Source organism: Eretmochelys imbricata, chromosome 6 (genome assembly GCF_965152235.1).
Source record: "Eretmochelys imbricata isolate rEreImb1 chromosome 6, rEreImb1.hap1, whole genome shotgun sequence".
Taxonomy (NCBI): domain Eukaryota; kingdom Metazoa; phylum Chordata; order Testudines; family Cheloniidae; genus Eretmochelys; species Eretmochelys imbricata.
Genome location: NC_135577.1, coordinates 9202172 through 9263119, shown reverse-complemented (window position 1 = coordinate 9263119; position 60948 = coordinate 9202172). Strand labels below are relative to the sequence as shown.

General features: G+C 55.4%; 4 protein-coding genes across 7 annotated transcripts in view; 2 read left to right on the top strand and 2 right to left on the bottom strand.

Moving 5' to 3' along the window:
- Positions 1-983: 983 nt before the first annotated feature.
- On the bottom strand, positions 984-8422 carry CDK2AP2 (cyclin dependent kinase 2 associated protein 2). 3 transcript variants are annotated; one of them, XM_077820603.1, is made up of 4 exons: positions 8296-8422; positions 2582-2682; positions 2364-2496; positions 984-1360 (listed from the first exon to the last, which is right to left on the bottom strand). In XM_077820603.1, the coding sequence occupies exons 2-4, from the start codon at positions 2594-2596 to the stop codon at positions 1293-1295; spliced, it is 216 nt and encodes a 71-aa protein (XP_077676729.1). In that variant the 5' UTR covers positions 2597-2682; positions 8296-8422; the 3' UTR covers positions 984-1292. The 3 variants fall into 3 exon arrangements, with proteins under 3 accessions (XP_077676729.1, XP_077676727.1, XP_077676728.1); XM_077820601.1 differs by having other exon boundaries at positions 7906-8415; XM_077820602.1 differs by having other exon boundaries at positions 8163-8410.
- Positions 8423-11844: 3422 nt separating this feature from the next.
- On the bottom strand, positions 11845-17661 carry LOC144266346 (calcium-binding protein 2-like). Of its 2 annotated transcripts, XM_077819798.1 has the most exons (7): positions 17620-17661; positions 16033-16203; positions 14048-14078; positions 13523-13657; positions 12812-12921; positions 12052-12199; positions 11845-11870 (listed from the first exon to the last, which is right to left on the bottom strand). In XM_077819798.1, the coding sequence occupies exons 1-7, from the start codon at positions 17659-17661 to the stop codon at positions 11845-11847; spliced, it is 663 nt and encodes a 220-aa protein (XP_077675924.1). The 2 variants fall into 2 exon arrangements, with proteins under 2 accessions (XP_077675924.1, XP_077675925.1); XM_077819799.1 differs by lacking the exon at positions 16033-16203.
- A 22830-nt stretch (positions 17662-40491) lies between these two features.
- On the top strand, positions 40492-43179 carry GSTP1 (glutathione S-transferase pi 1). The gene is made up of 7 exons (XM_077819797.1): positions 40492-40607; positions 40702-40740; positions 41352-41458; positions 41905-41992; positions 42181-42284; positions 42643-42750; positions 42933-43179. Coding segments are annotated over exons 1-7 (636 nt in total). The 5' UTR covers positions 40492-40606; the 3' UTR covers positions 43122-43179.
- Positions 43180-60083: 16904 nt separating this feature from the next.
- NDUFV1 (NADH:ubiquinone oxidoreductase core subunit V1) overlaps positions 60084-60948 on the top strand; it is a 4661-nt gene continuing 3796 nt past the window's right edge. Inside the window, exons 1-2 of the mRNA XM_077820600.1 lie at positions 60084-60258; positions 60646-60728. Coding sequence (XP_077676726.1) covers positions 60187-60258; positions 60646-60728 — 155 coding nt within the window. The 5' untranslated portion in view covers positions 60084-60186. The remainder of the gene's footprint in view (positions 60259-60645; positions 60729-60948) is intronic.

The following is a 60948-nucleotide window of genomic DNA, read 5'->3' as shown; positions in this document are numbered from 1 at the left end:
AATAGCTGAGAAACCCCTTTGAGCAGATGATGGTGGCTGGCACTTCAAACTACTGTTGGCCTGAACATGGAAGCATACACTTTGTGCAAAGCATTTCATTTTTCCATCAAAATGAGTCCCACCTTTGGAGGCCCTTGCCAGAGTCCTAGAGGAAGGAACCACCAGGCAGATATTGTCTAACCTGAATATCACAGGCCACCAGCATCGCCCAGCCTTGCTCAAACAACCCCAAATTTGGACCAATACCCTACCCCAGGCTTCCACAGGCACAGCAAGATTCAAACCAATCCAGGTACGAACATGGATTCTAGAGCTCTTATAAGTATCGGCTGTTATCCTGTGTGTGAGCCTAACTCTTCGCTGTAGTGGCCCTGCCACCCCACCCCAACCCCCTCCAGTAACAGCGGTGCGTCCCCCCTCCACTCCACTGGAACATGCCCTTGATCCAGGATTCTAACCCTGCAGGGCTCCAAGGGTGAGGCCAGGCTTGAGTGCTGGACCCAGTCATACTGCCAGCTGACTGGTCATGCTGAGTCAGTAGGATGCTTGGCTAAGACAGTGGGGAGGCAGTGCCAGGCCACTGCGCAGGCAGAACACACTTGGAAGGCAGGGGGTTGAGCAGGGCAGGTGTGACTAGAGTAGAGCCAGTACAGCCCCGCCCAGGTGCAATCCCAGCACCACCATGCTGCTTTCCCATCAGCCGCGGTGACTAAGCCATATGCCCCAGGCACACTCCCAACCACCAGCTGGGGAGTGTAGCAGGCGGCATGGCTCCGCATGATGCAGTTCCAGGCTCCAGGTGCTGTGGGCTCTCTCCAGCTAGCCCAGGGAATACAGCATCCTGCCCCTGGTGCAAGGCTGCCTCCCTCCTGTGAACTGCTGCTGCTTCCAAGGCCTTGGGAGGCCCCAGGAACCTGCTGTGGGAGGGACCCACTCCTTCCTCGTCACTGGGGGCAGCACAAACCACAAGGGCCAGAGGCAGGTCAGAATCCCAATGCTTTTTTTTATTGAGTTATAAAAACAAACATGTTATAAAGATGCGAGAAAAGCCGCTGGCTCCTCTCCCTGGAGATCTCTGCAGCATGGTCCAAGCGCCAGCTTCCCCAGCGCTGACTGCCGGCAACAGCTGCACTCCAGCAGGACCCGCTCCAGATCCTCGGCTGATGAATGCTGAAAGGTCCGTGTGGGGTATGGCAGAGCCGGGTCTCAGGTGGGAAGGTCCGTGGGAGGGCAGATCTCCAGGTTCTCAGATCCTCATTGGTGGGAAGGTCCATGGGGCAGGGCAGCAGCTGTTACGTACGGGCATTGCGCTCTGTCTCTGCCAGACACTCTCTCACCAGCGCCCGGGCGTGGATAATGCCTGGAAGGGGAAAACCCAAGGGAGCCTCAGACCTGCCGAATGGCCTCCGAACCCAGCCCAGCAGGGTACAGTGCCAGGGCCACACCTAGGCCACTGCAGGGATCCAAGCACTTTTGGAGCTCTAGGAGGTCTGGCACCAGCTCATAGCCAGGAGCAGAATGCCCACAAGCAGAGCTGAAAGGGTAGCATCAGCCTTGTGGGAGAGGCACCAGCCAGCCCTCTGACCCCCCTGTCCAGGAAAGAGAGTGGATCCTGACTCCTCAGGCTCCACTCACATGGCACTGAGCCATCGGCACTGCAGGCACTGGCAGGGAGCTGTAGCTTTAAGTGGCTGCACGGGGGCACTCTCAGCTTTAGCCTGTGAGGGACATTTCTCCTCTTTGCCTCCCTGTTGGGCAGGGATAGAGGGGACCTTACACTGGGCAGAGGGGTGAACTCCTCCTTCCCATCCGGGAACTAGCTGCCCCACAGCCCCTCACCCCAGTATCTGCCATTGCACCCGACAGCAATGGACACACACTCACAGGATGGTGCTCCAATGCCACTGCCAGGAAACAACGCGAACAGAGCAATTGTCTTCATGGGGTTCGGCAAGAACTGCCACTGAGATGCCTGGGGCAGCCCCTCCCCCTCCCAGGGACTGGTTCAGGCTCACTGCAGATTCAGGCAGCGTCGGTCACACCCAGGGCAGCTCCCGACCCCCAGCACCAGCAACGGGCTCAGACTCAGGCAGCGTTGCTGTGTCAGTCATGCCCAGGGCAGCTTCCTCGCCCCGCACGACCCACCAATGGGCCCAGGCTCTCTGCAGCCTCAGTCAGCCTCACTGCACTGATCACATCTGGGGCAGCTCCTCCTCTCTCCCCCAGCAATGGGCTCAGGCTCTCTGAAGTCTCAGGCTGCAACAGTCACACCCGAGGTAACTCAGGCTCTCAGCAGATGGCTCAGACTCTGTGCACAGTCACTGAGTCAGTCACACCCAGACTGACCCCCCAGGGCCTCGTACCTCGTTTCAGCCGCTCCATGGCACTCTTGCTACCTGCATAGGTGGGTCGAATCTCTTTGCCCATCTCCTCAATGACTGAGAGTAGGTCAGTGTACGTGCTCTGGGAGCCCTGGGAACCTGGTGGCTTCATGGCCTGCAAGGGGCAGAGAGAGCATGAGAGAGCCAGCCCTCTCCAGGCCGTGCTGGAGCAGGCAGCAGAGGTGGGGGCAGCAGCTCACCTGCACGTAGCCCATGGACGGGGGGCCAAAGTCGTTGAAGAGGGGCCGGAAGGGGGCAGAGGCTCCAGGGACAGATCCAGATGGCGATGGGACACTCGTGGCTGAAAGAGATGAGAAAGGAGAGGGGAGGTCACCCAGGAAATAGCAGCCCTGTTCCTGCCCCAGTGCCCTGTGGCCAGCACCATCCAGCACACAGGCCCCTCCCAACCCTGCTGTGGGCTGCAGTGACGCTAGAGGTACTGCACTATCCCGCTCACAGCACATGGTGTTCCTTCCCCCTGCTGTGCGGAGTGGGTGAGGGAGTGGATTGGATCTGCTGGGCTTCGGTTGGGGCAGGGCTCTAGCCCTGGTGCTGTTCAGCGATCTCTGGCCTGCGCCATTCGCTGTCACCACAAACCGGAGGGAAGAATCTGCTGCTTCCTCCCTTTGCTTCAATGTCCCCTGCAGTTCCCTCCGATTTATCGCCACCTGCCTATATAATAGCACGCAGGCTGTGCCTCGCTGCTAGAGCTACAGGACACGCCCCACCAACCCCTACAAGCTTGTCTAGCTGGGCTCCTACACTGGCACCGTCAGCATGGTAACCAGGGCTTCTGCAGGGACTGCCTTGCCTCTGACAACAATCAGGGACTAGTACAGGCCCATGGCCTGAGAAGCACCACCACCACGCAGCCCATCCCCCTTCCTTTGGGCTCAATGCAGCCTGTGACACTATGGCTGTTCCCTGTGGTGCTCCCGCCCCATGGAGGGCTCAGTTCCACTCTCAGCCCTCGCCACCTTCCTGGGGCCGAGAGGCTGGGCGCAGGGCTGGGAGGAGACCAGGGCTCTCGCCCGCTCGTTGTGCAATCCTACTTGCCCGCTGTGCCATGGGCAGAGTGCCACTGATTGAGCTCTGCCAGGTGCTGGGAGCATTAACCCCGGCTCACAGCAGCACTACAGGCTTCTCTCCCCACACCCTCCGCTGGCCTTGGCCACAGGAGCTGACAGGTTTAGCTCAGCTTCCTGCAACCAAGTGTTGCAAAGGAACAAAAGCCTATCTTGAGCAAGAGCTGCCTCCGCCCCACAACCCCATCTCCACACTGCCCCTCCTACTCCCAGCCTGCACTTGCTCCACTGTCCATAACCTGGGCATCGTCCGTGACGCTTAATTCTCTCCTTCCCCAGCCTTGGGTCTGCAGCTCAGCCCACCACCCCAGTGCTGCCTCCCCAAGTCCCTGCTCTAGCATGCTGCAGCTGCCTTCCTCTGGGCACAAAGCAGCATGGGTATCTCCATGCATGCAGCTCACTTGCCTTCCCTCCAGATCCCAACAAGTCACCCTGCTCTCCAGAGGCTTCTCAACACCACTCCAGCCTCCCTCACTGGCCTGCTGTCTCACTCAGACCTTCCACGTCTAGCCTCCTGCATAGCACAGGCCAGGGAACCCACCCAGCCCAGCTATCTCCTGCCTCCCCTGCTTCCTCCACTTGGCTGGCACCAGCTCCTCACAAAAGAATCAATGTCAGAGCTTCCCACACGTCCTCCCTCATCTGCTTCACCAACTTCTCTCTCACTTCAAGTCTCAGCTACAAGCATCTCTCCATTTGCCTCAAGTCACCTGCCGTATCAATCCTGGCTTAGAGAACTCCTTGTTGGACCAGAGAAGTGGGAGACTCCTGGGTCCCTCATGCAATGGTTTGGCACAAAATATCTTTTCTCCCAGCTGTATGACAGACATTGACATGAGACAAAGTCCAGATGTTTAAACCTGCTGACTAAGGTCTTGTTTACACAGGGTGGTATTGCAGAATAGCTGTTCCATGTGTGGATGCTCTTACTCCAAATCAGTTTAATCCACTTCCCATGTGGTTTAAACTAACTCAAAACAAGGCACTCTTGTTCTGGAATAAAAGCATTCACACATGCAGTTAATCAGGAAGAGTTAATCCACTTTTGATTCATATGCCAGCTTCTTCCAGGTTGACTCTCTCGTGTAGACACGGTCTAAGCTTCCCTTCCAAGCTACACAAATGAGGATTCACTTTTTTGGTGAGGTCACAAACCTATGGACTGTCCCAGGGGTCAGAGAGTCTTACAGGAGAAAAATGGAAGACAAGATCTGAATATCTAACATGAGTCACACAAGCAGATCAAACCACTACCACAGTACAGCTTTCTTTACACATCACACACATTGGCAGAAAAAGCCAATACCCTTCCTCCCCCCAGCTGTGACATTTCCTGATTTTTGCATGCTTAAAATATGCAGCATCTACTTCAAAGGAAGGTGCAAGATACTCTGCAGCAGCAGTTATGGGAGAGCCTGCCCCATGGCAGAGAGAATATTAAATAATAAGAACTGGTTCTGGCTGGATGAAAGGAATCCCCTGTTAGATATCTGATCCTTTTCTGTATCCAGCTAAGGTCTTGGCCTCGGTGATATCCTAGGGCAGCGAGTTCAACAAGCTAATTGTGTAAAAAAGTATTTCCCTTTACCATAGATTCCTGGAGTTAAAAGCAGTGAGCCTGATGTGCCACATTCCAATGGCATCGAATGCCCTTGTTCCTTGCATTACGACAAGGAAAATACACAGTTCTGCTCTACAGTCTCTAGGAGTCCATTCAGTGTTTTGTATCCTTTTGTCAAATCCCCTTTCTGCCAAGCTGAGCTATCCCAACCTCCTTCCAGGGCTGAGAGTTTCTTGTCACTCATCTCTGAAGCCCCTCCAATTCTGAAGTGACAAGTATTGCACATCATCTCCAAGGGAGGATGCCCCGCTGATTTACAGAAGGGCATGCCGAGGATTTCAGTAGTATTCCCCAGCCCATTCCTCAGGCAAACACAGCGCTGCATTTGCCTTTCTCACAGTTGTTGCACAGCAAGCAGAGGAATCACAGAGTGGTACACAGCAGTGCTGTGAGTGGTGATGGTTAATTTACAGCCCAGTAAAGTGGACGGTGAGTTCAGATTAGTCCCTTCAATGTGCATTACTCAGCATCTGTCCCTCTGGAATCCCACCTACCATGGTGCTGCTTTCTTCCCATACCGTGATTAGGTCCCTCAGAAGTGCCCTATCAGCATGAGTTTCCCACTCCAGGAACAGAATTGACACTTCTAATGGAGTTTATCACCAGCTACAAATGCAGCTTTTCTGCATTTAGCCTCCTAATTCCTTAGGAGGGAGTGTACAAGATTGCAGAGTTAACTGATCTGAAGTCAGGAACGCCCAAGTCCCAGCTGCATGCACTACCCTGTCACCCGTAGGCAGCATTATGATAACAAGTCGGACTTCACAATCCGAGGTTATTTCTCAAACAACAAGGTGCTCTTCCAGCTCAGAGGCTACAAAGCAACATCTGCTACAGACAAGCAGGCTCTCCAAGTCACTGAATGGAAGAAGACACAGCAATCAGCTGAATGACCCACACAGCCAAGAAGAGCAGTGGGGACAGGCCAGCTCACTTCACTGCCAAGGGATGGCCCCTTCCTCTGAGCTGCACTCCAGGAAGGCCATCTTGTGGTTTGAAAAGCAAATGCCTGGCCTGATGCACAGCTCTCATGGCAGGCTGGTCCAGGGGAAAAAGCACGGAAGTGGGTGTCAGATTTGAGTTCCACTCCTTGCTATGCCATAGACTCTGGAGAAGCAAACTCCCCCCACCTCCCAGTCCCCCATTTGTAAGATAGGGGCACCTGTACTTTACTTTCTTAATAATGTGCTCTGAGGCCTCAGAATGAGAAGTGTTACCTAGGAGCTGAGCTGACAGATCATGGTGAGAGAAGAATACACAGTGTCAAAGCTCAAAGGCAGCAGAGACAAATCTGCCAGCGACCACATTAGCTTCTCTGATGCACAGTGCCCATGCATCTACCCAAGGGGAAGCGGAAAAAGTTCAGTGTAATACTGAAGAAACAGTATGAGCCACAAGCAGCCTGTGCCAATGACGCAGGGCAGGGGAAGGCCCGCGGGCGACAGAGCCATGGTACTGTCTGGCAGGGGGGGAAAATCAGGATGTTGATGTGGACCAAAGTTACTGTGAAGGGGCTCTGGCCAGGGGGGCCCCCCAGCAGGTGGTGCCCTCGGCCCTTGGAGATTTGGTTCAGGGGCTGGGAAGCCAGGTAGGGCTGTGGGGGCGGGGATAGTCCTGTGCATGGGTCTGTCAATGGCAAGTGGGGGGGTGTCAGTTGGGGAGCTGGGTTCCTGGGGGAAGGAGGAAGATCTACAATAAAGTTACTCGTGGGGGGGTAAGGCTGGGAGGGGGCTGGTCCCCAGGGGGTTCCTTGGCAAGGGGAGGGCTGTTCTCTGCAGGGGTTAGTCTCTCACTGGTGAAGGGAAACAAGGTCAGACACAAGGGGAGCAGACTTCCAGGTTTGGGGGGGGTTGGTTTTTCACTGGTGCGTGGGGGAAATCACTGGCTCCCGTGGGGGAGGGAAAAGGTCCCTGCTCCCAGGAGAGGGGCTGTTCTGTGGGGAAGTAACTTGTGGGGGGGGTCGCTCCCAGGGGAAGGGCTGTTCTGTGGAAGAGTCATGAGGGGGAGAGAAGGGGTGCTCCCGGGGGAAGGGGTGTTCCGGGGGAGGGACTCAGGGGGTGGGGTCGCTCCCAGGGCAGAGGCTGTTCGGGGGGGAGTCACTCGGGGAGGGGGGGGAATCACTCCTGGGGGAGCAGCTGTTCTGAGGGGCAGGGGTGTTTCTCGGGGAGGGTGGGGGTCGTTCCCGGGATCCAGGCTGCTCTGGGGGGTGGTCACTTCCAGGGTAGGGGCTGTTCTGCGGTGGGTGGGGGTCGCTCCCAGGGGAGAGGCTGTTCCAGGGTGAGTCACTCGGGGAGCGGGGTCACTCCTTGGGGGGTCCCTCTCTCCCTCACTGGCAGGTGGGGCACTGGGGGCAGGGGTGGCAGGGGAAAGAGGGATCGCTTCTGGGGGAGGAGTGTTCTGGGGGGACTCACTCGCGGGGGGGGTCGCTCCCGGGCAGTCACCGCGGGGGGGAGTTGCTCCCAGGGGAGGGGCTGCCCCAGGACGAGTCACTGGGGGGGGGGTCCCCTGTCTTGCTCGCCGGCGGGCGGGGCACCAGGGGTCGCTCCCAGGACAGGGGCTGGTCAGTCGGGCGGGGGGGGGGGGGTCGCTCCTGGTAGAGGTGCCGTTGCGGGGGGGTCCCTCTCTCCCTCACCGGCGGGCGGGGCACTGAGGGCGGGTGCCGGGGGGAGTCGCTCGCGGGGGAGGGGCTGTTCCGGGGGGGAAGTCGCTCGGCAGGGGGGTCGCTCGGGCAGGGGGGGTTCGTTCCCCGGGGAGGGGGGGTCGCTCCCGGGGGAGGCGCTGTTCCGGGGGTGTGGGGGGGGGTCCCTCTCTTGCTCACCGGCGGGCGGGGCCCCGGGGGCGGGGCTGGCGCTGCTGCTGGTGCCGGCTGCTCCGGAGCTGGCGGGGGCGGGCGCGATGGGCTTGTAGGACATCCCCGAGTCCCCTCCCTGACGCGGCGCGCGACTCCTGGGCGCTGATTGGCTGCGGCTCCGGCGCGGGGCGCCTCGGTTCCCGGGCTAGCGGGAGGATCCCGCACGCTGCCGCTGATTGGCCGGCTGGCGAGGCTCCTCGCGCCGATTGGCCGGCCCCGCTCACCCCTCGCGGTTGATTGGCCGCAGCCTGACCGTCCCGCTGGGTCCCGACGCCGCTCTCGGCTCTGTCCTCACGCTGAGTGGGTGGGCGCGCGGCCCCTTCCCGGCCCCTCGAGCGCGCGCGCTCTGGCGCTCACCCCTCCTGCTCGCGGCCCGTCCCCACAGGCCTGGGCCCGCCAGGCCCGGCGCGCGCCGCTGCCGCCTGGCTCGCTCCGCTCGGTCCCCTCAGCGCCCGCTCGCGATGACGCCTTTCCCCCCCGCGCCTGCGTCTTCCGCCCCCTCTGTGACGTACGCCTCATACGTAATGGCGCCCGCGCGCTCTCTCCCGTCTCCATGGAGAGCAGTGGGACGCCCGGCTGCGGCCTAGGCGCCCTCGGCCAGCTGGTCCCTGGAGGGTCGGCCCCGGTCCCGGACCCGCGGCAGCAGCAGCAGCGCGGCCCGCCAGGCCGGGTCCGGGTGCCCCCGCCCGCAGCTGCCCCCGGCCCGGCTCTCGGCCCTCCGGCGCCTGCTGCCGGGCCGCCGCGCCACGAGGCTGGGGCGGTTCCAGCCTCGGCCCCTGGCAGGACGGGCTCTGAGTCGGCGCTACCGGCACCGGGCCGCTCGGCTGGAGCCGAACCCGTGCTGTGGCCTGGGGTCCCCCCGCTCCGCTGTGGGGCGGGGTCCCTCCGATCAGACCGCCGGGCCCCTCGGAGGTTGCTCTACAGCCCGTTTGCCCGGGGCTGGACCAGCCTGGCCCCGGGGCGTGGATGGGGCGCCCGCCGCCAGGAGGAGGGCGCCATCGCCTGGCTCCTCGCCGCCCATCGGCCGCAGCTGGGGAGCAGGGAGGGCAGCTTTGGCTGGCTGCATGGGGGCACTCGGGGCCTAGGGCGGGGGGCATCTCCTCTTTGCCTCCCTGTTGGGCTGGGGTGGCACTTTCACTGAGTGCCGGGATGGATTCCCCCCCCCCCCCCCGGAGCTAGCTGCCCCACAGCCCCTGACCCCAGGAACGGACTCTGCAGCGGATGCACGCTCCCAGGATGGCACTGCCGCCGCCACTGGCAGGAAACAACGCTGACCGCGCAATTGTCCTCATGGGGGTCGGCAGGAGCAGCGGCTGTGATGCCTGAGGCAGTCCCCCCCCGTGCACAGCAATGGGCTCAGGCTCTCTGCAGACTCAGGCAGCATCACTGGGTTGGGCATGCCTGCGGCAGCTCCCCCTGCCCCAGCGATGGGTCAGGCTCTTTGGAGACAGGCAGCGTTACTGCATGAGTCGCACCCAGGGTACATGAGAACAACTAGAAGGTGAATGTTACGAAGCCAAGGGCACCATCGTGCAGCAACTGCTGTCTGAGTGCAGCCCCCAGAGGGCCCTCCAAGCACCAGCTTGGCTTTGAAATCTGATGTCCCAGTGATCCCAGTGTCAAACATTAGCACAGACTATCCATGGTTGCGACACAGCCAAACCCAGTGGTTGCTGGGAACTCACCAGAGCAAGCGCAAAAAGGAGGCAGCTGGGCCCTACAGCTCTCCCCCAGCACCCTGCAGGAATGGCTGCAGCCTATAGGGGGCACCAGTACTTCCAACCAGAACCCTGTCCTATGACAAAGTGGGAATATTTTGTAATAGTTTTATGACCCCTGTGTGTGCCTCGTTTCCCCTATATGTTGCATAGCTATCCAGTGTGGGGGGAAGGATTAAGTTTACTCTCAGGGCAGACTCGGAGACAGAGGGGTGGGTGACACCCTCCCTGTGTCGGTGGAACAAAGAGTCATTAACGTACTGACTGAAACTGACCCAGACCGTCAAGGGGGCCAGAGAGAAAACACAAGCTCCATGACTCACACATCGACACTCAACAGCAGGATGCTCTGGCTAGGGGGGCTATGGCCTCAGCGTGGCCCTGCCTGGAGAACAAAGGACAGATGGGTCCAGCAGGGAACACATACGAGCTCTGGAAGAAGCTGGGGACTCTCACCTGGGAACTGCTGATGGAAGGAAATCAGAGAGATCCAGAGCCTGAACGTGGAGTTTGGGCTACGTTCTTTGGGGAGGTGGGGGATAGCTTTATGGGCAGGGGCAGGCTTGGCTGGTAAATTGTGGCTCAACCAGAATGGTTGATTTTTTAACCCTCAGTTCTCTTTGCTGACCTAAGGCCTCCCTGGGCTGTGTAAAAGGCGACTAATAAACCCAACTGTTTTGAAAATGCTGGCAGGAGTCTAACTCAGTGGGACGTGCCGGGCAGAGCTCTCAGGATGAAGCAGAAGGCCTGGAGCTGAGAGGCTCTGTCTTGGAGGCAGTGAGGCTGCAAGGCCAGCCCTGGAGGAAGAGTGGGACCTTTGGGGGGCTGGCACACTGAGGGACTCCTCCAACGGCCTGTTTAAAAGCGGGGGCCTAGCACTGATCCTGACCCCCCCCAATCTCTGACCACAATATCTAGATCCCAACCCCATCTCTGACCCTAACTGCCCCCCCCCACACACACGTAGCCCAGACCCCACTCGCACCAGAGTTGGCAGCAGCACCTAGGGGGTGGTGATGAGAGCTTGAGAAGGGCTGCCCTCCCACGGGGCCACCTCCTCCCCACTCAGGTGTGAAGAAGAACAACACTTTATTAAATCATGAGTTGGGCTCACAAGCAGAACAGCTGGGGGGACAAGCAAGGGGCACAGGCTGGGTGGGCTCAGGGGGACACACACTCTAAACCTACTGGGAACGTGTCTGGAGAACTGGACAGGGTTGGGGAGTGGGGCCAGGGTGTGGAAGGCAGCATTGGGGTTGGAGTGCAAGGGTCAGCATTAGAGGCAGGGTGCAGGAGGCACGGTCAGCATGCAGGGGTCCACATTATGGGTCAGGGTCAAGGTGCAAGAGGCTGAATTGGGGTGCAGCGGTCAGCATGAGGGGCGGGGCAAGGTCAGGATGCAGAGGGCAGCGTTAGGATTGGGGTGCGGGGGTCTGTGCTGGGGTGCCAGGGCAAGGTTGGAGTGTGGGGGTCAGCATTAGGGGCAGTTTATAGGGCAAGGTCAGGGGACAGCATTGGGGTGAAGGCAGATTGCCAGGGTGGCATGCCAGGGACAGCCCTAGGTCAGGGGCAGGTTCAGGATGTTGGGGACAGTGTTAGAAGCTGGGGTGGGGGCAGGGTTGGGTTGCAGTGTTTAGGGGGAGGGCTTGGGGTGGGAGGAGCAGGGGCAAGGTGAGGGGCAGCATCAGGTGCAAGGTCAGGATCGGGCGGGCAGCGTAAAGAGTGGGATCAGGAGCAGGGTGGAGGTGAGAGGGGCAGCCCTGGGGGACCAGCACTTTGCTATAGGGTATGTGCAGGCTGAGTCCATGCTCTGGGGCGCTGGCCTGCTCCGGGGGTTGGAGGTGCAGGCCAAGCTCAGCAGCAAGGGATGGCATGGTCTGAGGAGGTGCCATCCGGGGGTGTGGGTGGAGCAGGCCGGGGGTGCAGACAGAGTGGACCAGGAGCCAGTGTGGGGTCGGAGTGTGGGTGGAGCAGGCTGAGCTCAGCAGCAGGGCCGGCGTGGGGGGTCGGGGTGCACTGTGGCAGGGCTGGCAGTGGAGAGGTGAGGTCCTAGCTCAGTGCTTGCACGTTGCGCTGCTCTGGTGTCCAGACTCTCCAAGCTGCCGCCGGAGCCAGCTCTCTGCAGCCCCTTCCTCTCCGTAAGGCACAGCAGGGCTCTTGTCCTGCACCCTGCACGGCACTTGTTGCCTCAGCGTGACATCATTCGCACAAACTCTGCCAGAGCAACCCAGGGACACTGTTAGGGCAGTGAAGGCAAACAACCCAGGAGTCCTGGTACCTCCCCCAACCCATTAGGCCCCCTTCCCTTCCCAGAGCTGGGGATGGAACCCAGGAGTCCTGGTTCCCAGCCCCCCAGCTCTAACCATAAGACCTCACTGCCTTGCCCACACAGTACCTTCGAAATCCACCAGGCCGTCCCCATTGAGATCCACATCCTTGAGGATTTCGTCCACCTCGCGGTAGTTGAGTTGCTGGCCCAACAGCTTGCGCATGGCCTCGCGCAGCTCGGCTGTGCTGATCCGCCCGTCCCCATTGGTGTCGAACTGCGGGGAGAGTGCTAGGCAGATGGCTGGGCTGGGCGCAGACCCCTCTTGTCCCTGAACTGCCCCAGGGCATCTCTGCTCACACCTGGACCTGGCCCCCACCTAACCCCCAGGCCCTACCCACCCTGCTACACCCTCAGGACAGCCCTGCCCGCATCTGGCCCTACCCGTCCCTGGGACTGCCCTGCCCTGTCTGTCCCTGGCACTGCTCTGCCCCCCCATACCCCTCGATCCAAAGGGGTCCTGCCCACTCACACAAGCCATCCCCCACACCGGCCTCCTGGGCCCACTGCCCCGCTACTCCCTGTCACACCCCCAGACCTGCCCCCTGCTGGACCCCTGGGCTGCCTGCCCTGCCCCAACTGCCTAACCCTGTTCCCTCAGGCACCCACCCCTTGCCCTGGCTCCCCTCCTCATGCCCGGCCCGACTGTCCAACTCCCTCTGTTTGCCAGGAGCCAGTTCAGCTGCCTTGTGTCTGCCCCCTGCTCTGCCCTGTGTGCTATGGCATCAATGGGGCAGTGCCATTGGGGTACAAAACTGGGCACCACCAGAACCTCATGGCTGGGCCACACAGAGTGTATAGGGCGCATGAGGCCAGGCCGGGCTCTCACCTCGCGGAAGGCGTCCCGTAGCTCCTTCATCCCAATCATATCAGCAGTCTCTGCCAGCATCTTGGGGCCCATCAGCTCCACAAAGTCATCGAAATCCACCTTCCCCCCAGCTGTGAGACATGGACGCTGTTATGCGGGATGGGTGGGGACGGGGAACTGCGCCTAGTGTGGGGTCCTGGTGGGGGACTTTGCCCCACGGGAGGCGGGGGTGACGAGGGACCACGTCCTGGAGGAGAGGTGCCTGACGGAGTCTGTACCCCATGGGAGGCGAAGCCTGTGGGGTCTGTGTCCCATGGGAGAGAGGTCTGATGCGGTCTCTGTCCTGGGGCAGCTGTTGGGGTGTGTGTGAGGGGGCAACCTCACGAGGTCTGGGACCCGCAGGAAGGGGGCCTGATTGGATCTGTGACCCAGGGGGTGGGGGGGCTGATGTGGTCTTTGACCCAGGGCTACAGGGGGCCTGATGGGGTCTGTGAACTGGGGCGACAGGGCACCCGAAGGAAGCAGGGCAGTGGGCGTGTGGAGGTGGGAGCGGGGTGGTGGGCGGGTGCAGGTGGAAGGGGGTCTGTGACCTGCAGGAAGGGGGCCTGATGGGGGGTTGTGCCAAGGGCGAGGGGTCTGCAGCCCTGCAGGGCCTGGGCCATGCCCAGCAGGGAGCTCCCTGGCAGGGGCGCTGGGCCTCCCCCAGCGGGGGGGGGGGGGGTGGGCACGTACTGATCTGCTGTGACAGCTCGATGAGCTCCATCTCGGTGGGCATGTAGCCCATGGTGCGCATGCAGGCGCCCAGGTCCTTGTAGCTGATGTACCCGTCCCGGTCCTTGTCGAATTCCCGGAAGGCTTCCTTCAGCTCTGGGCAGGGGAGACACCGTGACAGTGCACCCCGACACCATAGCCTGCCCCTCAACGAGGGCTCCCCATGCACCAGCCACTGACAGGGACATGGATCCACAGGAATCTGAGTTGAGACCCACCAAACTCGTTACATATCCCACAGTGCTCCATGGGGATGGGATAGCTGAAGGAGATCCCTAGAGGGGAAAAGCCCTGTGCCCCAGTCCCCATCCCCCCTGAGCCAGCCAGTCGCCCGCCCTGGAGCTGGATCAGAGCCAGCGCCGCCTAGACGGGCACAGCCCCATGTCCCTGGGCATGGTGGTGGGTGCAGCACTTGCAGGTGGCTGGGGGGGTGGATCCCCAGCGGGGCAGGCTGGCCCCGTCCCATGGTCCCGCTCCCTCCTTTACCTTCTATCTCCTCCGGCCGCAGCTCTCGGTCCTGGGGAGGAAGGAGAATTGGGAGCGGTCAGAGGGTAGCAGCTGCTGCGGATCCTTCCCCCAGCCAGGTCCTGGCCGAGCCTGCCCAAGGACTCCCCTGAGCTCAGCCTCTGGGACCCCTCTGCTAGACCCTGGGTCCACGTGATGGGTGGCCTAGGTGGCCTTTCCATGGCTGCATGAAGCAGGTGCTGGCAGCTCCGTGGGCAGGGCTGGCGTGGGGCGCTGCAGGGCAAGTGCTGGATGGAGGGGGGGGTTGGAGTGGCTGGTGGAGGGGGGCATAAGAAAGAGGGCATGGGGGGAGGAACCGGCGAGGGTGGGCATACATACCTTTGAGCTGGGCGACGGGGCAGAGGCGTGGGAGCAGGGCATGGTGCAGAGGGGAGGCTGGGGCAGGTACAAGCTGTGAGGAATGTGGGATAAACTATCCATAGGACTCTGTCCCTGCCCCTTGGCATACTCGTTCACTCCCTGGCCATGGGAGATCAGGCCAGGGATTTGTGACAGAGCCGCTGGGACTGTCTGGGGCAACGGCAGACCCTGAGGAGACCAGGGGATCTCCCATGGCAGGGAGAAGGGGCCAGGCTGGCTTCTCCAGCAGCATGGCTCAAGGGGGCTCTGACATTGGCCAGGCTGAACCCTGGCTTCACCTTTGGCTCCCTGTGCCAGCCTAAGGCCTCTCAGCCAGGTGGCTAATACCTCATTCTGCCAAGGCTGCTGGGGGTCGCTGCACTCTGCAGGGCTCTGGCTCGGCTGCATTCCCTGCAGGGTGTTATGGAGGTGCTATGGTGGGAGACAGGGTGGCTGGTGCCTGCAGGCCCAGGTTCAGAGTTAAGCCATGGGAGATGGGCACAGGGCAGTGGCCGTGGGGAGGTGGCCGTGTGGAGGTGGGCGCAGGTGGTGGGTGTGAGAGGTGGGCACAAGGAGGGTGGGCACGGGGCAGTGGGCATGGGGTGGTGGGTGTGGAAGGTGGGCACAGGGCGGTGGTGCAAGTGGTGGGTGCAAGTGGTGTGTGTGGGAGATGGGTATAGGGCAGTGCCTGTGTGGAGATGGGTGCTGGATGGTGTCTGTGTGGAGGAGGCACAGGGCAGCGGGTGTGGGAGGTGGGCACAGGGTGGTGAGCATGGGAGGTGGGTAGAGGGTGGTGGGCATTTGGATGTGGGCATGGGGTGGTGGGCATGGGGTGGTGGGTGTGTGGAGGTGGGTGGTGGGCGTGCAGAGGAGGGCACAGGATTGTGCAGAGGTGGGCATGGTGGTTGTGGGAGGGAGCGCAGGGCGGTGGGAGATGAGTACAGGGTGGTGGGAGATGGGCACGGGGAAGTGGCTGTGGGGAGATGGGTGCAGGGCAGTGGCTGTTTGGAAGTGGGTGTTGGGAGGTGGCCGTGGGGAGGTGGGCGCAGGTGGTGGCCGTGGGGAGGTGGGCGCAGGCGGTGGGTGTTGGGAGGTGGCCGTGGGGAGGTGGGCGCAGGTGGTGGCCGTGGGGCGGTGGCTGTGGGGCGGTGGGTGCTGGATGGTGGAAGATGGGCACGGGGCGGTGGCTGTGGGGAGGTGGGCGCAGGTGGTGGGTGTTGGGAGGTGGCCGTGGGGAGGTGGGCGCAGGTGGTGGCCGTGGGGAGGTGGGCGCAGGCGGTGGGTGTTGGGAGGTGGCCGTGGGGAGGTGGGCGCAGGCGGTGGCCGTGGGGAGGTGGGCGCAGGCGGTGGGTGTTGGGAGGTGGCCGTGGGGAGGTGGGCGCAGGCGGTGGCCGTGGGGAGGTGGGCGCAGGCGGTGGGTGTTGGGAGGTGGCCGTGGGGAGGTGGGCGCAGGCGGTGGCCGTGGGGAGGTGGGCGCAGGCGGTGGGTGTTGGGAGGTGGCCGTGGGGAGGTGGGCACAGGCGGTGGCCGTGGGGAGGTGGGCGCAGGTGGTGGCCGTGGGGAGGTGGGCGCGGGGCAGAGGGTGTGGGAGGGGTGCGGGTACGTACGAGCTGGGTGATGGCGATGCTCTGGCGCAGGAAGATGCAGGCCGGCCCCACCAGCCCATGCAGCACCGAGTAGCTCTGCAGCGGCGGGGTCTGCGGGGCGGCGTCCGGGTCGTCGGGGTTGTGCCTGCCGGAGGCCGGGGAGCCCGGGGCGCCTGAGCGCTGCTTGCCATCCTACGGCAGAGCGGGCAGTTAGCAGCGAGCGGGGCCCACGCCTCCCCAGCCCGGCAGGCGCTTGGGACCCACATTGGGGGTGGGCTGTATTGACAAGTCACACACAGGGGAGAGGGTAGTCCTGAGCGAGAGACAGCTGGACAGAGGAACATGGACGGGTCCGAGCGAGGATCCCAGATGCCTCACCCACCAGTGCCCCGCTCACTGCATTGGGACACCCACGTGGCATCAACACACCTGCCTAGCAACCACACACCTGCATGGCACTGACTAATTCGCCTGGCAGTGACACACCCACACACCTGCCTGTCACCAACACATCCATGAGCCCCGCTGACACCCCCATCCGTCCCCTTACTCCCCATAGGCCAGCACTGACAGCGCACACCCACGGCAAAGTCCCTGCTGGCCCCCACCCCCATCTCACATCCCCTGCGCCCACGTGCACGACACAAACCCGCCGACGCTGCAGCCCCCAGTCACACGGGTGGTTACACAAACCCAGAGACCCACAGTCCCATCCTCAGCTGCTGAGACGGCAGAGCTTGGGGGGCGGGGGAGGGATGTATACGCTACCTCACTGCCACTGGGGGCCTGATACACTGGCACTGGTGTGTGTGTGTGTACTGGGGCCCCGTGGGGGGGGTGCTGTGGGGGGGACCATACACAGGCGGTCTTTGGGGGGATGGGCCTGTTGGCAGGATATCAGAGGCCTATCAGCAGGCAGGCATGAGGCGGGGCCTGGAGGTGGGAGTGAAGTGGGGCCCTGTGGGCACAAGTGGGGCAGGAGCCGATGGGCAAATGGGGGTGGCATAGTGGGCATGGAAGAGGGACCTGGCAGCAGGAGTGTGGGGTGTTTTGGGGACTGGGCCCCAGGAGCAGCTTTAAGGGGGGCATGGGGAGACCGTCGCCCATTGGCAGGTGTGGGGCAGAGGCCCACAGCTGGGCATGGGAGTCTTGCATGTTCCTGCCCCATTCCCACTGGGATGGCTCGCTGCCCCTAAGCAAACCACTCAGGGCAGCCCCAGGCTGTGCATCCCGCAGGGCCGGGCCCCCATCCCCATCACATCCTGCTGACATCAACAGGCCCCACTGAGGGGTCAGTGGACATCAGGGACCCAGAAGCCCCCACTCCCTGCAGCAGAGATCCAGTCAGGGCCCTAACACACAGGAGGAGCCGACTGACACCAGGGAGTGGTTCAGGATGAGAGCCCCTCATAGATGCTGCCACCTGGTACCCTTGGCCCTGGGGTGGAGGTGTCTCTGGCCCCAGCAGGGTGGGCAGTGTGGGGGACGAGTGAAGGGCAGGGCAGGCAGGGGTGAGCCACAGGCTCTGGGTGCTGACACAGACATAGGAACAGACAGAGGGATCAGTGCCCATGCGCCCCTGCCCGCCCCGCTCCACCCTGGCCTTACCTTGGAGACCCTCCTCTCAGGGGTCTTGGTGCAGTTGCCCATGGCTTGTGGGCCCCCCCTTGCCAGAGAGCATGCCTGTGTGGGGCTGGCGCTGGCCCCGGCCCTGGCGCTGTGCCTGGCGTTCTGGCCAGGGTGGGATTTTTTATAGTAACAGGGGCCGGTGGCTGCGTGGGGATTTGAGGTTTTTATTGAATATCTCTGGATATGCAGGGCGCGGGGGGGCTCTCTCCCACACACACATAATCCCAGGATTACTCCCCTCTCAGTCACGCTGCTCCGGGCATGGGGACAGCCCCAGCTGGTCCCCACATGGCCCCTCTCCCCCCCACACCCTGCACCTGAGGGGCTCACGGCCCTTCTTGCTCCCGCAAGGGCAGCCGGCCGGCTTGCTGCCACTTGGGCACCTGCCAAAGGGGCACTGCTCCCCCAGCTGGCATGCAGCCCTAATCTCCAATGACAATCACCAGGGATTTACAAATCTCTCCCAGCGGCGGGCCGTGCTGCCCCGAGCCCTGTACACCGTCCCTCGTGACTGCATGGGGGGGGACACCAGAGGTGACATGTGGGGGGCACATGGGGTCATGCCCCCCCCCTCAAATTTCTGCCTTCCATTTAGCAACAGCTAAATATTCTGAGGGGACCCATCCAGCGGGGGTGGGCAAGGCTTCCGGCAGCCTCTTGGGGATGCCCAGCAGCGAGGAGTCAACGGCTCCCCCTGGCGGTACTCACCATGTGTCCGTGCAGCATGGGGAGGGAGGGAGCAGCGGGGCGGCGGGCTGAGCACCCCCATACGTGGGGCTGCTTCTCCTTCCCTGCTGCTGAAGTCCCAGCACTTCTCGCTGCCTGCTTTGCAGGCTGCCTTGGGGCGAACGCCACGGGGGCAGGGCAGGGGCCGCTCTCCCACTCCTATAGCAGGGGCTCTGCCCAGGGGAAACTGCTCCCCTCGGGCTGCGGTGGGGCTGGCTCTGCCTTGCATTTAGCAACAGCTTCTATCTGAGGCTACTGGTGTTTGCAAATGCTCACTGGGGGCATCGTGCCAGCAGGGACCTGGTCCCAGCAAGCCTCTGGCAGGCGGCTGGCTTGGCTGCATTCGCTGCTGGTGCCTGAACAGGCCCAGTGGAGGCCGTGGGCCTGCCCCCGTGGAGCAGTGTCACAGCCCAGAGCCCACTGATCCACGAGGGTGCTGGCGGGTCTCACCATGCTGCCCAGCTGCCAGCCTGCTTCTGCTCCAGTCTGTGGCATGGCCCAGCTCCCGTGTGGCTGCTATGCTGAGGGGAAGCCAGGGCTAAGCCTGGGGCATCGCAAGGCACCTGTGCAGGTGCTGGGGCCCAGAGCTCCCGAAGGCGGCACCATAGGGATTGGCAGAGAGACACCCCTCAACTCTGAGAGCCCAGCCCAGCTCTCCCCACCGGCAGGGCCAGGGAGCATCACCCAGCCCTCCCCACCACCCAGTCCAGCCCGGCTCTCCCCACCGGCAGGGCCAGGGAGCATCACCCAGCCCTCCCCACCACCCAGCCCAGCCCGGCTCTCCCCACCGGCAGGGCCAGGGAGCATCGCCCAGCCTTGGCCTACCCCACCCCACTGCTCAGTCCAACCCACCTCGCCAGCAGGCTCTTGGACCTTTCCCTCTGCAGCGCTGCAGCCTGACCACGCTGCCCGCAGGAGGCCCCACGGGGGAGCCTGACCCTACCTGGCTGGCTCAGGGTAACTCCACCAGGGCAGGGCCTGGCCTGGGCAACTGGCTGGGGGCATTACTGGGATATCACTCCAGGGACCTCCCACCCCTGTCCCAAGCAGCTCCTTCCCTGGTGTCTCTCACCCTGCCCCCCGCCATCCCTCCCCCATTGCCCCAGCTCCCTCCCCACCACCCCATCTTTCCCACCGTTCCCCAATCCTGCCCCATCCCTGCTGCCACCCTGCTCCCCAATCTTGCCCCACCCTGCCCAATCACCTGCCCAAAGATGGAGCTGAGCAGGGGCACCAGGTCCTCGGCACCCTGGGGCCCCTCCGCAGGGGCCAAGCTGGCCTTGCCCGACGACGCCTCCTCCTCCGGGCTGCGGGCTCTGTGCCTTTCCCAGCAGGGCATGGCCCCCCTCCCTGTGTGCCCTGCGGGGCCAGGCGGCTCTTCGACCCGCTGGCTGCGGCCACCCCTTCTGCGCGACCCCTGCCTGCTGGCTGGCCGCTGGCAGGAGATGCTCCGGGGGGCCGGGCAGGGGAGCCGGGGCTCGGGCATCTCGCCACTCAGGCGCTGTGACTGACGGAGGAAAAGGAACATGCCAGGGATGCTGAGCTCCCTCCTCCTCTTCTTCCTCCCGCCTCTTCCCACTGCGCTCCCTCTGTCTCTCCTCTTCCTCCTCCCCCTGCCACTGCCACGCTCCCTCCTCTTCCTCCCACCACTGCCACACTCCCTCCTTCCCTCCTCTTCCTCCTCCACTCCTCCTGCCACTGGGCTCCCTTCTCCACTCCTCCTGCCACAGGCCTTCCCTTCCCCCTCCTATGCTCCCTCCCTTCTCCCCCTTCCACACTCCTTTGCTCCCTCCATCCTTCCCTGGGCCTGCCGTACTCTCTCCCACCCTGGCACCCTCCCTCTGGCTGTGCTGGGTGGCTCCTGGCTCCCTTCTCTCTGCGACTTGAATGCAGGCTCCCAGAAGGGCAGGCTCCAGCTGGCAGCTCTGTCCACCCCCACCCCCCTTGCTCTGGTCCCCTTCCTGCTGCCTCTCTGAATCAGGTTCCCTCATTGCCGGGAGTGAGATTGCAGGGGGGTGGAGGGGGAAATTGGATCTGAGGGGTCAGACACACGACCTGGCCCCTTCTCCGCCAGGTAAAACTACCCGTGCCGCCCGAAACCAGAGAGTGCCTGGGGCTGCCAAGGGGATGGTGAGAGTGGGGCATCCTGGCTACAGCACCTGGCCTCTCCCAGCAGGGGGCGCCGCGGGGAGTGGGGCAAGAGTGCTGGCTGGGGGTAGAGCAGTGGAGAGGGTAGTGTTTGGAGGGGTAGGCTGACTGTGGGGTTTGGGGAGGTGGGAGGGCTTTCTCCTTTCTTGTGGTCGTGGCTGTGAGGCTGGTTGCAGGAAGGGGGGGGTCCCTGGCTGCAGCCGGGTGGGGTTGCGAGACCAATGCAATCCCAGCCAGCTTCCTTGTGCATCCGTAACTGGATGCCACCTGCCCAGCACCATGAAATCTGAGACAGTGAGCACTGGCCCAGCTCCCCCCCGCCAGCTCCCCAGCAGCTCCCTGCCTACAGCCCGCTCCCATATTCCCCCACAGCTCTCCCAGCCTGTTTAGCTCTGTCCCCAGCCCATACCCCCCACACTTCTATTCCCAAATCCCCCTATAGCCTCCCCACAGGTCTCCACCCCCCCAGTGCAGCCCTGCAGCCCCCCTAGTCCTTGGACCAGCTCCCCCACACAACCCCACTCATCGCACCATCCCCATACTCCCTTCCCTGTGGCCTGCGTAGCCTCCCCCAGCCCCTCCTCCACCCCCCTGCCAGCCACCGTGCTCTCACCCAGCCCGCCCCCCACAACTACCTCCAGATCACCCAACCCTTACCTGTCCCCCCACAGGCCACACCCAACCCCTTCCATCCCCCCAGCCTTCACCCAAACCTTGCCCAGGCCCCCCACAGGCCTCCCAACCCATACCATCTAACCTAACCCCCACTCTGCCCCCCAACCCCTACCTGCCACCCCAGCCCTCCCCAACCTCATCAGATGTGCCCTAGCTGTGAAGTGTGGGGGAAGGCTCCTGGGGAAAGGCAGTCTCTGTGCGGCACAGAGCTCTCTTCAGCCCTGTGGGGTTGTGTGTGGGGTGTAGGGCTTGTGTCAGAGAAGCCACCTGTTAGCTTTGTGGGCGTTGGAAGAAGAAGGGTGATTCAGGACCCCCCCCACTACGCCTGCCTGCATTAGCTGCAATGCATGTGTGGTGGCTGCCAGGGAGGGGCACGGACCGCTCCCTCCCCCCAGTATCTGTGAGAAATCAGGTCACCTCCCAGGGTGTGGAAACTAATACCAGGGAGGCAGCCTGGGGGAATGACCAAGGTAATTACAGCCAGGAAGGAGGACAACCCCCCAGCCCCGACTGCCTGATGGACTATGAAGACGTCTCTCACACACACACACACACACTGGGTGTGGGAGGGGAGCCCCTGGACTTGGTATGTGGGAACAAAAGGCTGCCCCAGGGGGCTGGGAGATCAGTTCTCTTCCTCCAGAGAAGCTGAGGTAAAGCCACAGGAGTCCCAGCCCCCTTTGTGCCCCCCCTCCCCCAGAGGGATCCTGCCCTTCTCCTCAGCCCCTGACACCTTTTCCCCTGTGTTCCCCAGCTCAGTTCCCACCAGTGTTTTCCCCAGGATTTGAAATGGGGGGGTGTTTAAATTTACAGGGGTGTGTGTGTGTGTGTCAGGGCTGATGAGGGGGGAGACTATGAGGGTGAAGGGGACCTGTATGGCACCATAGTAAAAACTGAAAAATGGTTCATGACCATTTTATTAGATTTTAAAATCATCACACAAATTAAAGCTGGCTACTCAAGCCTTCTGTGAAGCACAACATCTACATCCTTCTTGGTTTCTTGTTATAATTTTGCACAACTCTCTTAATGAACTTCTTGAATGCAATGCATTCATCTTTGGTGGCTTCTCGTGTGTCCGGTACTTCCATTCCTTCAATGGATATGCTCATTAGTTCATTCACATGATCAGGCAGAAGGCGATTTCTTTCAAAACACAAAGTTCTATTCAGTGATGAAAACGAACGCTCGACTGTAGCTGTTGTGACTGGGAGTAGAAAAAGATGAATTCCTACTTCTTTCAGCCCAGGAAACACAGCACGAAGATTGGGTCGAGCCACTAGTGATGACAAAAAAGAAGTTGAAGACAAATCTTCATTCATTCGTCGTATGATATTCCACTCTGTGTTCAAATTCTCTATTCTGTCCTGAGCACATGGCAGCCCCATTGCTGGTAGTGCCTCACTCCACTCAACTGTCGGTGTTTTATAGGACAGGGATCTGTAAAAGCTACGCAGAGGTTGAGTAGAATCTAAAATCTACAACAGCAACTTCTAAAGAATCAAGTCTGTGTACTTTTTCAGTTGTCTTAACAAACACTTCTTGTCCTCTTCACTTAAGGATTCAATATAAATGCCTTCATTAGTCAACTTCTGGACTGAAGTCTTTACTTCTTCCAGTACTTTTTCAATGGATAGCTCTCTGATTGATCCAAATGTAGCTTCTGGACCAGCTTTGCTGGACAAAGATCTACTACTGGTGTAGCAGATGCCCGGATGGCATTGTTTAATGATCCAAGTGGGGTCAACAGTAGACTTACGAGAGAAAATGGCAATAGTCTCCTCTGAACGTAGTAGCAAAAGTAATCCACCAGCCTCACGACTTATCTACCAAGATGGGATGGATCTACTTTCCAAAGCCAGTAATAATGCCTGGAGTAATTTTAAGACAACAGCCAGGGCTCGCTCATGAGAAAGCCAGCAGGTTTTCCCAGGTTGGACTAATTTGAACTTCAGTCCCAGTGTATCTTCTATATTTGCCAAGATATTCAGTCTTTTTGGACTCTTGCTGAAAAAAGAATATAATGAAGACATTAAATTTATAGCTTTTTAAATGCCTTTTGAAGAGTCTGCAGCTCGTACTAGTGCTAGTTGGAGTAGATGGCCTCTGCAGTGTGTATAGGAGAGACGAGGGTTACACTTTTCTCTGAGCAAAGCTTGTGCTCCACCATGTCTTCCAGAGAAGTTTTCAGCTCCATCAAATGCACAAGCAGCCATCTGTTTGGGGTCCAATTGACAAGCATTTAACTCTTCTAAGATGTGGGTTGTCACCAATGCATCCAATCTGTCTTCTATAACTTGAACATCTAGAAATGCATCGACTGGCCTACCACTGACATCAAGATAACGTACACAATGCCTTAGTACTTGATGACCATTTGCATTGGTGCATTCATCAGCCATGTATGCAAATTTTTTGATTGTGGTGAGAGAGTTCTTCACTTTTTCAACTGTTGACTCTTTCACTGTTGCACCACATGCATCTAGCCAGTCTGTTGAGTTTCTTGCAGAAAGATAGTGAGCATTTGCTGGTCTTGTTCGGAACCAGTGTTCAACTTCAGGATGAACAAGTGACAATGCCCTGAACACTGGCCTCCAGTTTGCAGTGTATGGTATCTCTTCCTTCAATAGAAAGTACCATGCCACGGCCACGTTTGTTCTCATGAACTGTGTTGTGTAACAGCCTCATTAACACTCACCGGTGTTGTCCTTGGTCAGTGGAGACTCAGAGTTCAGAGGTGCTTTCACATGAGTTCACCTCCCAGGTGTGGGGCAAGAAGGCACCTTGCTCATTCCTCCAGCTGCTCACTGTTCGCTCTGGCCACTGTTGTTCGTTTTGCCACCATTCACCCCATCGCTCTGTTGCCAGTGGCCCTGCGCCCTCACCTTCTGCTGCCACCTGCCACTGTGACCTCTGCAAGTTGGTCTCTTGGAGGTTCCACCCAGCTCTCAGTGATTTCAGCTGAGCTCTCAGTGAGGGAACCTTGCAGCTAGTGCAGACTGGGCCGTCTCTTCCACAGAAACACTGTCCCACAGCAGCTCTAAGTACTTAGACCTGATTATCAGGGATTTCAGCTGTAGCGGTCACTTAACACAACAAAAGACTATCTGTGGAGCCTAATCAGCTCTGTCTTTAAACAGTGGAGAGGGGCAGGTCAAATCATACTTGTGACTCAGGCAGACCATCAAGCAAAACACCTGCTCCCACCCTCTCTCTCAATGCCCTCAATCAGCACAGGCTAAGTACAGTTCTACTGCCCTTTACTCATACAATAAGAACAACAACATTTCTTTACCCCCCGCCCCCCCGCATTCAGGTGATTTGTAACCCAAACCCAGCCAATACTTATTATTAGGTTGGCCAACATCACCAAAATGAATGCACTGACATGGTCATAAAAACAACAGCTCTATAAGGAAGCTAGTCTATGTTCTTCCTTTTCAAATCTATTATAATTTTTCAGATAAAATATGTGTATCATACCCTTTATATGCTTTTAAAGTGTGTATTAATATTTCAATTTCAATTCAAATTTCCAAACAATCATTACATTGACAATACTGCAGGTAACTAGTTCACAAAACTGGGGAGGATGTTGTGGAAATTCAGGGGGGAAACACCCCCACAGGGGGGTGTCAAGGTTCCTTCCCCACTCTGAACTCTAGGGTACAGATATGGGGACCAGCATGAAAACCCCCCTAAGCTTATTTTTACCAGCTTAGGTTAAAACTTCCCCAAGGTACAAGCTATTTTACCTTTTGTCCTTGGACCTTATTGCTGCCACCACCAAGCATCTAAACAAAAATAATAGGGAAAGAGCCCACTTGGAAACGTCTTTCCCCAAAAAATCCTCCCCAAACCCTACACCCCCTTTCCTGGGGAAGACTTGATAAAAATCCTCACTAATTTGCATAGGTGAACACAGACCCAAACCCTTGGATCTTAAGAACAATGAAAAAGCAATCAGGTTCTTAAAAGAAGAATTTTAATTGAAGAAAAAGTAAAAGAATCACCTCTGTAAAATCAGGATGGTAAACACCTTACAGGGTAATCAGATTCAAAACATAGAGAATCCCTCTAGGCAAAAATCTTAAATTACAAAAAGACACAAAAACAGGAATATACATTCCATTCAGCACAGCTTATTTTATCAGCCATTTAAACAAAACAGAATCTAAACGCATATCTAATTAGATTGCTTATTAACCCTTTACAGGAGTTCTGACCTGCATTGCTGCTCTGGTCCCTGCAAAAGCATCACACACACAGACCCTTTGTTCCCCCCCACTCCAGCTTTGAAAGTATCTTGTCTCCTCAATGGTCATTTTGGTCAGGTGCCAGTGAGGTTATCTTAGCTTCTTAACCCTTTACAAGTGAAAGGGTTTTGCCTCTGGCCAGGAGGGAATTTTATAGTTCTGTATACAGAAAGGTGGTTATCCTTCCCTTTATATTTATGATAGGGGTGTAGGGAAATCCCTGGTTCCCACCTAATAGCTGGCCTTGATGTGGATTTCTCAGCATTGGGGCCTCTTTGGCTGGCTGGCTCCTCTGTGAATTTGGGTTGGGTTCAGCTTTTCTTTAATGGCCCAGACAGGGAGATGACACCTGTCCACCTGAGAGCAGATCGAAACCCCCACCACCACCACTGGGTACCCATACAAGGCATTGGGGGAAACTGAGGCACGCATTGGTCATCATAAAAATATTACAGAACCATCCCTCTTCATGACAGATGGGCATTGGCAGAGGGCTGGTTCTGTGCATGGGTGAAGTATGAAATTATGCAAGATCACAGCAGAAATGCCATCCAGGGACTAAACCAGGAAATAAATCAAATGTACCTTGCCCCTCCGCACCCCAGAGAAGGGGGAATGGCCAGGGGCATGGAGCCCAATGTGACCCAGAGAAGGGCGAGTGATGGGGTTGGGTGTGTGTGAGGGGAAACGAGGCAGTGAGCAGGGCATCACCTGATGTGGGAAGGAGCCGGGGCAGGGTGGGGGGAGGCAGTGAGCCTAGCATCCCCTCATGGGGGGAGGGGCAGGGGTGTGGCCAAAGAGCCCGGCGTGACCCACAGTGGGGCAAGGGCGAGTGGGAGCCCCTAGCCCAGTCTGACCCAGTTGTGGTGAGCAAGGGTGGGTGGGAGCCCCGAGCCCAGTCTGACCTGGCTGCAGGGGCACTGAGCCCAGCCCGAGCCAGTGGGGGCAGAAGGGCCGGGGGTGCAGCGCAAGCCGTGTTGCGAGGTTCGGCAGGTGCTGGTCACAGACCCAAGGATCAGCCAGTCCACGGGGCAAGGTCCTGGCTGGGGCTGTAATGTTAGAAACCGCTACCAGCACAATGTGCTACTGGCAGCTATGACTGACGCCTAGCAGCTCTCTTAGAGGCCCTGTCACCATCTGCTACCTCTCCCCTTTCCCTATCTCCTGGTCTGGGCGTGGCCTGTTGGGATGGTTAGGGGCACTGCTCACCCCTTTTGCTACCGTGGTAAAATCTCCCATTTAAATGTGGACACAAATAAAGAACAGTATTTCTGTAAGCTGGAGAAGCAGCGTGCAAAACTGCTCTACGTAAAATTCTGACTGAAGGGCTTTGTCCTCTATTGGTCCCTCTCCATAGTAGATTAGATGTTTATTTGCCGCTGGCTATACAATTTCTAATGTAGGCCAAACACTAACTAGCGGGAAGCGTTGTAAACAGTATTTGAAATACTTATGAATAACTTTTCAATGCAAGCAGTTAGGGGGTGCTGCCGGTGGGTGCCTGCCTATCAATGCCTCTCCCACCCCCAGTGCCTCCTGCCCGCTAGGGGGCCCCACCAATCCGTGCCTCCCACCTGCCATGGATCAGCTGTTTCGTGGCATCAGGAGGCACTGGAGGGGAGGGCGAGGGTGCAGCGCGCTCTGGGAAGGGGGCAGAATGGGATGGGAAGAGGTGGAGAGGGGGCAGCGTCTGGGCAGAGCTGGGGGGGAGCAACCCCCGCAGCAGATTAGAAACTCGGTGCCTAAGGTAATGAGGCATAAAATTCAGAAATGGTTAAAAGAAAAATAGAAATAAAAACTTACTAGTATCTGCTTAAGAAACTCTCTCAATTGCAAAGCAAATTTTCTTACCACATGCTCCAGCAGACTACTGACAAAACTTTCATGTCAGGGCCCCTCCCCTAGTGTCCAATGGCTATTTCAATTGTCTTCTTAGGTGCAGCGAATGAGGTGGGCGGAGAGGGAAGATGTCTCAGGGTGTTTGAGTTTCCTTTGTTTCCCTTCCTGCTTCATGACTCTGTTATAAAGGCAAGTATACATTCCTTTGTTTAGGACAGACCTCTTTGCTGACTTTTGTTCGGATAGGTCTGTGGGATTTGGAACATCTCTTAAAACCAGCAAACAGGAAAATCTTATAATTTCCCATACAATGTTGTCACACCTATTTTATCAGGACAATACTGACCAGAAAATATGAGTTTTCATAAAGTTCACCCCCTCCCTCAGTGTGGAGGGGAATATATCATGGCCTTTGCCCCTTGAGCTAAGATTCACATACACTTCACTCCAACTCACTGGTCTAGATAAAGCAAAAAACAAGTTTATTAACTACAAAAGATAGATTATAAGAGCTAGCAAACAGATCAAAGCAGATTACCTAGCAGATAAACAAAAAATGCAAACTAAGCTTAGTATACGAAATAGATTGGATATGAATAGCAGATTCTCACATTAACTGATGGTACAAGCAGACTGCAGAGTCTTAAGGAGCAAGGTGCCCTTTCTTTATAGCCTGGAAGCCCCAAGTCTTTCATGCACAGGCTAGAAACCTCTTCCCCCAGTTCAGTCTTTGTTCCTCAGGTGTTTCCAGGAGTCTTCTTAGGTGGGGAGAGCAGAACCACAAATTATGTCACTCCCTGCCTTATAATAGTTTTAGCATCTGGTGGAAACCCTTTGTTCCAAATTCAGTTTGTGGAAAAACACTGACATCCCAAAGTGGAGTCTGGAATCATGTGACCTGGTTGCATACCTTGCTGAGTCATCGCAGCCATTACTCACAGGTTGTCTGGAGTGTCCTCAGAGAGGCTCCGATGGTGAACAAACATCTCCTAAGACCTCTTGTTTTCCCTAATGGCCCATTACCAGGAATGGGCCCTTCCCATCCAGCTATCTAGATTGAAAGCATCTTGTCTAGTGGCTGTTACCCAGGTAAAACTACATCTGAAATACAGATACATAGTCACTATTCATAACTTCAGATACAAAATTGATACATGCGCACAAATAGGATAATCATATTTGGCAAATCATAACTTTTCCAGTGACACCTCACATGACTTATCTTGTATAAAATGCATCATAATTATGCCATAATCATACAATAATAATATCACTGTGAAGACTATGGGGCGTGATGTCACACCTCCCCCCTTAGATTACTGCCAGGGGGTTAGTCACTGACTAGTGCGGAGGCAGATGCTTAATGCCCGCTTTAGGTTTTGGCTCTATGACTCCCAAGTGTTCCCAAACATTCTACCGTCACCCAGTTTCTTTTCTGTGTTTCTTTTCCCAGGTTGCCTGAAAACATTCTTGTGTGTAGCATTGTTAACATAATGCAGATATCAATTTATTTTAGAGTGTCGGTGTCTTGGCATTTAGCCACCAATGCCATGAGATGGTGTGCCTCAGTTTCCCCTTCCACACAGCAGACTGGGTTTGTTATGCTTTTTCTGCTGTGCCAAGCTCAAATCCTGTTTACAGATATTAGTTGAGAAGCAGTATCCTTATAGGACTTCCCTGATACCACTCCCAGCATGTTCAAAAGTTCTTCCCAACAATCATGCATGTCACACTTTTTCAAAGGATTTACCTTCAATATAACCAACAAACGGTGTATTATGAGACTTAACAGTACCAGCAAATTCATGACAGGGAGGCGTTTCCAAGTGCCACGCCTTTTGTTTAGACAGTCCGGTTTGTTTAATATTCATTGTTTTTTTCTACTCCTCCCTGAGCCATAGCAGGTGTTCAGATACTGGTCTTTCTTCCCCATTAGTGTTTTTTTCCAGTGTCCCCTTCAGTAAGGGTGTGATGGGATCCCCGGGGTGCATCCTGGGACTGTGGGACTGCTGTGCCCCCTTAAACTCTCTCCAGCCTGGGCTGTCTCTCACAATGCTTTGCTAGTGACAAGCAGCAAGCCCCGCCAGATGCTGTGATCACTCAGCACAACAGCAAGTGGAGACTCACACCCAGCTAGATTGCATGAATGCTCCCAGAGCCACTCATGAATCACACAGAGAAAGGCACCAGAGCCAAATCCCCCCAGCTCCCAGCACTGTATCTCAGGAATATACTGTCTTGCACTGCTCAAGATGAGCAGTGCAAATTTATTATTTGGTTCACCGCTTCATCAATGGAAAGCGGATATGCACCAGCCTTTGCAAAACCTGAGCAGATTTGCCACACACTTCCTACAAACTCACTGGTAAAGACAAACAGTAAAACAAATTTATTGACTACAAAATATAGATTTTAAGTGGTTTTAAGTGATAGGCAAAAAGTCAGCATTAGTTACCAAAAGAAATAAAATATAACCACGCAGTCTGAACTCTCAACCCTATTAGACTGGGCAACAACTAGATTCAGCAGGTTTTCCTCACCCCACGGGATATTGCAGTTCAGATTTAAAAATTTTATTAAAGCGAATGTTTAATCAAATGTACATAAGTTAAGAAGGAAGGTACTGTACATCTGGGGTCAGGCTTAAGTTATGGGAGGTTACAAGTATAACCCTTCTGCCCTTCAGAGTTGGCAGCAACAAGGGCCGGGTTCAGTATCTAGGGGTTTCATTCCAATAACACAATGCAAAACCGGCTCGAGCCCCCACTCAGTGACCTGGGACAAATATATACACCACCACCACCCCCCCACGCTGGGCACCTCCAAGAGGCAATACTTCCCCTCTCGCAAGCACGGAGTCTGAGTGTAGCAAAAAGCCTTTTAATAACAGAGAGAAACAATGTGGCATTATGTTGGGGGAACACCACAAACAGGATTCATAACAGAACCCATGAGCAAAAACCCACCCCAAGCAAATTGGGGCGTGTCCTTTCCCTTTGGTTCTTGAGTCCAGCAACCCAAAATCACCCAAAGTTCCAAAAGTCCAATGGCCCAAAAGTCTCTGTCCCTGGTCAGGGCAGCCCTAGAGTTCGAAAGTTTATCTGCAGAGTTTTACCTCCCAACCTGGGTGGAGATGGGAGGGGGGGGGGAAAGAGGTAAGAGGCACCTTACATGATCTGAAGCTGACTGCCCCACAGCTCCATAGGGCTTCACTCTGCTCCGCTCCGCTCCACCAGCCGGTCCATAAACTGCTCCGCTCGGCTCGCAGTCCCACAAGCAGCTCCCACCGTCCCACGAACTGCTCTGCTCGGTGTCCCACAAGCAGCTCCTGCCATCCCACAAACTGCTCCACCAGCCAGTCCACAAGCCACTCCAGCCATCCTGCAAATTGCTCCACAATATATCTTCAGGCTCCCCCTCTACTTAACACAACACGCAGTGATTTCAGCTCTTAGTCAGTTTTTAGCTCTTTTGTGATGTCAGCTGGTAGTATAGAATCATAGAATATCAGGGTTGGAAGGGACCCCAGAAGGTCATCTAGTCCAACCCCCTGCTCGAAGCAGGACCAATTCCCAGTTAAATCATCCCAGCCAGGGCTTTGTCAAGCCTGACCTTAAAAACCTCTAAGGAAGGAGATTCTACCACCTCCCTAGGTAACGCATTCCAGTGTTTCACCACCCTCTTAGTGAAAAAGTTTTTCCTAATATCCAATCTAAACCTCCCCCACTGCAACTTGAGACCATTACTCCTCGTTCTGTCATCTGCTACCATTGAGAACAGTCTAGAGCCATCCTCTTTGGAACCCCCTTTCAGGTAGTTGAAAGCAGCTATCAAATCCCCCCTCATTCTTCTCTTCTGCAGGCTAAACAATCCCAGCTCCCTCAGCCTCTCCTCATAACTCATGTGTTCTAGACCCCTAATCATTTTTGTTGCCCTCTCCAATTTATCCACATCCTTCTTGTAGTGTGGGGCCCAAAACTGGACACAGTACTCCAGATGAGGCCTCACCAATGTCGAATAGAGGGGAACGATCACGTCCCTCGATCTGCTCGCTATGCCCCTACTTATACATCCCAAAATGCCATTGGCCTTCTTGGCAACAAGGGCACACTGCTGACTCATATCCAGCTTCTCGTCCACTGTCACCCCTAGGTCCTTTTCCGCAGAACTGCTGCCTAGCCATTCGGTCCCTAGTCTGTAGCGGTGCATTGGATTCTTCCGTCCTAAGTGCAGGACCCTGCACTTATCCTTATTGAACCTCATCAGATTTCTTTTGGCCCAATCCTCCAATTTGTCTAGGTCCTTCTGTATCCTATCCCTCCCCTCCAGCATATCTACCACTCCTCCCAGTTTAGTATCATCCGCAAATTTGCTGAGAGTGCAATCCACACCATCCTCCAGATCATTTATGAAGATATTGAACAAAACCGGCCCCAGGACTGACCCTTGGGGCACTCCACTTGATACCGGCTGCCAACTAGACATGGAGCCATTGATCACTACCCGTTGAGCCCGACAATCTAGCCAGCTTTCTACCCACCTTATAGTGCATTCATCCAGCCCATACTTCCTTAACTTGCTGACAAGAATACTGTGGGAGACCGTGTCAAAAGCTTTGCTAAAGTCAAGATACAAAACATCCACTGCTTTCCCTTCATCCACAGAAGCAGTAATCTCATCATAAAAGGCGATTAGATTAGTCAGGCATGACCTTCCCTTGGTGAATCCATGCTGGCTGTTCCTGATCACTTTCCTCTCATGCAAGTGCTTCAGGATTGATTCTTTGAGGACCTGCTCCATGATTTTTCCAGGGACTGAGGTGAGGCTGACTGGCCTGTAGTTCCCAGGATCTCCTTCTTCCCTTTTTTAAAGATTGGCACTACATTAGCCTTTTTCCAGTCATCCGGGACTTCCCCGGTTCGCCACGAGTTTTCAAAGATAATGGCCAATGGCTCTGCAATCACAGCCGCCAATTCCTTCAGCACTCTCGGATGCAACTCGTCCGGCCCCATGGACTTGTGCACGTCCAGCTTTTCTAAATAGTCCCTAACCACCTCTATCTCCACAGAGGGCTGGCCATCTCTTCCCCATTTTGTGATGCCCAGCGCAGCAGTCTGGGAGCTGACCTTGTTAGTGAAAACAGAGGCAAAAAAAGCATTGAGTACATTAGCTTTTTCCACATCCTCTGTCACTAGGTTGCCTCCCTCATTCAGTAAGGGGCCCACACTTTCCTTGGCTTTCTTCTTGTTGCCAACATACCTGAAGAAACCCTTCTTGTTACTCTTGACATCTCTTGCTAGCTGCAGCTCCAGGTGCGATTTGGCCCTCCTGATATCATTCCTACATGCTCGAGCAATATTTTTATACTTTTCCCTGGTCATATGTCCAACCTTCCACTTCTTGTAAGCTTCTTTTTTATGTTTAAGATCCGCTAGGATTTCACCATTAAGCCAAGCTGGTCGCCTGCCATATTTACTATTCTTTCGACTCATTGGGATGGTTTGTCCCTGTAACCTCAACAGGGATTCCTTGAAATACAGCCAGCTCTCCTGGACTCCTTTCCCCTTCATGTTAGTCCCCCAGGGGATCCTGCCCATCCGTTCCCTGAGGGAGTCGAAGTCTGCTTTCCTGAAGTCCAGGGTCCGTATCCTGCTGCTTACCTTTCTTCCCTGCATCAGGATCCTGAACTCAACCAACTCATGGTCACTGCCTCCCAGATTCCCATCCACTTTTGCTTCCCCCACTAATTCTACCCGGTTTGTGAGCAGCAGGTCAAGAAAAGCTCCCCCCCTAGTTGGCTCCTCTAGCACTTGCACCAGGAAATTGTCCCCTACGCTTTCCAAAAACTTCCTGGATTGTCTGTGCACCGCTGTAGTGCTCTCCCAGCAGATATCAGGAAAATTAAAGTCACCCATAAGAATCAGGGCATGCAATCTAGTAGCTTCCGCGAGCTGCCGGAAGAAAGCCTCATCTACCTCATCCCCCTGGTCCGGCGGTCTATAGCAGACTCCCACCACTACATCACTCCTGTTGCTCACACTTCTAAACTAGTAGGGGAGCTTTAGTGCTGGTGCACCATTAGCCCAAAGCAACTTCAGCTCAGCAGTCTGTAACTAGACTCCTGATAGACTCAACATTAGCTCTGATAGTCCACAGTGGAGAGAGGAAGAAGTACAATTAGCATGTGAAACCCATACCACCAGGTATTAATACCTATCCCCAGCCTCTTTCCATTCACAGAGTTTTGGAAGCCATGTCCCTTGCCTAGCGAGTGCTACTTAGTTGATGGCGAGTCCCTCCATCATGACAAAAGGCCCAGTACAGTTCCAAGCACAGTTCCCATAATCAGGGTAATAACAATTTATTCTTCCTGCCCCAATAACAGAGACACTGGGGATCCCACAGCAGCCAAAGTGACCATTTGGGCACCTATGGCCTCATTCTAGGTGGGGTGGGTGTGCCTATGCAAATGAGACCAGCCCCTGAAGTTCTTTTCCACAACTTGCCATACCTCACCACCAGATGGCAGGGTGGAGCTCATCCTGACACTGCTTACACAAGTATCGGTAACAAGGTTCACAAGATACATACATAGCACATAACCAGCATAGACCCAGATTGGGGTGCAGGAGTTTTTAAAGTGTCAGTGAATAAGTGATCTCGGGTAAGCCACCCATAGAATGTATTTAGAGTCTAATTCAGTGTTGTTATAGCAAATAGGTGCATAGTACTGTACACAGATTTCACCCTTGAAAGCTGGACCAGTCCCCTCAGTTGGAGTCTTCAGAGTGTCCTTGTTGCTTGCAGCATAGGTGGGGGCGGAAGAAAGGCCAAGCATGGGCCCCCTGTGTTCAATTTTATACTCTGAGTCCTATGTGCTTGGGGAGCACAAGTCCAGGCACGTCTGGGGGGCATTGTTGAGTCCCCAGGCAATGTTAAGCAATTCCCCTGGTGTGGCCTCTTGCAGGTGAGTCATTGAATTGTAGCTCCCTTGCTGAACAATGGCTGTTGTTGGATTGTTTGACACCCCGCCAGGGTATTGGTTTCTTTCCTTGCTGTTGCCTCTAGGGAGCTAATATCTGGCTGATTCCCCAATTTACGGCATGTTTTAATGACATGTTTAAATAACCCTACAACACAATTCTCATAACTTCATATGCATTCATGATACACATATATAGAGAGAGAAATGACTTTCAGCAGATCATAACCTTTCCCTGGATATCGTACAAGGCAGGCTTTATACGTAAGATCATGATTATAAAAAAAAATGAGGAATATGGGGGTTCCAGGATGCTCCCCCAAGATACAGAATGTCACAAAGGGTTCTCAGTTTATGTAGGTCTTTGGGGTTTTGGTGAGGCAAGGATGTGAGGGGACCTTGCATGGTGTCTGGCTCTCTGTGGAGCTGCATTTGGTCTCCAGGGTTATGACCATGCAAATAATCCTCCCCATTCCCAATCCACCCCTCTGCTCCTAGGATTTTGTGATTTACCCTCCCGGCACTGGGACTTTCCCCACCCCCTTTTTCATAGAGGGCTGTGATCCTCCAGCAGCTTTTCCTTAGCTGTTTGCTGTATCTTATCCACCCTGGAAATTGCTTCCTCCTCCCCTTTCTCAGGTGAGTCATTAGCATTTTCACCGACATTTAAGTCTTTAGTCAGATTCTCAGCCCATCCTAAAGAGACAGAGTTCGTTTCCACAAGTATATTACGAACAGCATTTTTCCAAAAGTGGGACCTGGATTGGGGTATCCTCACTTAAGTCCCCGGCAAAATCATGGAGCAGGTCCTCAAGGAATCCATTTTGAAGCACTTGGAGGAGAGGAAGGTGATCAGGAACTGTCAGCATGGATTCACCAAGGGCAAAGTCATGACTGACCAACCTGATTGCCTTCTATGATGAGATAACTGGCTCTGTGGATATGGGGAAAGCAGCGGATGTGAAATATCTTGACTTTAGCAAAGCTTTTGATATGGTCTCCCACAGTATTCTTGCCAGCAAGTTAAAGAGGTATGAGCTGGATGAATGGACTATAAGGTGGATAGAAAGCTGGCTAGGTTGTCGGGCTCAACGGGTAGAGATCAATGGCTCGATGTCTAGTTGGCAGCTGGTATCAAGCGGGGTGGCCCAAGGGTCAGTCCTGGGGCCGGTTTTGTTCAACATCTTTATCAATGATCTGGGTAATGGGATGAATTGCACCCTCAGCAAGTTCACAGATGACACTAAGCTGGGGGGAGAGGTAGATACGCTGGAGGATAGGGATAGGGTCCAGAGTGACCTAGACAAATTGGAGGATTAGGCCAAAAAAAAAAAAAATCTGATGAGGTCCAACAAGGACAAATACAGAGGACTGCACTTAGGACGAAAGAATCCCATGCACTGCTACAGGCTGGCGACCGACTGGCCAAGCAGCAGTTCTGCAGAAAAGGACCTGGGGATTACAGTGGACAAGAAGACGGATATGAGTCAGCAGTGTGCCCTTGTTGCCAAGAAGGCTAACGGCATATTGGGCTGTATAAGTAGGAGCATTGCCAGCAGATTGAGGGAAGTGATTATTCCCCTCTATTCGGCACTGGTGAGGCCACACCTGGAGTATTGCATCCAGTTTTGGTCCCCCCACTACAGAAAGGATGTGGAGAAATTGGAAAGAGTCCAGTGGAGGGTAACAAAAATTATTAGGAGACTGGAACACACGACTTATGAGGAGATGCTGAGGGAACTGGGGATGTTTAGTCTGTGGAAGAGAAGAATGAGGGGGGATTTGATAGCTGCTTTCAACTACCTGAAAGGGGGTTCCAAAGAGGATGGATCTAGACTGTTCTCAGTAGTGGCAGATGACAGAACAAGGCGCAATAGTCTCAAGTTGCAGTGGGGGAGGTCTAGGCTGGATATTAGGAAAAACTTTTTCACTAGGAGAGTGATGAAGCACTGGAATGGGTTACCTAGGGAGGTGGTGGAATCTCCAACCTTAGAGGTTTTTAAGGCCTGGCTTGACAAAGCCCTGGCTGGGATGATTTAGTTGGTGTTGGTCCTGCTTCGAGCAGGGGGTTGGACTAGATGACCTCCTGAGGTCTCTTCCAACCCTAATCTTCTATGATTCTACGATTCTAGGATCCTCTGTCATCCCTCTCTCTATCCCAAAGAGGTCAGTTGTGTGACTGCTCCCCTCTGGGAGGTCAGTTACACAGTTCCCTCTTAAAACCCGAGCTACAGGTTGGGTGCCTGGCTGCACAGAAACTGACCCAGCGTTTCAGTCCTGGGTGAACCCCTCCCCACATGTGATCAGTGAGGAAACATCCCTGTACTTCCACTAATTCCTTTTCAGTTTCCTCCTCTGACCCCCGCTCTGAGACACACACCTAGAGTGGAATCTGTCCCCTGTCCAGCTGTGATGAGCTCGTAGCTAACAGCCTGAACAGTTCTTTCCCTGGCATGCACTACACCCTCCTCCCTCTCGGAGTTGGGTTTGTCTCCAGCTACAGAGTCAATGGAACCATCACGCACCTCAGTGATCTCTACTCTCTGGACTATCACGCTCCTCTGGACTTCCCTCTAGGACACATCTCCCTATGTACGTGAGGTCTGTCACTTGCTTATCTGCAACCTGCTGGCAGCCAGCAACCTGGACAGTTTTCTCACTGGCGGGCAACACCCCCCGCCCCCGCTCTTTCTGGGGGAAATGCTGCTTTCAGCTACTGGGCGAGAGCTGGTCTCAACCACACACCCCTGGAAGCATACCGTTTCCCACTGCTGCAGAGGAATTAAAGAGACACTCTCCCCTTACTCCAGCAGTACCTGAGACCTTATCGTTTTCCTCTGGAGTTTCAGCTTAATACTCAACAGGGTTAAATTTTTTTTTTTAAACTTATGACCCTTTTTTTCCAATAAATCTTTTATCTGGTTCTGATTCTTTCGCAAGTTTAGTTGGTGCTTTCTCTCTTTTTCTTTCCCCTCCATGGCTAATTTCTGGATCTTAATTTCTTTATCTTCCTCTGTCTGTTTCAGTTGCAAAACTCTCTGGTGTGCAGTTTCTTCCTTGCATTCTCTGCTTTCATGACTTGCTTCTGGGCTTCAGTTATTTTTTTTTTTTTGCAATTCTTTTATCTCCAACAGTCTTTGGGGTTCTCTTTTTCTTCTGCCTGCACTCTGCACAGTTCCAAATTCACAATGGTTTCACTATTTTCACTCATCTTGCTGCTTTTGTGTCCCTAACTCCCTTGCCTGAAATAAGCAAACAGAAAATAACAAACTGGTAACCTCTTTGACTGATCTCAAGCCACTACACTTAAAATCACCACCAGCCTATGAAGTGCAAATCTCACTCAGAGCAACAAGCTGTGCATATAACCCTGCTCGACCATGCCATTGTGATGGGTTCCCACAGGGGTGCCACCTGGAACGGAGGTACCACTGAGCCCTCTGACCCACCATCCTGGGCTCCCTCTCTCACTATGCTGCTGTGAAAAGCTGCAAAGCCCTTCAGACTGCACTTTCACTAGCTTCAGAACATGCAGGCTCTCTATCCAGGCCCTGCAATGAACCAACGACAGAAAGGCTACAGCTAAGGCAACTCCCAGCTCTCCAGGCATGCACCCCCTCAGGAGTCAAAACCCAAATTAATATCATCTTGTGCTGCACAGGGAACTGCACAGTGTAAGCTCATAAAGTTCATCCCCTCCCTCAATGTGGAGAGGGATATGCAACAGCCTTTGCCCCTTGAGATAAGATTCTCATACACTTCACTCCAACTCACTGGTTTAGATAAAGCAAAAACAAGTTTATTAACTACAAAAGATAGATTTTAAGTGATTATAAAGGATAGCAAACAGATCAAAACAGATTACCTAGCAGATAAACAAAAAATACAAACTAAGCTTAGTATACGAAATAGATTGGATATGAATAGCAGATTCTCACACTAACTGATGGTACAAGCAGGCTGCAGATTCTTAAGGAGCAAGCTGCCCTTTCTTTAGCTTGGAATCCCCAGGTGTTTCATTCACAGGCTAGAAATCCCTTTAGCCTGGGTCCAGCACTTCCCCCAGTTCAGTCTTTGTTCCTCAGGTGTTTCCAGGAGTCTTCTTAGGTGGGGACAGCAGAATCACAGATGATGTCACTCCCTGCCTTATATAGCTTTAGCATCTGGTGGAAACCCTTTGTTCCAAATTCAGTTTGTGGAAAAACACTGACATCCCAAAGTGGAGTCTAGAATCATGTGACCTGGTCACAGGCCCTTGCATACCTTGCTGAGTCATCGCAGCCATTACTCACAGGTTGTCTGGAGTGTCCTCAGAGAGGCTCAGGTGGTGGATAAACATCTCCTAAGACCTCTTGTTTTCCCTAATGGCCCATTACCAGGAATGGGCCCTTCTCATCCAGCTATCTAGACTGAAAGCATCTTGTCTAGTGGCCGTTACCTAGGTGTAACTACATCTGAAAAACAGATACATAGTCACTATTCATAACTTCAGATACAAAATTGATACATGCGCACAAATAGGATAATCATATTTGGCAAATCATAACTTTTCCAATGACACCTCACATGACTTATCTTGTATAAAATGCATCGTAATTATACCTTAATCATATAATAATAATATCACTGTGAAGAATATGGGGTGCACTGTCACAGTCACCACTTATGCCCGCTGCCCGACCAATGCAAAGGAGTAACAGGATAATTAATTTTTTTTTAAAATCCTTGATTTTGGCAGTACAAACGAGTAAACTTGTCAGAATGAAGGGCACCATGTATCATGTTGAAATGTATCAAAATAAAACATGTAGCATAAAAAAAGGCTATGAAAATATGCAATTAGAAGTAATTCAGTAGAAAATCCACATCTAGGTATGCAACAAATGAAGTCACAGAACAGTGAAGTCTGCACTTCAGCGTTTGCATGGTGGGGATTATCTACACAAAGGGAATTTTAAATAAGTTTTCAATTACAAAGTGTGTGGGGAGGGCGAATCACATATTACTGGAAGTCCAAAACAGTACAGGATTTATAGGAATGCGCAGCTGTTTTAGGGATATGGATTCTTCGGGAGAGGTAACTGCAAAAGTACCAACCTAGCGCACCCTAAAGGCTCAAAAAGAAAAATGCAAATTAAAAGAACCCAGAATGAATTTGTTTATTTAAATCTCATGTCTTTTGGGGTGTAGAACTCATTATTTTTGAATGCTTGTGGCTGTCAATCTATCTTGGGGCTGTATACCTATATTTGGTAAAAATTACAGTAGAAATTTGCCTTTGAGAAGGATTTCATACTAGCTAGTATAGTGCCTAAATAAAGGCACCTAGTGGGATTTTCAAAACTATTCATAGAATACCAGGGTTGGAAGGGACCCCAGGAAATCATCTAGTCCAACCCCCTGCTCAAAGCAGGACCAAGCCCCAACTTTTGCCACAAATGGCCCCCTTGAGGATTGAACTCACAACCCTTGATTTAGCAAGTCAATGCTCCAACCACTGAGCTATCCCAAAGTATCAAGCTGCTTTCAACCTTTACACATCTGGCCTGTGTTGAATATTTGGGAACCGACTTCTGCACACAAATGGTGAGGTGAAAAAGCAGGAGGGTGCTCGATAGGGAGGCAACAGTTGACAAAGGCAATCCCCATTAGTAGCTCAAAGGAAACGGAAAAAGTTTGGACACCAGGCTAGGAAATCACTCAGCCTGGATGTCATATGATCCCCAAGAATAACCCCAGGTATTAAAAAAAGAGGAAGAAAAAAAGGAACAAAAATGTAGAACGAGACAGGGATGATGCAAGGCAAGCCGGAAGCGCTGCACTAGAAACACCGTGATTGCATGGGGCACTGCTCGGCAGGGACTCCCGCGGCACAGCGGGGCCGCAGGAGCAGGATGAGGGGCTCAGGGCAGTAAAAAGCACGTTCTCTGGATCGGCGTGAAGCCGCAGGGACGGGGTCACAGTCAGAGCCGCGGCTAGGACAGACCTGCGCTGAGGTTCTGCAGACCCGAAAACTGAGTGGGGAGTTTTAAATGTCTGCCAAGGGTATTTTTTTTTTGGAGCGGGGGGCACACACTATGTCACTGTCTCCAGTCTCCTTGAGCAGCTCAATGCACTGGCCAGGCTGGTGCCTTTAAGAACCGAGCCTCGGGAAGCGGGTTGGGAGCTCGGCGCTCCCACCCCAGCAGCAAATTCCGCCCCGCTGGCTGGGGGCGGGGGCGGGGCTTGTCCCTCTGCTTTTAAGGCACCGGGGGGCGGGTGACTCAGCACTTTCCAGGCTCCGTGTAACCAGAGCAGGACGCGTCCGGCTCCGCAGTTGCAGAGAGCGAGAGAGACCAAGAGTGAGTCCGGGCGAGGGGCCCTGGTGCGCCCCCCCCCCCCCCGGCCGCGTCCCAGACCCCGCTAACTCCGCTCCCTTCTCTGTTCTCTCCGCAGTGCCCGGGCCCTTCACCATCACCTACTTCCCCGTGCGCGGTGAGTGACGGGGGGCCCCCGGATCCTGACCTGCAGCCCCCGCCGGTGCCCCGCACTCCCGACCCCCAGCCCCCGCTAGCCCGGCCCTGGGCTCCCCCATCCCCTCAGGGGGCGTCTGTTCTGCCCGGCCTGTGCCCTGCGGGGGCTGGGCAGCGAGGGGGGCGTGGGGCAGGGGTGCCCGTGCCCGGGGGGGCCGCGGGAGGGGGGCCGGCGGGGCGTGCCCGTGCCCGTGCCCGTGCCCGGGGGGGCCGCGGGAGGGGGGCCGGCGGGGCGTGCCCGTGCCCGTGCCCGGGGGGGCCGCGGGAGGGGGGCCGGCGGGGCGTGCCCGTGCCCGTGCCCGGGGGGGCCGCGGGAGGGGGGCCGGCGGGGCGTGCCCGTGCCCGTGCCCGGGGGGGCCGCGGGAGGGGGGCCGGCGGGGCGTGCCCGTGCCCGTGCCCGGGGGGGCCGCGGGAGGGGGGCCGGCGGGGCGTGCCCGTGCCCGTGCCCGGGGGGGCCGCGGGAGGGGGGCCGGCGGGGCGTGCCCGTGCCCGGGGGGGCCGCGGGAGGGGGGCCGGCGGGGCGTGCCCGTGCCCGGGGGCAGCGAGTGAGGGTCTGCCCGTCCCGTGGCGCAGGGCGCTGCGAGGCCATGCGGATGCTGCTGGCCGACCAGGGGCAGGAGTGGCAGGAGGACGTGGTGACCATTGAACTGTGGCAGAAGGGAGAGCTCAAGAAATCCTGTGTGAGTGAAACCCCTGGGGGGTGGGGGCTGGCACTGAGCGGCGGGGGGTCCCTGAGCGGAGTGGGTGAGGTGGGGGGAGTGACCCTGCGGGGGAGAGGGGATCCCCTCCTGGGGGAGTGGGGGGGAGTGACCCTGTGGGGCGAGAGGAATCCCAGGGGAGGTGGGGGGCATGAGGGGGAGATTGGGGACATGACCCCATGGGGGTGGGGAGAGGGTGGGTGTGGGAGAACCCTTGGGGGAGATGGGGGGGCATGACCTGGGGTGGGTTGAAGAGGGGGATTGGGCACTGGTTCAGAGTGCCCTCCCCCAATGGCTTTCTGGCCCACCTTGCTGTTGCCCCACTGAGGTGGCTGCTGTGCCCCATGTCCCCGTGTGTGTGTGTCCCATGGCCTCACCCTGTTGGCCCAATCTGGGGCTTGTGACTCCTCACTTTGTGCTCCTTGCAGCTGTTTGGGCAGCTGCCGAAGTTTCAGGATGGAGACTTAACCCTGTACCAGTCCAACGCCATCCTGCGGCACCTGGCCAGGACCTATGGTACGGCTGGGGGAGGGAGGGGCTGGGCAGCTGTGGGGGCGAGAGGGGGCTGGGTGTAGGGGGGGCTCCCTGTGCTGACCACGGCTCTCCTCTGGCAGTGCTATGTGGGAAGGAGCTTGGGGAGGCTGGGCTGGGTGTAGGGTGGGGGGAAGGTCTCTCCCTGCTGATGGCAGCTTTCACTCTGGCAGGGCTATACGGAAAGGACCAGCGGGAGGCGGGGTTGCTGGACATGGTGAATGACGGAGTGGAAGATCTGCGCCTCAAATACGCCCAGCTCATCTACCAGAACTACGTGAGCCAAGGGCAGAGTCTGTGTCAGGGGAGGTGGGGGCGCGGGGGGGGCAGCTCCAGCACTGAGAGAGAGGTCTGGTTGGGTGTGGCTCCAGCACTTGGAGGCAGGAGTGGGCCCCAGTGCAGTGAGGGCAGGATTGACTTTGGTGCTAGGATGGGGAGCAAGGGGGTGGGCCCATCGTTGGGGACAGGCCCCATTGTGGTGTGGGTGGGTCCGGTGCTAGGACAAGTCAGGGTGAGGGGTGGGTTTAGCTGGGGGTGGACCTTGTCATGTTGGGGATGGGTACAGCAGTAGGACAGGTTGTGGTGGGAGTGGGCTCCTGGGGAGGCGGCTGGGCCCTGACTCCTGTCTCCCACAGGAGAACGGGAAGGTGGCCTATGTGGAGGCACTGCCAGGGCATCTGCGCCCCTTTGAGACCCTACTGTCCCAGAACCGCGCTGGCCAGGCCTTCATTGTTGGAGATAAGGTGAGTGTGTTGGGGTGGGGGGGCTGTCTCCCCACTCTTACCCCAGCCACTTTAGGGGGGCATCTGTCCATCAGTCTCCTCCTCAGGTGACCAGAGTCTCACTGTCCCTGGCCCCAAAACAGATGGGTCTCATCAGCTGCCCGGGGGCATGGCCATGGGCTGACTCCACCCCCTCTCCCCAGATCTCTTTTGCAGACTATAACCTGGTGGAACTGGTGCGGAACCACCTGGTGCTAGCACCCAGCTGCCTGGCCTCCTGCCCTCTGCTGGCCGCTTATGTGGAGCGGGTGAGTGCCCGGCCCCGCCTGCACACCTACCTGCAGTCGGCTGCCCACCGCAACCGGCCCATCAATGGCAACGGCAAGCAGTGACCCCATGGACGGACATAAGGGGCACCCCCGTGGCACAATAAACAGCTACCAGACCAGGCCCCTTTGTGTTGTTGTTATGGTGCACGGTGGACAGGGGAAGTTGGTGCTTAACGCACAAGAGAGGAAACCCATTTCCAGTCCCAGAAGGAGCCCCCCACACAGCTCCAGCAACTCAAGGACTGTGCCAGGAGCTGGGTCCTGTGGGGCTGCTGTTTTGTGCAGCTGGGGGGCAGGAGTTGGGCAGTGTTAGCCAGGCACATGGGCTACCTCCTCACAGGGCCCCAGTGCTACTTAATTTGGTGGCTGTACCCAAGATGGGGCACTGCCCAGGGGGGAGATACAGCCACCTCTGGGGTGGGATAGGCAGGAGCTACAGGGGGCAGTGCCCTGACCCAGAGTGGTGCCCACAATATGCGCTGCATTTATCCTGCTCTGTTCCATCAGGCCAGGCTCTGCCGGGGGCAGGCTGTGTTGCCAGGTGCATACCCACAAGCACAGAGCCACCACCCCTGAGGGCTCAGCATGAGGCATGGCAAACTCACCTCCTCAGGGATCCTTGAGGGGCTGGGGCTAAGCACGCCCTACGGCAGTTCACCCTGTGCTGGGGCTGCTTCACCAGGTCCTCAGCCCATAAAATCCAATTCTCTTCCAGTCTAAATGAAAAGGCTGTTTGTCTTCCTCTCCCAGCCCCCTGGTGCTAGCATGGCAATCTGCAATGTAGAGGGAAGGGCTGGAACCTAGCTGTCCGGGGTCCTTGCCCCCTATCCTAACCCACTGGACCTCACCCACCCTTTGAGGGCTGGGGATTGAATCCAGGCATCCCCAGCATGGGTGTGTGATTCCTTCATGGGACCCACTCTTGGCCTGGCCCCTTGGGGGGTTGGCAGCACCTCCGTCACAGATCCCCAGGATCAGTGCTAGGCCCTAGCATTTACACTGTCCCCTGGAGGAGCCCTTCAGTGCATTAGTCCGCCAGGGGCCCCTACTCTTCGGCCAGGGTCGGCCACTGGCCTCAGCACCAGAGCCTCTGGGCTCCAGTCCTCCTTCACCCTGCGAGCCCTGCCTAGCATGTCCCACTGAACCAGACTCCAGGGAGAGACCTGGCTGCTCTTCGGGGCCTCCGACACCCCAGCCCATGTTTTCAGTGACAGTGGGCAGCCTTTTCAAACCCGTTCCACAGCCCAGCAAGGCCCTATGTCAGCAGGAGAAACTGAGGGTTAAAGCATCATCCATTCTGGTTGAGCCACAATTCACCAGCCAAGTCCAACCCTGCCCCTAAAGCTGTCCCCCACCTCCCAAACCTGCCCCCGACCTAGCCCAAACTCCATGTTCAGACTGTGTCTTTGACTTCCTTCTTTCCTCAGTTCCCAGAAGAGAGCCCCAGTTTCCTTCAGCAGCCAACCTTTCTTCCCCACCTCCCAGCACAGTCTGTCCTTCAGCCTCCCTGCTGAGAGGTGGCAAAATCCTCCTGCTGGGGCCCTGGGTGCTAGGGGTCCGTGGCCTGGTGACTGGATTTCCCATTGTCTCCTCACATTCTCTGCCGATATGGGTCGGCCTTAGCGGTCCTTCTTTAATGATCCACTCAGACAGCTAGGCGACCCTCCCCCACGTGTCTCTTAGCCTGCCTTGAGAGCAAACTGCAGGGGAAACTGAAGCACACATAGGATTCATAGAAAAATATTACAAAGAATTCCCCCTTTGTCAGAGCATGTCTCCCTGCTTTCACCCACTGCTGCCCCTGGGCATGTCAGATCCAGGCTGGCTGCCAAGGGGAGGGGCTGGGTGGGAGCTCAGGGAGGGGTTGTTTTTGAAGCATAGGCAGTGGGGGAGCTGATGCCCTCTGTAACCTGGGCACAGACACGTGACCCCAGCACTGTAGCTGCATTGGGATCGGGCCTCTCGCTGGGACAGGCTCTCCAGCACATGGTCAGTACTGCCCTATGAGCAGGTCTGGTTTGGGGGGGGAATTTCCATAGCAGGACTGGCACCTCCCATCCAGGGGTCCCATCAGCCCTGCTGCGCCGTGTCGCCCAGTGTGGTGAGGGAATTGTTACTGTGGATGTGTTGTGGTGCTGGGATCCCCCTCCCCTTGCATCCGTTCCCACTGCTCTATCTCACCGCACAGGGCACAGACCCTCCCCCCCACCGCCCTTTCCCTATGATCCACAGTCAGCCCAGAGGGATCTGAGAGACATGGTGTTGTTTCTTTTTCCCATCCATATGGAAGGGGGTTGCCACAGCCATGGAACAGCTGCAGGAACCTGCCATGGCGGAAGGGGATGCAGCCACCCTGGAGACTCCCCATGGGGACCCCAAGGCCAGGGGATCTTCACTCCAAGGGGAAAAGGTGGTAGGAGGAGCTGCTGCGGGACACGCACAGGGACCACACCAGCCCTGGGGACAGGGCTAGGGGACTGAGAGATGGAGAGGCCAGATGGGCCCATTGGCTCACCCAGTCTGACCTCCCGTAGGCCACAGGGCAGAGACTCTCACCCGCTTCCCCTGTACTGAGCCCCGTCACTGGTGTTTGACCAACGTCCGGAAAGGCTCCAGTCTGGCTCTGAAGACAGCAGTGATGGTGCCTCCACCCTGGCCCTCAGGAGTTTGCTCCAGGGGTTCCTCAACTGCACTGTTAGACGGTTGTGCCTCCTTCTAACTGGAATGTGCCTGGCTCCATTTCCCAGCCACTGGGTCTTGCCCCACCTTTCTCTGCTAGACCTAAGAGCCCTTTTGTACCTGGTGTTATTTCTCCTGGAAGGTACTTCAACCTGGTTATCAAGTCACCTCTCAGGTGTGGGTTGGACAAGCTAGACAGATGGAGCTCTGTCAGGCATTTTCTCCAGCCCCCGAATCATTTAGGTGGCTCTTCTCTGCACCCGCTCCAATTTTTTCAACATTTGTTGTAAAACCTGCCCCCTAGAACTGGATGCAGCATTCCAGTATGGGTCTCCCCAGTGCCGGAGGCAGAGGTAAATCCTACTCCCTGCTCCTGCTCACCACTCCCCTGTTTATATAGCCCTGGGTCGCACCAGCCCTTTTTGCCACAGCAGGGCACTGGGAGTGGACGACAAGTCGTTTGGCCCTGTGATCATTCTGGGGCCTTGTCTGGACAGTTGATGGACAGGTGATGGTGGGAAGCTGTTGCTATGGAAAGCAAAAATACCCTCCTGTCTGTGCCCCACCGGCTAGCAGAACGGCGTTCCAGCCCAGGACAATGGGGAATGCTCAGATCATAACAGGACTGACTAATGGGATTGCTGGACAAAGACACTTCCTCCCTCCCTGGCTGGGCTGGGCTGGGGGCAGTGGGAAATGACTGAAAAGACCCAAGTGTTGGTGTGGGGTACATTAAACAGTCCCCCGGGGAGCTTGGGCGAGACACAGGAAGTTTGGGCAGGACAGAGGGTGCAGACAGCCACGCACACAGGAAGTTTGGGCAGGACAGAGGGTGCAGACAGCCACGCGAGGGGAGCTGAGCTGGGGGAGAAAGCTCCAGATGGCAGTAGACAAACTCTGCTCTGCAGCACAAGGGCCTGGCTGGCCCAGAGGACTTTGACCCCAGCCCAGGAATGTGCCCGGGTGGGGAGGATGCTGAGGCAGGGAAATGCTCGGCAAGCTTGTTGCCTTGCATGGGTCTGACTATTGTGCTATTAAAAGGCAGCCATGGGGGAGACTCAAAGGGGCTGCATGTTTCTCTGTTTCACATACTGCAAGCCTCTGGAGAGAGCTAACCAGGAAGCTAGCCGGCTCACCCCTTTCGTGGAGTGCTAGGAGAGTAGGGTTGCCAGGCATCCGATTTTCAACCGGAACGCCCAGTCGAAAAGGGACCCTGGCAGCTCTGGCTGGCACCACTGACTGGGCTGTAAAAAGTCTGGTCGATGCCACAGCAGGGCTAAGGCAGGCTCCCTGCCTGCCCTGGCTCCAGCGCAGCTCTCGGAAGCTGACAGTATGTCTGGCCCCTAGGCACAGGGGTGATCAGGGAAGCTCTGCGTGCTGCCCCCACCCTGAGAAGCCACCCCTACAGCTCCCATTGGCCGGGAACCACAGCCAGTGGGAGCTGTGGGGGTGATGCCTGTAGGCATGGGCAGTGTGGGGCCAGAGCCGGACACGCTGGCCACTTGTGGGAGCAGCGTGAGACCAGGGCCGGCAGGGAGCCTGCCTTAGCCCTTCAGCGCTGCTGAATGGGAGCTGCCTGAGATAAGTGTTGCCCGGCCAGAGCCCACACCCCAAACTCCCTGCCCCAGGTTGGAAACCCCTCCTGCACCATAGGTGCTGACTCCATGGATGCTCCAGGGTTGGAGCTCCCCGCCCCAGCCTACCTCCGCCTTGCCTCCTCCCCTGAGCACGCCGCGTCCTGCTTCTCCCCCATCCCTCCCAGCGCTTGCCGCCACAAACCAGCTGTTTCGTGCAGCAAGCGTTGGGTGGGGTGGGGTGTTAGGATATAGATATTCAGGCCTGTCTGCAAAGGCCTGTACTTTAAGAATTTAGGTATATGTTTATCATTTAGCTAGTTATAGAGATATAAAAGAAAGAAAGAATCAAAATCACTGTCTGCCTGTATAAGGCCTTCTCTCACTGTGACAGTCTGTTCTTAGGCTAAGGTCTCTGGCTAAGCAGCAGAGGCAGCCATAAGCTGGTAAGCAACCGGTCACATCCTCAGATGCCAAACTAGTCACATTGAAATAAGGTGCTAGTGGACTGTTAGGAATACAATCCTGTCCTGATAATCCTAGAATCATAGAATATCAGGGTTGGAAGAGACCTCAGGAGGTCATCTAGTCCAACCCCCTGCTCAAAGCAGGACCAACCCCAATTAAATCATCCCAGCCAGGGCTTTGTCAAGCCTGACCTTAAAAACCGCGAAGGATGGAGATTCCACCACCTCCCTAGGTAACCCATTCCAGTGCTTCACCACCCTCCTAGTGAAAAAGTTTTTCCTAATATCCAACCTAAACCTCCCCCACTGCAACTTGAGACCATTACTGCTTGTTCTGGCGTCAGCTACCACTGAGAACAGTCTAGATCCATCCTCTTTGGAACCCCCCTTCAGGTAGTTGAAAGCAGCTATCAAATCCCCCCCTCATTTTTCTCTTCCGCAGACTAAACAATCCCAGTTCCCTCAGCCTCTCCTCATAAGTCATGTGCTCCAGTCCCCTAATCATTTTTTTGCCCTCCGCTGGACGTTTTCCAATTTTTCCACATCCTTCTTGTAGTGTGGGGCCCAAAACTGGACACAGTACTCCAGATGAGGCCTCACCAATGTCGAATAGAGGGGAACGATCACGTCCCTCAATCTGCTTACTATGCCCCTACTTATACATCCCAAAATGCCATTGGCCTTCTTGGCAACAAGGGCACACTGCTGACTCATATCCAGCTTCTCGTCCACTGTCACCCCTAGGTCCTTTTCCGCAGAACTGCTGCCTAGCCATTTGGTCCCTAGTCTGTAGCTGTGCATTGGGTTCCTCCGTCCTAAGTGCAGGACCCTGCACTTATCCTTATTGAACCTCATCCGATTTCTTTTGGCCCAATCCTCCAATTTGTCTAGGTCCCTCTGTATCCTATCCCTGCCCTCCAGCGTATCTACCACTCCTCCTAGTTTAGTATCATCCGCAAATTTGCTGAGAGTGCAATCCACACCATCCTCCAGATCATTTATGAAGATATTGAACAAAACCGGCCCCAGGACTGACCCCTGGGGCACTCCACTTGACACCGGCTGCCAACTAGACATGGAGCCATTGATCACTACCCGTTGAGCCCGACAATCTAGCCAACTTTCTACCCACCTTATAGTGCATTCATCCACCCCATACTTCTTTAACTTGCTGACAAGAATACTGTGGGAGACCGTGTCAAAAGCTTTGCTAAAGTCAAGAAACAATACATCCACTGCTTTCCCTTCATCCACAGAACCAGTAATCTCATCATAGAAGGCGATTAGATTAGTCAGGCATGACCTTCCCTTGGTGAATCCATGCTGACTGTTCCTGATCACTTTCCTCTCATGTAAGTGCTTCAGGATTGATTCTTTGAGGACCTGCTCCATGATTTTTCCGGGGACTGAGGTGAGGCTGACTGGCCTGTAGTTCCCAGGATTAGCCACTTCTTAATCCATTTAACGGGGGTTTAGCATGGCCGGATAGTGCTAATTAGTTAATCTGGAGCTAGAGGAAAGCAAGGCTCTGGAGCAGAGAAGCAAAAGAGAGGGGGAGGATTAGGAGGGATGGGAGGAGATTAGCATGGTGGGGCTGGCGGAGGGAGATGGAAGGGGATTAGCACAGCCTGGCCAGGAGGTGGGCAGGGATATCTCATCAGGAGATGTTCCCAGAGCCCTGGATTGTTATTTATGAGTTCTGTCCCAGCACCAGGCTGGCCCCATACATGCCAATGCCCACCCCGGTCCCCATCACCATGCAGAGTCAGCCTATGAAATAGGAGTGGCAATCAGCACTCCCAGCCCCGCATCTTCACAGGTGCCATCCCACTCCATCTCCCAGCGCTCTCCAGCTGTGGCCAGTGCCGGCCAGTGCCGGATTAACGCATAAAATAACTAGACGACGGTTTAGGGCCTCGCAATATAAGGGGCCTCTAAAAAAGAAAATACTGACTCCATTTCAAATTTTATCAAAATTGGTTGCTAAATAAAGGAGATATGAGAAAAAGAAGATTCTCTCTAAATATAGGCATTTTCGTTCAAATCTGACAAAAATATACACATCTGGCTACACACATACCCTTACCTACCTTTAACCTTCACTAATTGTTCAGGCGGGAGGCCAGGGCTGAGGAAAGAACCATAATTGCACTCATAAAATTACTATTTCTACGAGTACGTCTGCTATCAGTCTCCTGAGGCAGCGTTTTGTTGGCCAGCTGCTACTGGTAAAATTCTGACCGTGCCTTCATCACGTATTTAAATAAATAAATAAATAATCTCACTGCCGATATATTCGGGAACGATGTGAGGTGGGAGATGGCCACATCGTGAAGCCGCCCTGCCACGCTCCTACTCGTAGGGGACTCGTCCGAGGAGTGACGTCAGGCATAGCCTCCCCCTTGGCAGGTCAGAGCCGGAAGGCTGCCATCTTTTGTTTACGGTCCAGCATGCTAAGTCGTACAGTGCCTTTGCTCCTATTGTCCTTCGTTTTCCCAAGTGTTTGTGGGTTCTTTCTTCTTTGGATCTGTACATACGGACAATTGTATATTTTAGTGCACACGCCACTTTCTGTTTCATGCGCTACCATGCTTCACATGATTGAGTGTGCAGATGATCATCTTACGGGCTTGGGTCAAGTGGATCTTGAGGAGGATGAATTTGTGTTGGCTTCCTGCCGTCAGTTTTGGGAACCTTCACAGTAAATATCAGAGAGTGCTGACGAAAGGATAAATAGAGGGTTTTGAGAGAAGTGAAGGAAGATATACGTATATATAGAAATATTCTGAGTACTTGGTGAGCAAGTTATTTCAAACTACATGCAAATATGATTTATAGGCTATTAAATATTCATTAAATTTGCTTGAATATAGGCTAGTTTTTCTCACTTTCTCAATGCCTGTCTAGAGATTATCAGTCTTTTTTCTGGTAAATTCTTTCATTCTCTTTCGTGCTTGTTGACACTCTGTGTGTCCAAGGTGTTTACTCGAGATTAATTAGTGGTCCTGGGGGAGACAGAGGATAGAGAAGTGAATTTGAAGAGAGATGTCTGCCTAGAAAAAGAGACTGGGATTTTCTGCTTGGTGGGTTTGGAGCACACAAGATAATATTTTATGATAGGTAGTATGCTATGTAAAGAATTCTTATATAGACTTATAAACCACATATCATATGCATAATACATTGTATTTTTATAGTACGGCAAAAGAAAAACCCCAACAATTCATTGTTTCGTAGCGAAAGTTAACCCTAACCCTAACCCTGCCTGGAGAGGCGCTGTCCATTCCAGATCTCTGTCCCCCTCTCTGCGGTGAGTCGCACACAGTCTGGCTGCTCTGCCGTATATCCTACAGCCCTGTGTAAGATCCATGTGAGGGCCATGGGCAGCCCTTGTGCCACCACGACAGCAAGCTATCCCCTGCCAGTGAATACTGGGGCTGCTCCACTGAACGTACCCAAATGCTCCCCTGGCCAGCTGTGCTGAAGTGGGGATTTTCTGTAATATGTTGATCAATCCTAGGTGTGCCTCAGTTTCCCTCTGTACTGTGTATTGCTGCCCAGTGGGGGGAGGGGGGAAAGGGTTAAGCCTGCTCTTGGGGCAGCGCAGGAGATGTGAGGGTGTATCACGCCTTGCTCTCTGGGCAGCAGTGAATAGGTCATTAAGTAACTAGCTAGAACCTGCTGAAAGCCACCCCGTATCAACGCAGAATCCCAGAATCTGAAATTGACAATGGGAAGCTCCCCCTCCCCCACTGGAACATTCACACCCAACAATCAATGATCAAGAGGAAAGAAGTGCCCCTAGGGTGACCAGATAGCAAATGTGAAAAATTGGCACAGGGGTTGGGGGGGTAGTAGGAGCCTATATAAGAAAAAGACCCAAAAATCGGGACTGTCCCTATAAAATCGGGACATCTGGTCACCCTAGGTGCCCCCAGCAGGGAAGCTGATCAGACACCAGCTGGAGAACAAAGGACTGAGAGGTGACATTAGAGACACAAGGTCGGGGAGGTAATATATTTTATTGGACCAACTTTTGCTGGTGAGGGAGACAAGCTTTCAAGCTACACCAAACTCTTCTTCAGGTCTGTGATGCTGTTGGGGTGTCGTGCAGTGTCCATGTGGTGGGGCTGGGTGCCATGGTTTCTCCCGGAGGTGGTGTCCCATGGGTTGCGGAGTTGGCTCCACTTTTTGTTTTTGTGGTGAATGGGTCATCAGGTTTTGTGACAGTTGTGTTGGGTTTCTTGCATGATTTCCAGATAAGTTTCCTGGTGGCTTTCTTTGAGTCTCAGAGCCCAGGCTCCAGCCTGAGCCCAAAAATCTACCCTGTTATTTTTTGCCCCACACTGATCTACGCTCCCAGTGTCCTGGGTTTTAGTTTGCAGTGTAAACATACTCTAGGAGTCTATCTCTGTTGGACTTGCTGGGCACAGCTCATAGTGTGAAGGAGGCATGCTGGAGCCCAGGTGCTCAGTCTCGGAGGCACAGAGGCTGCACGAAGGAAGAGTGGGACCCCTTGGAGGTCTGGCACACTGAAGGGTTCCTTCAAGATACTGTTGAAAAGCTGGGGCCTAGCACAGAGTTTGTGGATCTGTGTTAGAGGTGGGTTACTGCATGCACTGGTGGTATTTTGCAATAAGTGACTTGCAGCAGGAAAACAAGGTTAGTCAAAGGAAAATGGCGTATAACCAGCTCCCTCAGAGCAGAAGCACAGAACTGGTCAGGAAGAGAGGGATAAGTGTTGGAAAGTTCAACGAGACGCAACTGATTGCAGGCCAGAGAAGCTTGATTGAACCAAGAAGCAGGGTCCAGACCCGGGCAGGGTTCCTAAAGAGTCTGAGAACAACAGAAGTTGCAGCCGCAGCAGCAGCAAGGCACGTTGGCGAGGCCTGTTCTCCTTGCAGCACGATGTGCTCGTGACCCGGTTCCCCTTCGCTAGGGCTGAAGCAGTGGAAGCTGGACCTGAGAGTGAAGGAGCTTCAGTTAAAGAGACAGAGATTAGGGGCAGGCCTACATTTAAATCACTGCAGCTCTGCTGCTGTAGCACTTTAGTGTAGACACTTCCTACCCCAACAGGAGAAGGACCCCTCCTGCCAGCCGAGGTAATCCACCACCCCGAGAGCCAGGTCAATGGGAGAATTTTCCTATCAATGTAGTGCTGTCTATACTGGGCGTACGCTGTCCATGCTGAAAAATCCACACCCCTGAACGACGCAGTTAAACCAACCTGATTTCCTAAGACCTGGCCTAGATGACCGTGAGAGGCAGTGAAATCATGAGGAAGAACAATGGAAAAACCAGGAAAAGCAGTGAAAGCATGAGCTGGAGATGAAGAAACAGAGGGGCAAGTGAACCTACATGGGGTAAATGGTGAGGGACCATGGGTTACCTATTCCACAGGGAGCCTAGATACCAAAGTGTTGCCCCAGTTTGGGGGGGAGGATATAGATGCTGACCTCACTGCCTTTGAGAAGGGTTGGAATTTGAACCTGGTTGACCCTGCACACCGGTTCTGCTGTCTCACCCCCCATGCTCGGTCCCCCAAGGCCATAGAGCCGTACAGCCAGATGGACAGCGTTAATACTGGGGGCTGGGAACTGTTCAAAAAGGCTCCACTGCTTAAGTTTGACCTGACACCTGAGGCTTATAGGAAAAGTTTTTGGGGTGTGCAAAAGATCCAGGATGTGACCTAAATGGAAGCCTGCTGGGGGAATTCTATCTCCACAGCTGGAGTGAAGGTGCAGGCATCACCGCGCTGGGGGATTTGTATAACCTGGGTGGGTTGGAACAACTCTCTGAGATATCTCCCCATGAGCTTAAAACGTGGCTAGTGAACAGAAAGCCTAGAGAGCTGCATAGAGGTGGGGGGCAGACGTATTTAAGGCAGTAGGTCTGGGTATGAAAAGAGACCCAAAGGAGACTGGCCAAAGCATGAGTCCTGGGAAAGGGGATTAATTAAAGCCAAAGTAGGGGGAGCAGCCAGCTCCATTAGACCCCTGCCAAGGGATTGCAAGGAAATTGAGGCACAAATGCTGAAAGGAAGGACAACCTGGTTCCACATGTGAAGCTGTGTGCCCTGCCTATGACTCAGATCTCAGTGCAGACACAGGAAGAATTGGGATGGCTCGTACCTGGGGATCTCCAGGACATCAGCTTTGGCCACGTCCTTGGGAATGACTGTATCACTTTTAAGACAAAATCCAGTCTTTTTCTGTAACAACCAAGAGTTTGAACCAAGAGAACCAGAAAGCTCAGACTGGAGGTGTCAGTGAAAAGGCAAATAGCTCAGTTGGCAGGGAGCAGGGCATTTCCCCCCTTGCCTGTAACACTAAGGAAAGGCTGTTAAGCTCAGGATACCTGTCTGTCTGTCAGCAGGCCCCTATATCTGAGTGGGGCAGAGGAACGTTCCCCATCTCCACAAGGGACATATGAGTCACACGGGCTCCGGCAGAACTTCCCTGAGGCTGTGGCAAAGGGAGCCAGCTCACAGCCTGCTCTCCCTGGGGAAACAGAGTCAGAGCTGAGCCCAGTGGGAGCTGAGACCCCAGCTGAGTGTGGGCCGACATGGGCAGGACAGGAGGACACCAGGCAGGTTTGCCTTCTCCAGTGGGGAGAGAAGTCTCAGAGAAGGGTAAAGCAGCCGGACGGCTGCTGCTATTAATACAGACATTTTGTCAGTGGGTGGCCATGGCCATGGTGGGCTCTCTTAACCAAGAGGCCTCAAATTACAGCCCACCAGCAGGTGGGAGGGCAGGGCAAGAGGGGTCTCTGTCCTGGGGGCAACGGCAACAGGTTAGACCCAAAAGGGAAATTGGGTTACTGGAATACACACAGCCCTGGGATTGGGACACAGCTCTGTAGTAAAGTGTTGAAGGCTGGAATGTTGTTGCCTTAGGAATGCAGTTCAGACTGCCCAGTGCATCTGTCCTTGGAGCTCCGATGTTATCGTACAAGCAGGGGATCAGGCACCCTGCTCGTTCAGCAGATCTCAATGTTACTCATGAAGAAAGACCACCGGCACAGGTCGGTGACAAAGGCACCCATCCAGGTTTATTGCCCTCAAGACACAGTTTTAGTGCCCTGGCTCCATGGTTACAGGTACACTCACACATGAGTGCCCCGTGGCAAGGAATAGCTCAGTCATCAGCGGGAATCTCTGTTGTCCCCATGGCTACACAAAGGGTTAAGGTCAGGGACCCCAAAAATGACAGACTGAGACAAACAACCGGAATAAACACCTTACGTACCACCTTACGTGTTTGTTACCTCCCCTTGTTCCTCATATCTTGGACAGAACACTCTTATTCATTATTTTGTCAAACCATCTTATCTCGTACTAGATTGGGATGTATCCGTACAATCTAGGATATATTTATGTAACTATCTAGTGCCTAGTACACCAGCAACAACTTTGCCAAGTTCATGTACTGGACAGTGAACTTGTGAGCATCTGCTTTAATACGTGGCCTGACTTGGGTTCACAGCCTCTGGTTCAGGCCTCAGATTTGGCACCAGGCCCACTGCTCTAAGCTCTCTCTCTCTACTACAAACTCCAGAGGGGGCCTGCCAGTGTGCGGGAGCCCCCTGCCTCACCAGACCCTCGGACACCAGAGACATGGGTGGGTTAAGACCAGCCTTGCAGGGGGACAAACCTACACTGACCCCCCAAATGGTCAAGGGGTCACTCCCTATCCCAGCCTTGGGGGCAGGACCCCCCAGGCTGCAGCCAAGATGGCCGACACATGGAGGAAGGTGGAGTCATGGCAGGATCCTATCTCAGTTTCTAACCCAAAGGTTTTGCGGTGGCAGGAGAGCACAGAGCTGCATGAAAATTCCCCACTGCCCCCTGCCAGCGTCATCGAACAGACCTGCCCTAAGGGAGGGGGATGTAAGACTGCTCTGAGCTGTGTATTGGAAACTGTAAGTTTGACTGATTAGAAACTGCTGTAAGAATCTAAAAAGAGCCTGGTAGGACAGCTACAAAGGGGATGGGAAATGTGTAGTAGCAGCTCTGCATAACAGTTGTGGGTTTGAACTTCCACAGGTCACTGGTTAAAGTGACCCTGCTCACTTCGGTCTCAAAGGGGGAAGAAATGTGACAATGTGGAAATTTCCTGAAATATTTTGATAAATCCCACAAAAGTCTCGGTTTCCCTCCATACTTTGCATTGCTACCCGGTGGTGGCAAAAGGGAGCTCCTGGGGCAGTGCAGGAGACATGAGGTGTGTGTGTCTGCACCCCAATGAACAGGGTCATTAAGGAACTGGCTGAAGCCGACCCATTTAAAGAAGAATCTGAAGGAGACAATGGGAAGCCCCAGTGACCAGAACATTGACACACTGAGCAGAGACCAGCTGGAGAACAGAGGTCAGAGGGCGAGTCCATAGATGCCCACTTCTAATGGCGCCGGTGGGTGCTCGACCCCTCTCTGCCCCCAGCCTTGCTTCGACTCCACCCCGGCCCTGCCCCCTCCTGCCCCCATTCTAACCCCTTCCCCAAAGTCCCCGCCCCAACTCCGCCTCCTCCTTGCCCCTATTCGACTCCTTCCCCAAAGTCCCTGCCCCGGCCCCGCCTCTTCCCTGCCTCCTCCCCTGAGCGTGCCACGTTCCCGCTCCTCCCTGCTCCCTCCCGGAGCTTGCTACAGCTGTTTGGCAGTGGCAAGCACTGGGAGGGAGGCGGAGGAGCAGGGATGCGGCGTGCTCAGGGGAGGAGGCAGAGGTGAGGCAGGGCGAGGCAGGGTGGGGAGCTTGGCTGCCGGTGGGTGCAGAGCACCCACTAATTTTTCCCCGTGGGTGCTCCAGTCCCGGAGCACCCACAGAGTCGGTGCCTATGGGCCAGTCTACTCTAGAAGCACAACATGGGCGCAGCTGCACAATGCAGCTGCCCTGCTGTAGTGTGTCTGGGGAAGATGCTCTTCCATCAGCATCACAACTCCAGCTCTGTGAGGGTGGTAGTTATGGCGGCGGGAGAAGCTCTCCCAGTGACATAGCGCTGTGCACATGGGCGCTTAGGTCGGCGTGACTTACGTCGCTTGGGAGGGTGGCTTACTCACACCCCTGAGAGACATAAGTTATACTGACAGAAGTGGTAGTGTGTACAAGCCCTAGGCGTGACAAGCGTGGGCTTTGGGGAGACACTGGGCTGCTCTCACCTGGGACTGACAAAGGGCAGAGACGGTGACAGAGCTTGAGTTGGGGAGTCCGTTTCAGCTTGGCTGGGTGAAGCCGTGGCCTGGCCAGACAGTCTGTATCTACCTTCACTTCTCTCTGCTTCCATAAGGATTTCCAATGCTGTGTGCTAGGTGACTGATAAAGCCGTCTGATTTGAAACACTGCCGGGTGTCACTGCAAACACCTGCTGGGGTGTCGGAGCCCCCAAAGAGCAGCCAGGTCTCTCCCTGGAGTCTGGCTCAGTGGGAAACACTGAGCAGAGCTCATGGGGTGAAGCAGGAGGGCTGGAGTCCAGAGGCTCCATCTCAGAGGCAGTGAGGTCACATGGCCGGCCCTGCAGGAAGAGTGGGCAGGGGCACCATTTCAGATTTTGGTGTGCATGGGGCAACTTTAACCATGATTCCAGGGGCTACTTAGACACCTGAAAACGCTAGGTTTTTGGCAGATAATAGGGGTGGGGGAGCACAACCACAAATTATAACTCAAAGGGGGGACTCAGCTCAAAAAGTTTAAAAACTGCTCAGGGTGCAGTGAGGGGGTAGCTAGGGGCTGTGTGCCAGGAGAGGGGTAACTCAGGAGGCAGGGAGGGGCTGTGGCTGCAGGGCCAGGTGCTCAGTCCCTAGTTGGCACAGTGGGGCAGCTCTGCTCCATGTGGTCATGTGCACACCAGCCCAGGCCACGCCGTCCTACGTGGTTACCTTGGCCACCGGCCCCAGTGGTTCATGGGCACTGAGAACTATGCCTACCTTAGCCTGTAGATCACAGCAGCCGTTACCCAGTCCACGTGGGGAAACTGATTGGGACATACAGAGGTGCCTGGCATCACCGTTCGCCTTGTGCCCAATGTTTCTCTGTGCCGTCCCGAGCCCCCTAGCAGGGCTCAGGGCCAGCCCTGCACAGCAGGGCTCAGGAAGGGAGCAGGGCCAAATGGAAGGCAGAAATCTGGGTGACACCCCCCTCCCATGCATCACCTCTGTGATATAGCCAGTTGTGCAGGACCCCAATCTCTATCCATGCAGGGGGGGCAAGTGCCCTCCCTAAATTGCACCTCTGAGAGTGGGATCAGCTGAGAGGCTGGCGCACTGAAGGGGCTTCTCCAAGGAACCATTTAAAAGCTGGGGCATAGCACCAATCCTTTGCGTCCCTGACACCAACCAACACTAGGGCAGCACAAGGATCATCATCATCCCTAATCACATCAGCCATGCCATCAGGGGCTCGTTCACCTGCACATCTACCAATGTGATAGATGCCATCATGTGCCAGCAATGCCCCTCTGCCATGTACATTGGCCAAACCGGACAGTGTCTACGCAAAAGGATAAATGGACACAAATCTGACATCAGGAATCATAACATTCAAAAACTGGTAGGAGAACACTTCAACCTCTCTGGCCACTCAGGAACAGACTTAAGGGTGGCAATTTTGCAACAGAAAAGCTTCAAAAACAGACTCCAGCGAGAAACTTCTGAGCTTGAATTAATATGCAAACTAGATACCATTAACTTGGGTTTGAACAGATACTGGGAGTGGCTGGATCATTCCACATATTGAATCTATTTCCCCATGTTAAGTATCCTCACACCTTCTTGTCAACTGTCTAAATGGGCCATCTTGATTATCACTACAATTTTTTTTCTCCTGCTGATAATAGTGCATCTTAATTAATTAGTTTCTTACAGTTTGTATGGCAACTTCCACCTTCTCTGTATGTATATCTATATCTATCTATATCTTCTTACTATATGTTCCATTCTATGCATCTGATGAAGTGGGCTGTAGCCCACGAAAGTTTATGTTCTAATAAATGTGTTAGTCTCTAAGGTGCCACCAGTACTCCTTTTCTTCTTTCATCATCCTGTCTCTAGATGCTCTGTCTCAAAGGCAGAAATTCCCTTGCAAGCAGTGTTGCCAATTTAGACTTAGTGACTTTTTGGTTTCCTTAGCGAGAAAATAAGTGTCAAAGTCACCAGTGACAAATCTAGTGACTTTCACTGCCAACTACAGTGACATTCAGAGAAAGAAGTCACCAATATCTAAAGTGACAAAATCATTCACAAGCAGCTCAATAGTGTTAATAAAATCCATTCCATGCTCCATTCTGCTGCACAGGAAGTCAATGTCATTACGTCTCAATTGAGCACGTCCTTGGAAGGAATCCCATTCCAGGACTTCTTGGCTGAGATCACTATAATTTGCAGGCGAGGAAAACAAGTTTGTGGAGGCTAATTAAACAGTTTGCTACAGCCAGGCGCACTTTGGAGTGAGCAGCCCATTAGCCAGGCCTTGTTTTTACCCATGTGTTCTTTCTCGCCACTCCATAGTAGGTAGCGCCCCCTGTAATGCAGGGAAAGATGGCTCATGAAGTGGGCAGGCTTGGGGAGCCAGTTAAGCCAGCGAGGCAAGCCGCACGGGTGGATGGCGGGGTGGGAGGAGAAAGGGCCACAGGCCCCAGTGGGATGGGGGGCACCCTGCCTCCAGGAATGAAGCCCTTACTACAGAATCAAAGGTGGAGCGAGCTTGATTTCAGTTCCCCTTTACTCCTTCCCCTGCCTTGGCCAGGGGTTAGCTGCCTGGAAGCGGGGGGAAAGGGGTCCGGCTGGTGGATTTTTGGCTTCAAATCTACTCTCTTGGCTCCCTGCAGCGCCGAGCTCGGGTCGGGTGAAGCCTCTTGCCCCGCAGGGCTCAGCCCCGCGTCCCCACACGGCCTGCGGTGACACACTTTGAGGTCTATGGTAATTGCTCACAAAATGGGGGCGGGGCTGGGCTGACTGACGTAACGCCCCGCCCCCGCCCCCGGCTGTCCCGACAAACTGCCACTCGCGCCACTGGCCCCTGGCGCCGCATGGTGGGGCGGACCCTGCTCTCGGGACTCTCCCATTCGCTGCCAAGAAAGGGAGGCGCGGCTGAAACTAACCAACCCCAGCACGGCCGGCTGCAGGGTACGGCGCGCCCTGGCCAATGAGCGGCCGGAGGAGAGAGGCGAGAGCGCGCGCGCCCAGCGTGTGTCCGTGCACTGGGCGCGGTTTACTGGACTCCCCCCAGCCCCGCCCCCGGATTACGGCTCCCAGCAGGCTCCGCCTCACTCCCGAGGACGTGACGCCCGGCCCGACGCGCCGGAAGTGGGTCCCGGCGACATGACGTCGTTTGCGCGCGACGCCGCCCCTCCGACGGCTGGGTGAAGGTGACGGGGCGGAGCGCGCGGCCCAGACGGACCCGATCCCCGGCCTCGCCCGCCATGGCCGCGCGGCAGCTGCTGACCCCTCGCGGAGCTGCCGCCTTGCGCCGCTTCTCCGCCGCGGCCGGCGCGGTGAGTGGGGGGCGGGGCCTGGGGCCTTCTTCTCCCCGCCCTCCCCGCCCCCGGCGATGACTCTGGAGCCGAGTGACGCCGGCTCCGCCCCTCCCCCCGGGACACCCCTCCCCCCGCCCCAGGGCCGGGCCGGGCCGGGCCGGGGCCGCAGCTGGGCAGCGGCTTGGCCTCAGCCTTCCCTCTGGGCCCGAGCCTGCCCCCCCTACCCCGCATTGTCCCTCCTCTGCCCCCGCGCAGGGCCTCCCCGCTGGGGGCCAGGGCAGCGCTGGGTAGGACTGGGGTAGTGCTGGGGGGTGGGTGGTCCCAGGTTAATGCCTGGCCATGAGGGAGAGGTGCTGCTTGCTGTGGGGCTGGTACCAAGTCACCTTGGCCATGTGCTTTCTGCAGACAGCTCCTAAGAAAACCCAGTTTGGCTCTTTGAAGGACGAGGACCGGATCTTCACGAATCTCTACGGACGCCATGACTGGAGGTGAGAGCCAAGCTGCACAGCCTACAGTATGACTCCTCACTCCTGGACCGTGCGATACTGCCCTCTACTTCTACTCTGATTACAGCTGGACTGTGGACCAGTGGGCACTGGGAGCCCTGTGGTGGGTGGGAAGAGATCCTATGTTCTGGTCACCCCCTACTCCTAGCCGTATGGCTGGATGGGTGCTGGCACCCTTCAGAGAGGAAAAGCCCCATGTCCC

Bases quoted from the DNA above. Each gene is read 5' to 3' on its own strand.
- CDK2AP2 (XM_077820601.1), bottom strand. From the start codon at position 7,999: ATGTCCTACAAGCCCATCGCGCCCGCCCCCGCCAGCTCCGGAGCAGCC. The intron at 2,683-7,905 runs GTGAGCAAGAGA...CATCTCTTTCAG, and splicing joins CCCCGGGGCCCCGCCCGCCG to CCACGAGTGTCCCATCGCCA. The intron at 1,361-2,363 runs GTACGAGGCCCT...TTCCCCTTCCAG, and splicing joins CATGGAGCGGCTGAAACGAG to GCATTATCCACGCCCGGGCG.
- LOC144266346 (XM_077819798.1), bottom strand. From the start codon at position 17,661: ATGGGCAACTGCACCAAGACCCCTGAGAGGAGGGTCTCCAAG. The intron at 12,922-13,522 runs GTACGTGCCCAC...CATGTCTCACAG, and splicing joins CGAGCTGTCACAGCAGATCA to CTGGGGGGAAGGTGGATTTC. The intron at 11,871-12,051 runs GTACTGTGTGGG...TTGCTCTGGCAG, and splicing joins CGGCCTGGTGGATTTCGAAG to AGTTTGTGCGAATGATGTCA.
- GSTP1 (XM_077819797.1), top strand. The intron at 40,741-41,351 runs GTGAGTGACGGG...CCCGTGGCGCAG, and splicing joins CACCTACTTCCCCGTGCGCG to GGCGCTGCGAGGCCATGCGG. The intron at 42,285-42,642 runs GTGAGCCAAGGG...TGTCTCCCACAG, and splicing joins AGCTCATCTACCAGAACTAC to GAGAACGGGAAGGTGGCCTA.